General features: G+C 34.3%; 3 protein-coding genes across 3 annotated transcripts; 2 read left to right on the forward strand and 1 right to left on the reverse strand.

The window, feature by feature from the left end:
* Positions 1 to 11,274: 11,274 nt before the first annotated feature.
* Positions 11,275 to 12,009, forward strand: LOC122312694. The gene has a single exon (XM_043127357.1). The coding sequence runs from the start codon at positions 11,275 to 11,277 to the stop codon at positions 12,007 to 12,009; it is 735 nt and encodes a 244-aa protein (XP_042983291.1).
* Positions 12,010 to 28,795: 16,786 nt separating this feature from the next.
* Positions 28,796 to 51,967, forward strand: LOC122313246 (phosphatidylinositol 3-kinase, root isoform). Its single transcript, XM_043128074.1, has 18 exons — positions 28,796 to 29,202; positions 29,817 to 29,913; positions 30,547 to 30,643; positions 32,453 to 32,611; positions 32,760 to 32,969; positions 33,648 to 33,826; positions 35,037 to 35,184; positions 43,618 to 43,713; positions 44,215 to 44,350; positions 44,469 to 44,590; positions 45,056 to 45,250; positions 45,967 to 46,137; positions 46,346 to 46,483; positions 47,530 to 47,684; positions 48,169 to 48,312; positions 48,456 to 48,603; positions 48,688 to 48,871; positions 51,639 to 51,967. The coding sequence occupies exons 1-17, from the start codon at positions 29,091 to 29,093 to the stop codon at positions 48,823 to 48,825; spliced, it is 2,445 nt and encodes an 814-aa protein (XP_042984008.1). The 5' UTR covers positions 28,796 to 29,090; the 3' UTR covers positions 48,826 to 48,871; positions 51,639 to 51,967.
* Positions 39,737 to 42,066, reverse strand: LOC122313247. The gene is made up of 2 exons (XM_043128075.1): positions 40,246 to 42,066; positions 39,737 to 39,967 (listed from the first exon to the last, which is right to left on the reverse strand). The coding sequence occupies exons 1-2, from the start codon at positions 40,844 to 40,846 to the stop codon at positions 39,930 to 39,932; spliced, it is 639 nt and encodes a 212-aa protein (XP_042984009.1). The 5' UTR covers positions 40,847 to 42,066; the 3' UTR covers positions 39,737 to 39,929.
* Positions 51,968 to 72,089: the final 20,122 nt, after the last annotated feature.

Genomic DNA, 72,089 nt, shown 5'->3' on the forward strand with positions numbered 1-72,089 from the left:
GCTGGTTTGAAATTTTTACTTTCTGTTTAATAAGAGAGCTATAGTGAATAAGGAATAATATTGTAATATGATTCTGTATATTTAATCTAGTGCAACTTGTTTATCGGGAAATTTATTTGTGTTTACAGCTTGGAATGGGGGTCAAGAACAAATAGACTATGATTCTTGACCCAGATTATTGCATACTTGTTGTTTTACTTGGAAGGAAGTGGTGGGGCTCAGGCTGAACGGGAGGGAATGAGGGGGTGGGGCTAGGGCTTGAGGGAGGGGTTCGTGGTTCATGAGAGAGAGGATAGAGAGCAGGAGGGAGATGGAAAATGGGATCCTAAATCCTCTGCAGTGCGGCCACACGGTTGGTAAATAGAGTGTCTATGTGTAACATTTCTATTAGATGCCCTTTTTTAGGGGAGAATAGTGGAGCTTGATTGAAGTTATTTTCAAAAGAGAAAATCTATTCAGCAGTCGGTTTAAATTTCCTACACCACACACTTACATTATGTGGCAATTCAAGTTTGAAGAGAAATTAAAAAATTGGACAAAAGAAAAAATGGACAAAAGGGTCTAGGTTTGTCTATTCTCTTCCCCGGTCGAAAAGGCTCTCTCTCTCTCTCTCTCTCTCTCTCTCTCTCTCTCTCTCTCTCTCTCTCTCTCTCTCTCTCTCTCTCTCTCTCTCTCTCCCTTGTTCTATAGTCTTGAAAAAAACCAAAACAATATACCCACAAAACAAAAATGTAATCTACATTCTCTTTCGCTTTGCCTTTTTTGCAAGCTTATATACATACAAACAAATTACATTCCCGCAAAAGTTGGAAAAGTATACGCAAAATAAATTACATTCTCAAATTATTTTAGATTGAATATCTCCTTTTGTGGAAAAGAATAAGGCTAGGTTAGCTGAAAAGGGGATAAAAGGGTTTATTCTAGTTGAGAAAAGGGATTTTTTATGTTCCTAGAAAAAGGAGAAAAAGATTGGATAATTTGTCTCGGGTGGGAGACTTGGAAAGAGGCACAAGAGATTATTTTGATGTTCATTTAAAAAATTACAGATGCAACAGCCGAGTTCTTTAGTTGCAAACCCAAATATCTTCTTATAGTTTGTGGGTTTATGGCCTTGTGTTTCTCCTCCATGTACTTCGCTATGGCGTATGGGTTGGACCCACTTTCCTTATTTAGAGCCAATAGAGCATCCTTGATAATCTGAAAGTGTGGAGTATAAGCAGCATTTTTTGGTTGTTTCGGCTTCTTCTTGTTGAAGACCTCAGCTCTCTCTCTTTAAAGGGTTTGGAAGACCGCAAAGTGGAAAAAGATGTAGGCGAAATAAAATAAATTAAATTAATATATGTGTGGGATCCATTGTCCTGATGTGCTGTGTAGGCAGACAAGTAGAAGAACACTTCTCAAAATATTTCACTCTGTACTAGGAACACATCGACATGAGAATTTAGCCTTAATTGCATAGTTGATTATGCTAAACTTGAATCATTCTCAAATATTTTGGTTTGAACTCTACTCATTTAATATTTAAGATCAAGTAAAAGCAAACAAACAAGTCGAGCTTGAGCTACATAATAATATGTAGTAAACATTATTAATTGTGATAATAGAGCGCATACCTATCTTTAAATAGTGATTTGTAATTGATGTCTACATTACATTTTTAACCCTTGGTCTTAATGATGGGTTAGGTTGTATTTTGGTGAGGAATTGTTAGTATCCCCATGATGCATGTCTGTTTTTTTTTTTTTTGCCTGATGGTATTCCTATGATTGTTGGCTTGAAGTTGCCTAATTATCTCTAGTGGATGTGAGAAAATGTGTAGTTTTTGCTTAAAATATCATTGGTTGCGTAGTGGGAGATGTGCCTTTCAAGTCCTTTTTTGTCATTTTGCTTGTTTCGTGTTGAGGAACTTTGTGCATTCTTTCTAGTGCCTTTACATGGCTTTTCACTTTTTCTTCCAAAATCTTCTCTTCCACTATTTTCTTTATGATGCTTCTCTTATTGTCTCTACTTTGGGGCTAGCACTGTTGTTCTTCAGGATGCTCAACTTAGGTCACGAACACTCTTCTCTAGCCTAATGCGAGATGGTGTTGCTCGTCTTAACGCGATCACTCTTTGGTCATTTTAGGTGCTAGCATTTATGCTCGCCTTGGATGTGAATGTTTTCTCCCCGAATTATTTTATTGCTATGCTTGGTTATCATGAGCATTGCTTTGATTGGATTGGCTTTACCTGGTGATGCCAAGCAAGGATTATATTCTTGTATTGCTCGATCAACCTAAACAATGGTTAGACCAAATTGGCATGCTCGGTGATCCCAAGCAAGGCTTGTTTTCTTGCTTTGATTGGTGATCCCAAGCGGTGTGTTGGCAATGGCAAGTCTAGCCTTCCTCGGTGATCCTGAGCAAGGCTAGTTTGGCAGACACAATGCTCAATTCTATCGAGCAGGACTAGAAAATAAACCTTGCTTGGTGATCCCAAGCTAAACCTTTCTCAGGATAACCAAGCAACGTGACAAAATAACACTTTACTCGAAGGCTAGTTTGAGTGACAAACTACTTGGGATAATTGAGCAACGCAAGAAAATAACCTTGCTTGAGATCACCATCAAAGCCAGTCTAACCAACACACTGGTTGAGGTCGCAAAGTATGCCAACCAAATCAAAGCACTACTTGGGATAACCGAGCAGCACAAGAAAATAATCTTTACTCATTTTCAAGGCAGTCTAGCTGACAAATGCAAGGTATAAAGTTAGAAAATAACCTTCGATTGAGATCCCAAGCAAGGACAACTCAGGATAAATACTGGTCAGGATAGCTAAGTAGCACAAGAAAATAACCCCTTGCTTAGACGATCTGAGATCCGAACATGATAGTCTAACCAACATATTGGTCAGGATAACCGAGCAACACAAAAACATATCTCTGTCGGGATCACCATCAAGGCCAGTTTGGCTAACATGATGCTTGGGATCATCAAGCATGTTAGTCCGATCAAACATTTATTTGGATAACCAAGCTACACAAAAAAATAACTCTTACTTTAGATCATTAAGCAAGGCCAATCAGGGTGAAACACTGCTCAGGATAACCGAGCAACAAAAGAAAGAAACCATTGCTTGCTTGATCCCAAGAAGAGCTACAAAATGACATTTTTCTCGGGATCTCGAGCAGTGCAAGAAAATAACCTTTCTCGGGATAAAGGTTTAGTCAAAATATTGTTTAGGATATCCAAGCAAAGTAAGAGAATAATACTTACTTAGGATCATTGGGCAAGGTTATTTTGATCAATATAATGCTTGGGATAACTGAGCAGAGAAGAAAAAACCCTTACTTGGAATCATCGAGCAACACCATTCTGATCAAAACCCTACTTGAGATAACCAACCAACATAAGAAAATAACTTTTGCTCAGAGTGAGTTACAATGCTCGCTTGTGATGGCGCGAGTGGAGTACTCGACATGTTTATTGTTCGAAGACTTAGGCCTGTATGCAAGCACTTATGCTTATCTTGGTCATGAATTTCTTCTCTCTCAAGTTGTGAGCACTCGTTGTGAGATGTTGTTGCTTGCCTGGTATGAGCTCTCTTTACTTGCTTCAGATAGCAACCTCTTATGCTCGCATCGGGCATGATTTTTTTTGTCTCTTCGTAGGATGGGCTTCACACTTCTGCGGTGATCCCCTTAGGGCAAACACTATTACTATTCAAAGGTGCTCACCATGGATTGTAAGCACTCTTTACTTTTTCCAATGTGAGATGATGTTCCTCACCCCGAACTCTATACACAATCATCCAAGAAAAAATATTTATAGTTCTTTTTAGATTTAAAAATATTATTATTATTATTTCTATATAATAATATTATTTGAAAAAAATAACAATCATCTTCATCTTATTTTCTACAATAATTCAGAAAAATAAATAATATTCACTAGACTAATATTGTTTTCATTTTATAAAATGCAATTCTTATTTTAGGTACTATATTATGCATTAATTCTTAATTGATATTTTATTTACCATATGCACCGTTTTATTTGAATAACATGCTTCAAACAGACATACGTGCAAGGCACCTAGAGTCCTTGCTGCTATACGTGCATTTTAATATATATTAAGAATATGACAAACGTACATAGTTATCATTCTATATTATAGTATAAGTATAGAAAATAATATGCAGTTGCAACTTATAAGTGATAGTACTCATTTATTAAAACAATTGAAACTATATCATATACACAGTCAATTATATGATTCCCTGTATAGAAGAGAAACAATATCAAGATTGCAAGTCATGAATTGCACTGCATACATAATTTTTGTGAATTAATTAAAGTCAATCATAATTCCAATACCAGCAAATAATTATTTTTTACAATATTTGACCTTCTGACATGATAAAGTTAATTATAATAAATACATGTTGTACATATATAACATTAACGTTTAATCCATATGACAATTAATATACAATAATAATCCTTACGTTATATTATATGGTACATAATTAGCTAAACTTGCCAGGAGCCCGATGAATTAATGGTATATGACAAAGGTTTTGTAATTAATGATTGTTTGTAATTGATCTTCAAATAACAAGATTGACTTTCTTAGATTTGGTTGCCCCCTTAGGATTTTACCTTTAAAGAATTCTTTAAAAGGTTTTCCTTCGTAACCAATCGTTGTGTTTTACAAAATTGATTATTTATTTTAAAGTATTTGATTTGTTTTATAATCTTGATAATTGAGATATAATCAATCTGTTCAAGAAAATGGTAGACAATTTCGTAATTTACAGGGATACGTTGAGAATTTCAGTACATAATTAACTAAACTTGCCAAGAGCTTGATGGTATATGACCCTGTTCTCCAAGTGAAAAATATGAGTTCGGAACCCCCAACCCCTTTTATAAAAAATAATTAGCTAAACTTGTAGTATAACCTACATATACAAGTATACCAAATAACTTTCTTTTTTATTTTACAAAAATATGAATCATCTGTGGATATTAGAACCAATGAACCCATCCTTCTGTTTGTTAGTATAAAGGGAAGACATGCCATTTAAACTACAAATCAACGGGTACGTACATCAAATAATTGGGTATAATATATCCCTTCCAATAAATACAAAATCATGACAAAATTAGGTATATTATCTTATAAGTTTTATATAAGATAATTGTAATAAAACTAATATATATTATAAAATATGTTATAAAATATATATAACATGTAAATATAAGAAAATTCTAAAATAAAGATCGATGCGGTATAAAGTAGGTTTTTGCACCTTTCAATCAAGCTGCCACATCATCCTTCATATCATAACTAAAATACATTTAACCATATACAATTAAAACATATATTATTTTAACAAAAATTAATGGTAGTTGACAGCCCCCTGTCCAAGCTGAATTTCGGCCAATTTTAGCAACCTCTTTGTGCAATCGCGTCTAATTCCCGATAATATAACTTAAATTCTAGCTAAAATTTATCTTTTCCTTAAATATTTTTTAAAATTTTATTCATCTTTCAAAATCTTCTTATATCATTTCCTATTATTTTTCTATTTAATTAAAATAATATTTATCTATTCTTTATTTACTATTTTTTTTCTCACTTGTCTTTACAATCTTAAATACTCATTTTTTTGTATTTTTTCTTATGTTTTAAACTATCACTTTCTAGCAAATATTTTAAACACAAAGCTTATATTTTTAGCGGGTATGATAATAGTTTCGGAATTGTTATATCTTTTAAAATAATATATTTTTTTAATCAAAATTTGCCTTTGCCAACGATGTTATTTTGTGATGGTTAAAATTTAAACGGTAATGGTTTTTTGTTCTCTAAATGGTAATATATTTTGTCTTTTGTCTAACGGTCTAACAATAATATTTTTTGTCATTTTCTTAACGGTAATATTTTTTGTCATTTTTTTAAAAATATATTTTCAAATAGTAATATTTTTGTGTATAAATAAGAGTACTTATTTACATCTAAAGCAACCTAAGATTCATTTTATCTATAGAGGAATTTCTCATGACATCCTCGTTTTCTACTCACTTTTTAAATGACTCTTTCTTTTTTTCACAAGTTGCTACTTTTACGGGTGTAAAAAAAAAAAAAAAATCCAAAAAACTGGTTGAACGGTACTAAATCGGTGCGGTACCAGTTTTCATATTTTGAAAACCTATTAAATCGAATCAGACTGGTATATATATTTATAATTTCTTATATTATATTATATATATTATACATTAAATTATTAATTAATATAATATAAAATTTTAATTTTATTATTTAAGTCTATTAATCTTAGAATATAAAATTAATATAACATGAGATATAACATAAAATTAATCTTATAATTTTAAATATAACATAAAAATTTCATCTTAAATATAAATATTAATATGAACTTATTAATATAAACTTACTTTATGTATATAATTATATATTCATTTTGTAAATACATTTATACACATTTTATCATATATACTCATATAAAAAGTCTAGAGCTTATATTGACAATAGTTAAATTTAATACTATGTTAATATGTGTTAATTATTATAAAATAATGTACTTATACTATAATATAAGTAGACTAGTAGTTTAGAATATGTAAATATCATATAATTAGTAACATAGATAATCCATAAAATCAAAAAAATCGGACTAGAAGATTTTGGTCTATCTTCCCTATAAAAAATAATCAATGCATTCAGAATACTTGCGTATGGAGTAACAGTTGATTTCATGGATGAATACATATGGATTGAAGAAAACATTGTAGTGGAGAGCTTGAGAAAATTTGTAACCGTAGCCGTAAATGTTTTTTCTAATGAATATTTGAAATTTTCAAATGCCAATGTTATTGCTCGACTGCTCGCTATTGGTGATTAACATAGATTCTCAAGTGTGCTAGGTAGCATTAATTGCATGCATTGGAAGTGAAAAAATTGCTCGTATGCATGAAATTATATGCATTCCGATCAAAGTTGTGAACCAACTATTATATTAGAAGTGGTTGAATCTAATGATCTTTAAATATGTCATGTATTTTTTGGATTACCTGATTCTCATAATGATATCAATGGACTAGAGAAATCTTCTGTTTTCACTAAACTTGCCCAATGGTATGCTCCTCTATTGAGTTACTCAATTAATGACAATGACTATACTATGAGGTACTACCTTAATGATAATATTTATTTAAAGTGGTTAACATTTATGAAGAAAATCCTATCTCCACAAGGGAATAAGAAGAAATATTTTGTAGCAAAATAGGAATCAACAGGAAAGGATGTATAGCATGCATTCGGGTCCTTCAACAATGCTCTGCAATCATTCGTGGACTAGCTTGAATGTTCAAAATCAGTGATCTAAAAAGTATATTGAAAATATGTATAATTCTACATAACATGATCATCGAAGACGAGCATGATGATAATGGAGTTCCTGAATTTGAGTATGCAAAACTGAATTGTTGGAGTTCATTCAATGCCATCATGAAATTAGAGACATGGCTTATCATTAGAACCAATTAGACCTACTTGAGCATTAATGGAAATTATATTCCTAAAATTAGAAAATGAACATGCTATAATTTATATTGTTAGTTTGGACTCAATATTCCTATGTACGATTTCCATTTCTCTAAAAAAGTTATCAAAACAACATTTAGGCTAATACTTTCATATGAATATCTGTAATATATGTTTATCATATTTCTATTCAAAACCAAGTTTACCATATGTCCATCAAAAAAAATATTTTCCAAAGTCATTGACAAATTTAAAAAGTTGATTTATTACTAATTAACCAATGAAAGTCATTGGTGAATATTGTCAATGTTTATCATATTTCTATTCAAAACCAAGTTTACCATATGTCTATCAAAACAAATATTTTCCAAAGTCATTGACAAATTTAAAAAGTTGATTTATTACAAATTAGCCAAGGAAGGTCATTGGTGAATATTGTTAGAATCTTACAAAAGGAAAACCAACACTTCTTACAAAACAACTGTCACTGCCTCTCTATATTAAGTTTTGTCACAATTTTCATTTGACGTTGCTAGAAATATGTGCATTGTATTTCAGGTAAGCCAGTGACATCCATTAACAGGATCCGCTCCTCTCTTTCTAATTGCTTCCTCTCTGCTTTCTCCTTAGCTTTAAATTAGCAAATTCAAGTATGTCCGCTACTATAACGCCCTAGTCCCATAGGTCTGGGGAGTTAGCTATTATTACTTAATACCAATTCCAATATTACAATTGTAAAATCCAGAAAACTCCATAAAACATTAATTCATTTACTCAATCCAAATGTTCATATTCCTTCATAGTGACAACAAAGAAATTCTCAAAAAAAATAAATTAAAACTCTCCGAAGACTCGAAAATATCCTTAACTCAACTTATCAAAATAACAAGACATGATCAATTTACAAACTATGACTTTCATATAAGCACTTATACCCTCAAGAACTTATTCAGTTATTCCTCTACAATTGTCAAACCTCCATAATACTACCTACTCTTGCTAATCTCCAGCTAAACCATCAAAATCATCTGAAAAATATTATGGAGAAAAATGTGAATTATCAAAAACTCAGTAAGCAAAACACATATACTAGTATATAAACATGGGCATTTTCAAAAATATCGGTATGCAGAAATAAATCATTTCATTTTCAAAATACATATCCCATAAAAAAAACATGCTATCAAAACATCATAGCGATATTTCGTAAATTGTTCATATACAAGAAAACTATTCATATTCCAAAATCGATTACAGAGGGTACCTATCAGAACATTGTAGGCAAGAATCACTGGCAAGACTCTATTAACGTCTCTGCTTACCACCATCCCTACAGTTCCTAAGTGCTAGGAATCATCAAGTGGGAATCATAGACGAAATCATCAATATGTATTGCTCATATCTACACCAGTCATGTCGAAAACATTTTCTTTTTTCATATAAATTTCATGAGTAATGTAGAAATACATAACCAAAGTTATTTTTCAAATTTTATTTTCAAAACATATCATGCACATTTTCGAAATCAACCTTAATTCATTTTTTTTGACGCAAAAATTAGCATAGGGACTCTACTTACCTGGCTCTTTTAGCATTTTAAAAAAATTTTATCAACAAAGCCAAATAATTAGTAATTATCACCTATAAAATAGTCACGTAACTCCATAAATATTCAAAATTAACATCTTTTTCAATACCAAACCCCCAAACACTAAGTAACCTATTTTTCTAAAAATCTAAATTGCTCAAGACCTTAAAATATCAAAAATTCTCTAAACATCGATTTTCACTTAATATCTCATATTATTTAAACTCTAAACTATTTTGATAACTTAGAAAGCATGGTTGGCATTTATACCCATCTAAGACAAAGCTGTGAAACATCCTCACTTACCATGGACTTATAATAACCTTAATTCAAAGATAAAATTTAATTAAAAAAAAAACAATCCCAACCCAACAAAAATAACCAAGGTCTAATATAAATCCATAAGCAATTTTCTTTTAAAGAAAACCTATACTGCTTCAAAATCAAAGTCCACTTTTTAAAACAAGTTAATCACGAATAGCAGGTTTTTACTAGGATACCTAGGTGCAACGGAGACTCGCTGAGCAGAGTTGTGACGGAGCTAGGTAGATGCGGTTGTTATGCAAGCAAGATGAGCGGCTGAGCACTGATGAGAGAGAGAGAGAGAGAGAGAGAGAGAGATGAGAGTGAGAGACACATGAAAGAGATGGAGTAGGCCGAGAGAGTGAAATGGAGATGTTGCCTGTGGCTTACTGAGAGGGACACGGTAGACCTAAAACGGTGTGGAGTGCCCGTTGAAGCTTTCTATGTCGATGGTAACAACGTGGAGGGGGCTGGCGCCATGTGGTGGCTCCACACGAGATGAGCACTGGGCTGGTTGATGCTCTGTTTTGAGGGGCTAAAACATGGGACAAACGACTGGGTATTCTTTGAGAAGGGGGTGGTGGCATACTGGGTTAGGCTAATAGAGTCTTCACGGAGGAGGACTGGTCTTGGGCATGCGTTGGTTCGAGCAGATGGGCAGTGGCGTTGGTGGCTTCTGCCGTGTGTGGGAGACCTTGGCACGCTAGTTCTTCCTGAGTTGACGTGGGTCCACATTACTAGATGCCTTGCATGGAGCTTGACAGAGGCTACCTTAAGGTGGTGGTGGGGTGGAGGCATCGATTGGTGTTCTATGAAAAGGAAAACAAGCGGCAACTCAAACTAAGGTTGATGATGTTTAAAATATGCATCCATGAGTCTCAGTAACATGCATATATATTTATATATATATTTATAGCGACACCGAGAACCCTAACTGAAGATGTGCATGTGGAGGAAAAAGACGCGATATATGAAACCTTAGGTTTGAGAAGAAAACTAAGAATACAAAACAGAATGGAGGGATGGGCTTTAAAGACTTGAGAGTGTTTAATGATGCTCTTCTAGCAAAAAATGGTTGGAGGATTATGCAGAACACAGAATCTTTACTCCATAAGATCTTCAAAGCTCGATATTTTCCTAAAAAACACTTCTTAGATGCTGCATTGGGTTATAACCCCTCTTTTGTATGAAGAGGTATTTGGGGAACAAAGCACAAACTACAAGAGGGCTGTTAGTGGAGAATTGGCTCGGGAAAGGGGGTGAGGATTTGGACAGACTCTTGGGTTCCTAGCTTTACTAGTATTGCTGGGCAACATATCAATCCCTCTCATTATGGGAATGCAGAATTGATAGGGGATGAAAGTGCAACTGTTAATTCTTTATTTATTGCCAATCAGAGAGTGTGGGATGTGGGTAAAATTACTACACTCTTTAGACCAGAAGTAGCTCTTCACATTACAAAGATTGTGCTCAGCCAAGATAGAGAGGATCTAATCTGCTGGAAGAAGGAAGCAAATGGTATTTATACTGTCAAAAGTGCCTATAAACTGTTTAAAGATTTAAGTCCAGGTAGACAGAATGGGGAATCCTCAAATGCTGATTTATTAAGGAAAATGTGGAAAGCTATATGGAGCATGAAACTTCCTGTAAAGGTGAGGATCTTTGCTTGGAAAGCTGTCAAAGAAATCCTACCCACAAAGTCAAATCTAAAGAAAAAGAAGGTGTTAACAGAGGATGGTTGTGTTCTGTCATGCTGAAAATGAGGATACTTTTCATGCTCTTCGTTCCTGCCCAGCTATCAAATAGGTCTGGTCTCTCTATTTCCCATCAATGGTTCTTATGAAGGAACATGATATATTCCTGGATGTGGTTCTGAGGCTGCAACAGAATAAGAGACATGATATGCTTGATCTATTTTTCATAATATGTTGGACCTGCTGGTATAGAAGAAATATGAAGATGTTTGAGAATAAGGCAATGAGTATTGATGCTATTTTGGGAAATGCTTTGGCAATGCAGAAATCGTACAAAGAGCTCAAAAATAAACCTATTTCTATCATTAGAAATCAGTACAAATGGGAACTTCCACCTCCTGGTGTTTTCAAACTAAATGTAGATGGAGCCTTTTCTTCATCTGGTTCTGTAGCTGGTATAGGAGCTATTGTTAGAGACTCTAAAGGAGAAGTGATCATGTCTGCTGCAAAGAAAGAATGTTCTGCTATGATTGTTGTGGAAGTTGAGGCTTTAGCTATCATCCGAGGTTTGCAATTCTGTATCCATCTTGGGATTAGTAACCTGGTTATTGAAAGTGATTCTCAGTTGGTTGTCACTGAGTTCAATCAGCAAGGCCCTTCAAAGGCTACTTTTGGCAATGTCATTCGTGAGGCAAAGGATTTGATGTCTCGGTTCAGTATCTGTGATGTGCAACATACTTATAGAAACTGCAATGTAGCAGCTCATTTACTTGCCAAATATGGCTTAAGTGTTCAGAATGTTAGCTTATGGTGGGGTGCATACCCCGGTGTAATTTCTAATGTTCTTTGGTATGATTCTAATACCTTGTAAGCTTTATTGTTAATGAAGTATGTTTCCTATCAAAAAAAAAAAAGGTTTGAGAAGAAAACTGATGCCCAACTGTTTATTGAGTATAAATCCTTTAAATGAGCAGTTGCCAGGAATTAGTAGGAAAGAAAAAAATAAACTTGCATGGAGCTGCGCAAGAAGAGGAGTATGTAATGTGATCTTACGAGCTTGGACTTTTTCATAAAAACAAAGCCAAGAAAAAAAAAAATTGAATGCGGGCTTGGTTGTCCTGGGTGTTACAACTACCAACCTTAGCCTCTCATCCTTCTGCTGTATTTTATGCCCCTTCTTATCTAGATCATAATGCATCTTCTCCTCCTTAAGATAGAAAAACTCTTTCTCTTGAGCACATGACTCCTTAAGAAAATTAAATTTCACCCTGAAAAGCTTGACAATGTCCTCAATTGGTCTAGTTGGGGTCTTCCATGTTGTTTTCTCAGTTTTCCTTTCCATTAATCTCTCCAATTTAAATACATCATTGTCAACAACATGTTCCTCCTTGGCATCATTTACTGAATCTAGAGAAACAGAGGTACACGTTGGGGCAACTGAGGTATGAGTTAGGGTCGGCGATATTGTGGATCTTTGCTTTGGACCATCCTTTGAGCAACACTGAATCTATTTTGGTTGGTCCTTCAAGAGGTATCAATAATGCTTGAATGGAAAGTGACTTTTATCCATTGATTACTATATAATCTTTGCTTTGTCAAACTTGCAGAACACAAAAAATAATAATACTAATAATAATTAACGAAGTGGGACCAAGAATTAAATAAAACAATATGTATAAGAGCTTAAAAGTAGTGGTTGGATATATCTTGTCCTGCTAGGTCTTACCACTTTGATTTAATTCTTCAACTTGGCCTAGTTTTGCACAGACTTTATTGGTACTTCACTTATACTGATTAGAGTATAAACTAATTTTCTCTTAAAGTTGGGTGTGTTTTCTTTTATCAATCTCTTGGATCACATCTAAGCTAGTATTTAACAATGCCGAGAAAAGTAGTTTGTCTTCTTCTTAGGTGAAGTTTGCACTTTTTATTCTTCTTGTGGAAAAAACCTATACTTTGGGTGGAAGTAGAGAGTCTTCGATCACTATTGGACTATGTTGAGTTTAACTCAATTAAGTGTGGTTAGTGTTAGGGTCTTTATTAAGAAGATTCGTGAATAACATATGTCCATGCTTTTGTGAGTCCATTTTTGATAAATTGTAGACAATGAATAATGTGTAGATATGTTATAAACTCAAAAGCAATGGCGGCAACATTTTGCAAACTAGCTTAGGAAAGGAATTGTGACATATAGGAAGTGGCAATGTCCTCAATGGCATCAATAATCAGTTTCTACTATTCATTAACCATCTGGGTTTCCCTACTATGGAATATCTGTTAATTTTTCTTTGTTCTCAATTAACATTGCCATCATCACAACCAAAGAGAATACAGAAGCAAAGCCAATCAACAAATTTAATCAGCAAAAAATATATCACAACACAAAAAAAAAAAAAAAAAAAAAACCCAACCAACAAAGAAAAATAACATGCTTAGTGGATAAATTTTCCTTCACAAGGAGCTACAAATAAGGTCATAACATGTTTTTAGCAATTAGTAAAACCAAGTATAACAGCTGCTGATTTCAATTTTTTAAGTAAACACATAATAGGTTATGTTACTTAACAATCGGGGCCAAAAATTTTAATCAAGATTTCATGATGTTATGCATAGATATATCATAGCACAACAGGAAAGCCAACCAACAAATCTAGCCAACAAAGAAAAAAAAAACATGCTTAGTAGATAAAATTTGACAAGTACTTGTCAAGTTTGACTTGGTAATTTTAATCCAATTATCTATTTTCCACCAGATTTGCGATAGAGTATGCCTAGGGATTACCATTTTACACTTGTTCTAAAATCATTTAATCCCATGCCTAATAGTAGAAACATGAAATACTAATTCTTCTTCTTTTATGTCTATAATTTGATGTAGGGACCACAATACAACATGGAACAAATTGCATACATCAAACGTAAGGAAAAACATTGAAATATTAAAATTTTCCATCTTTGGTAGCACAACTAGATACAACTCAAAGCCATTTTACCTTGTTTTTCATACACTTTAGAGTATAATAAAAAAGAATCATTTCTCTTGGTAGCTAATCCTAGAGGCAATCGAACTGGAAAAATAATATATCAATGAGAGGAAACTAATAAGATATACATAATCACACTCATCTTCAACTGTTGCAATTATCTTCATACACAGAAGTTATCATCTAAAAAAACTTATAAGTAAAAGTTATCATCTACTAATTAATTCTTATTTCATTAATTTACTTTTGAAAATGAGGTGCACCTAACTAAGAAAAATAAATAAAATCTTATGTGTTCCAAGAATTGAAAAAGAAGATATGCTCACCCTATCCAAAGTTTAGAATAAGACAACCCTTCAAATACACATTATATACCTGTCAAACTAGTTTTATTTACATATTACTTAGAGTTTTAAGATCTGTCAACTTGGTGAACAAAAATACTAAGATAGTTCAAAGTTTCATTTGCTTATATTCCACAAACTTACTTTTACCTATAATTCTTTTTTTTTTTTTTTAAAAATGATGCAATCAAAATAAATGAAAAGTTGAAGGAATAGAAAAACTAGAAGGTAACTTTTTTGGGGATAGGTAAATAGGGGATAAGCACATAACAACAAAGTATTATAAATATTTTCCCATGGGGCTCAGTCTGGTTTTTTTTTTTTTTTTTCAAGCGCATGAAAGTAAATGTGATTTGTTTGGGAAACAGGGACCACTAAGATTTGTTATTTGGATTGTTTTGTCCCCTAAACAGGGATCACTCATCTCTTACTCGATTTATACTGGTCTCCCCAACTCACATTTATAACTCAAAAATCTCAAGCCTTCTATCTATGGTTTTGATGAGTGTGAAACCTCACTTTATTCCTTTTAAGACAACTATCAATTATCTTTTGCATTTAAAATTTTTGAGAGGGAAGAAAGGAGGCAAAAACAGCTGGATTATGAAATTCCGTCTTTTTATTTCACAACGGAGAAAACTTTTGACTTTGATGTGGGTAGTGAGGTACCCCACATTTTCTTTTCCTTTGTTCTTTGCATTATCAATGTGCAAAAACCCTTAATGCTCCATGTGCGTGGAATTTCCTATGACATTTTAGCTATTTTCTAGAATTTTTAGTGGACTATGTTTAGTTTGAATGTATAGAAAATATATTTAATTTGGCGTATACAAACAAAAATAATAATAATAATAATAACAATTTTAGTTAAGCTAGTCTAGTTTTATTACTATAAAAACTTTTAATGTTAACATTGTATTATTGTATTGGTTATACTTCAAGTTCTTATATTTGAGTTTTGGTTTGGGTTATTACTATGTCACTAAGACTAATGCACCATTATTATCATGGACGACTTGAGAGTTGAATGTTAACATTTTTGCAGAAGTTGAAGTCAACATTAGATTTCCATTGAAATCTAAATTGGGAAAGTCTAATAATATACTACAAGCTACAGTTACTTTGGGATTTATTTAAATTGATTTTTTACAGGATTGCATGGTTTAATAATACTCCTCTATACATTAGATATTTCGACTACTCTTAGATGTATTAATTTGGTTCTAGTTTTATTGTTGACATTCTAAACCTTATGAGTTTTATTGTTGACATTAGGATAACACTACAAAAACCCATAATTTTTTTTAATTTTTATTTGAATCTAATTGCATCTTCTTAGATAATTTGAATGCTGAACTTGCAATGGATTCTAAGATGGAACATGCAAAAAATGAGTATGACCAAGTAGGTCATGCTGAGTATGAGGGTAATGAGTTGGTACATGTAGATAATGAGTGTGATGAAACCATTGGAGAACCTAAGATTGGAATGATATTTTCATCAGTATAAGAAGTTTGGTCTTACTATATAAAGTATAATAAGCATAAGGGGTTTAGGGTCTGTAAAAGAAATTCTAAATGGGGAGAAGATAAGAATGTCAAATAGTTTACTTTAGTATTTGCATGACAAGGCAAATCAAAGAGGAAGACTGCCAATGTTCTCAAGGCAAGACAAACGGAGAAGATAGAGTGTATGACTAGGATTAATGCGATATTGAATGGTGAAGATAGATATATCATGTCTAAAGTAAACTTGAATCACAAATATGTTTGTAGTTCGGGAAAAACAATATATTTCAAATTCTTTAAAAGCTTGATACTCGTGTAGCTATGAAACTAGAAATAAATGACAAGGCATGAATACAAATGTCCAAAAATTTCAAGATTATGGTTGTTGAAGCGGGGAGTTACAAGAATGTGCCATTTGAGGAGAATGAGTATCGAAACTACATTGACAAAGCATGTCAACTTTGCCTCGAGGTTGAAGGTGCTAAAGCTCTATGTAACTATTTTCGAGATATGCAAAATAATAATAATAATAATAATAATCTGGATTTCTACTATCAGATAGACGTGGACCACGAGTTACAATTAAAAAATATGTTTTGAGAAAACGCCCGAAGTAGAGCTGCATATGAATCATTCGGGGATGTGATTAAATTTGATACAACATTTCTGACTAATGTGTATAAGATGCCTTTTGCATTGTTTGTAGGGGTGAACCACTATGGCCAGTCAATCTTATTCGGGTGCGGATTGATATCTAATGAGGACGCACATACATTTGAGTGGTTGTTTGTTTGAGTTACGATTGAAGTGTATGAATGACCAATCGCCAAATGCAATCATCACAAATGAAGACAAGGTGATGCAAATTACAATTTCGAGGGTGTTTCCAAAGTCTAGGCATCATTTTTGCTTATGGCATATAATGAAAAATCTTTTTGAGAAGTTTCGATCACATTCTCAATATGAGGAGATCAAGAGTATTCTATAGAAGTGCGTGCATGACTCTTTAAGTAAGCATGAATTCGAAGAACATTGGTACGATTTATTCAATACCTATGGTCTACATGAAAATGCATAGTTGGGATCACTATATAGTGACTGAAGTTTTTTGGTATTGACCTACGTTAGAGATACATTTTGAGTAGGAATGTCAACTACACAATGGAGTGAAAGTATGGATGCCTTTTTTATGACTACATTAACTCTAGGACAACTCTGAAATAACTTGTTGATCAATATGATTCAGCCCTTAAGAGGAAGGTAGAGAATGAAGAAATTGCTAACTTTAATTTATTTAATATTGAGATTCCTTGAATCAATCGCTATCCTCTTAAGAAGCAGTTTCAAACTACATACATAATTGCTAAATTCAAAGAAGTATAAGAGGAATTGCGAGGATTTCTATATCTGACTACCTCATTATTGAGATGTGAGGGTGGTAGATATATGTTTGTAGTTGTCGATGAGGTTCAAGCACATAATAACTTATTAAAATGTGCAAACTATACTGTCAAGGTTGATGAAGATCCCCTTGATGTTAAATAATTGCAAGTTATTTGAGTTTATGGGCTTATTATGCAAGTACGCTCTTTGTATCTTGACTCAGCTAGGTAAGCATACAATGCCATCAAAATACATCTTGGATCGGTGAAGGAAGGATGTAAGGAAACAATACACATTCGTCAAAAGTAGTTGTGACACGAGTGGAAACCACGATACCCAAAGGTACGATAGGAGCCAAAATTACTTTTATGAACTGTGTTTCAATGTTTCAAAGGCTAAAAGCAGCTGTGTGAAATTGATTAGCTAGCTAGAGCAGTTGAAGGTAGAGTACCCTGGGAAAGCTGATCATGATACTAGCAACATAGTTGATCCAACTACTTCCATGGAGGGAACAACAAGTCGAGTTCTTATTTTGTTGGTAGTTTAGAGTAAGGGAAGACCACCGACTAGGAGATAAGTGCACTCCATTGAGAAGAATATTAAAAACAAAGCATGAAAATATGATTGCACAACATCAAAGTTGAGGTTCCTTTTTAATAATGTTGTACACTACATTTGACTAACAAAATTATATTTCTTCCAATGCATAGTGGAGTAGTCACTTACCAAATGAATGTAATGCGAGCGGCACATAGAATGAGGCTTCTCAAGTTTGGACACATGCACCAGTTTTTTTTTTTTTTTTTTCAACTCCTTCAACTACTATGGATTATTTTGGTGATGGATGGACTGCTCCTCCCTCACAGGTAATTCAAACTACATTATGGTATAACATATTTTTAGTGCATTGGTTCTTAACATATTTTTTTATACCTCTCACAATACACATTTGATCAAGAATACATTACGGATTATTTAGATATTGGACGGATTACTTCCTCCTCACAGGTAATCAAACTACATTATGATATAACATATTTTTAGTGCGTTGCCATTTTTAACATTTTTTTATGCCCCCTCCCTCCCATAGTACACACCTAATTAGGTAGTATAGAAGTGAAATATGGACAATAATATGCTATTCTTTTTAGAATATACTAGTAACTTTTTGTTCATTTAGGCACAAAAGCAAGGGTTGCATCTCTTGGACTAGAATGATAATCCGAGACATTATTTCTAAATAATGTAGTTTTGGTAGAGATGACTATTTTTTGATTGAGTATTATTGGTGGAGATGACTATTTATGGGTGAAGTATAATTTGTGGAGATGACTATTTCATTGGTGGAGATAACTATTTTTTCGGTGAAGTATCATTTGTGAAGATGACATTTTTTTGTGGAGACGACTGATTTTGGCATATCTTGTCTCCATAAACATGTGGCTATTACAAATTCCAGATGCTGTTATTTTTGAGTTTTTCAACGATTTATTGTTAAAGTTTGATATATATCTCTCTCTCCCCCTCTCTCTCTTGGTAATGATATCTTATGTGTAGGAGCGGACCTACGTAATGTCTAAGGGGGGCCATGGACCCCTCAAAATTTTTAAAAAATTTAAAATATGCATTATATTTTATTTATAATTTTATAAATATAGTAAATGGCCCCCTAAAAAAATGTACACTCCCCATATGTAAAATTTTCTAAAATTTCAATATATTTAGAAATGTCTTTCTTCAATTTTTTTCTTATAGTATCGAAATTTTGTATAATTTCTATATATTATTTATTATCAAGGATTTGGTCTCACCAAAATTAAATTAAAACTAAGTTTAGGAAAAATAATAAACTTATTTGTATGAATTTCTAATTTTTTTGGATATACAATATTAGGCTTCTTAATATGAAATCTAAAGTGAAAATACAAAAAAAATCATTTAAAATTGATAATTTACATGAAATATAGTTGAGATTTTATCCTCTAAACTTCATTGAGAAAAAAAAATTAATTAAAATCTCAATTATAACATTATATGCTTGATGTGAAATGAAAATATTTAGATTTTGCATGAAACTTGATAAACTAGCATACAAACTAGAATTAAAGATGATATTTTAAAAGACTACTAGATAGTTTCTATAAAGAAAATAAATTCTAAATATTTTATTATAAAAATAATAATGAATTAATATTATTCCTTAAAACATTATTGTCAGAAATTTGAAACATATATTAAGTTGTGTTTTTTAAAATTTAATTATATATATATGTTGCAAATTAATCTCAATATTATATATAGTTATATTTTATAATTTTTTAGCTTCTTTTTATTTTATATAAACATATCACATAATGGAAAAGTTGGCCCCCTCATAAAAGTTCCTGGTTTCGCCACTGCTTATGTGTAATATTTGCACATAAGATGAGTATAATAATTAACATATTTTGTTTTAGTTTGTGTACAGAGAGGATGAATTTTAATACAATGTGATGTATTTCTTGTCCTCATTAAATCAGGTATTTGAGACACAACACTCTCATGCTTTACACCTCCTACGTACTCATTTAAATGTATAAAATTCATCAATTTGATGTTCTTAAAAATGGATGCATCTTCTATGCATGGCTCTATCTTTTAAAAGATCTATTAATTTAAACGTTCTTGTCAAAATATGATCCTCTCTTAGGAGATTCCACAGCTCAAAAATGAACATGTGAACACACTTGCATGTTGACAATGGTGGGGAGTTGTGACAATAAATTATAGTCATTGATTAGTTCTAATTGTGCCCTATTTAGTGGCTTTAATTTTTGGCAGGAGTAGTTGGTTTTCGAATAGATGCTTTTTTTTTCGTCCTTGTTCTTCATTCTTTGTTTTTTTCCTGAATGTTGACATACATGCCATGTCAGTTGTGTGCACATTCAAGACTTGCAAGAACTGAAGGATCATCTCTATTGTCTTTAGTTGTGCATAAATATTTGAGTCCTCAAGCTTTAAAGGATCATTTTTTTAGTTTGGCGAATAAGGATTGTACTCCTTTGAATGTGAAGAATCCTACAAACCGGAACCTAAAAGCACTGACTGCGAAATGTTTTATTGTGTATTTTGCATTTGTTTTCTTAGTTGAAAAAATAAAAACTTGTTTATGCAGCACCTGGAATAGAGGGCATAATAGAAAGAGTGACATGCTTAATGACTAAAATTAAAAATCATAAAGCTCTATGTAAAATACAAACAACTTCGTATAGGATCATAAACAAAGTACCCATGACATTAAAATTACATCTTGCTCACATTGTTTTCTTAGAATTTCCTAAAATAAAATCTTAAACAAAGTACCCACAACATTGAAATTATTATAACTAAACTGACACTCTTAAGTTTTCTTTTGTGCCTCTCAGCATTTATTTCTAGTCCATGTCGAGTTGTTTCAATATTCATTGCTAGATATATTTTTTAAAATTCGGTTTTTAATCGATTGATTCTCTTCTCGCCATATAGTTGTATTTTCGAGTTATACCAACCAAAAAAATGCAAGAATGCCTAGTCTACAAAATCGAACAACACATTAGCAAAACAAGATTACCAATCACTTTTTAGCAATCACAAGTATCAATAAATAACATATTTCAAAGTTTTGGCAATCGAAAAATTACCACTAAGCTTTAAGCAGAAGAAAATTTTAAATATTATTTTTCTCGCATAACCAAAAAGTGAAAGTAATTTAATAACCATGTTACACTATAAATCCAGCACATAAATAGACTTTGTGATCGAGCTAGCTTTGAAAATGGGGTGGTAACAAACCATATACATACGTAAGCTAAAAATTTAACGGGGTGTTTTCATGATTAATGGAGTATTCATTCAATAATCAATCACATATATACTTCGAAGTTTTTGTCCCTTCCACTATTATTCTAAATTTATTAGCTATTTTCAATCATTTCATGCATGACTTTTGAACCAAAGTACGTCACACATGATCAATATAGTCTGGTTGCTGACAAAGGCCCATAAAAATTTTATTGACATTAATGACAGAGGCCCATAAAAATAAAGTGCTAAAAAGAATCGTGTTATGCCCTTCCTCCACTTTCTCTTGACTATGGCTCTTCCTCCACTCTGTTTAACTCGTGTTATGACTTTAAGAACCAATCTCAATTATTATTTTTTAAATTGTTATGTAAAATATATTAAACAATATACTATGAAACCAAGTTTTCCTAAATTAAACTATTTTTCTTCACTTGGAATACATTCTATAATTTCCTAAATGCCAAGTTGCCAATGGCCCAAGTTGCACACTTTCCTAAACTTTAATCCAATTTTGGAAAACTAAACTGTTTTTTCCCTTCATTTTTATATACATTCTATAATTTTATAAACTACTATAATCCTAAGGTCATTTCAGTAGACAATTTCATAAACACTTTGAAGCAAAGGCCATTTCATTTGGATTTTCTAGGCTTGATTTAGCTATCATATTGAGTAGGAGACATATCTTAGCAAATAGAAATCCATAGAGTAATTCGAGAGACAATCATGCAAGAAAAATTAAAATAGAGAAGAGATTTGATAAAGTGTTAAAAATGCATAATTAAGATGCTTAAGTAAATAATTTATTTCATCAAAAAAGAGTTGAACACTTAATTATGCATCACATTTTAAGTACTGGGGGCTAAAATTAATTGCTAACAATATTTTGCACATAAACATATAGGAAATTGCAGCTAGTAGCACCAAGTGCCATTTGACACTGTACTACCCTTAAAATAATAAACATTTACCCTCACATGTACAGGGCAATTTTGGAAGAGAAGAAAAACTCAACACACAAGCACACAAAAAAAAAAAAAAAAAAGAGATCATTGCGTTGAAGTGGGACGTGGGCAACGTAGGTGCTCTGGGACATGAACCAAGTGGGGAACAAATTCCTACTCTTGGAGCAAAAGAGAGCATTGCATTGAAGTGGGATGTGGGCAGCAACAGAGGGGATCATGCACGAGATACGACACGAATCAAGGGAGTTGGGTAGAGCTTGGTTTTATTTTTAGAAAAGGATTTAAGCTAAATAACGAAAGAAATGAGTGCTCAAGGAATCAGGGTGTCGAGGTGTAAAATTATAAAAGGAAGCCGATGCTGGAACTTGTTCTAGCCTGTCAGTTTTCATTTCCATTTTATCTTCCATTATTTTTCCTTCACTTGTCAAACATCAATTTTGCTTTTAGGTTTTACTTCTTATTAGGGTATTTTGCTAATGTAGAGATGATATGCTAGACTTTTAACTTGGAATTTAAGAAGTAACCCATGAGTCCATGACTGCTTTGGGTTTGATTTTTTCAGTTTGATGGAATTTTGATGATTAATTTGTTGGATTGTATTTCATTTTTACCTATAGAAAGGGTTGAAGTTCTCTATTCTTGACCTTGATCAGTTGTAGAAGTAAAGACATAATTGATACTTGAATTATTAACAAGACTCTGATGGTTTTCTTTCACTATGCATAATTGTTATACAATCTATCAAGTAACTTTATTAGGTTAAAAATTGTGGTTTGTTGTTATATTATCCGACCATGGTTTCTTGGAATGAGAAAATGGTTGACAGAAGATGAAATTAGAAGCAAATCCATCATCAAATTAGAATTGAGCGAAAATTGTATCCGAAGTGTTTGTTTTATTGTTTCTCACAAGTTTGATTAAATTTCTACATATTTTCTCTAAGTTTCTTGATTTTGGTAATTTTAGAAACATAGACTCGCCTTTATTTTTAGTTTTTGTTTGTGCTTAAACTTCCAAAATAGGCAATACCTTTACTCTTAATCCAGTCCACGTTCGCTTAGTAACTAGCCTTCATTTTGGGTTGAAACATTTAGTGGCCAATATCTGAAGTTTATTTCATATGTTTTTTGTTCATTTAAGGCTTTCTTTTCTTTTCGTAATATTTCATATTATAATTGAGATGTTAATACTTGATTAATTTCCTTTGTACCTATGAAATCAATTTTGAGATTTACCCTTACATTACTTTGACAGTTTCTGTGCTTGGAAGTCGAAAGATCAAGATTACATGATAGATACAAGTAACAACCAAGGTTTTTATGGGAGGGAACCCAGACCACAACGTAAATGGAGATCTGCACCATGGTAACAACCAGTGACGACGATAGGCTCAGTGGTGAGCTGGTTGGCCTTAGGCTTTGGGGAGTCCAACAAAGAAGAGGAGGTAGATCTCTTAGGATTTCAAATTTGGTAGTGGATGTTGGATATGGAAATGGAGGTCCTAAGGTAATCAAATGAGATGGACAGGAGGGATGGAGGCGAGTGGCGGTGGTGGCTCAATGGTGAAAGAAATGGGCATCAGGCCTTAGGTAATTGAACAGATCTGAAATGACAAATGGTATTAGGGAGATGATGGATGGAGTGATAGTGGTGATGGTGGCTCAATGGTGAGGAGCTTGGGTTTCAGGCCTTGGAATGGAAGGACGGTGGCTTAATGGTGAGGTTACAACCATGAATTCGAGGGATTGAGGCAATGGTGAAAACAATGGTTTAGTGGTGATGCTCCAGGCCTTGGGGAGCCGACAATGGTCTTATGGTTTGATTTGGGAGAGGGTGGAAGGGAGGGAGGGATGGATGGAGGGAACGAGAAGGATGAAGGAGACACTTAGGGTAGTGAGATGATTTCAAATATTAACTACTTTTCACTACTTTTTATTACTATTCACTATTATTTAATATTTTTTTACTACTATTTACTGATCATTTGAGATTACGTCACTACCCAAACGTAGCCTTAATATGTGGCTATAGACTTTTCCTATTTTTTTTACATGCATCTGTACATAAAATCAAATTTGAATATAACTCCTCATTTGTTTATTAAATTAATCGAGTTTGAATTAGGAGTAACAAAATGTGACATGACATGATACAATCGGATTTAGGTTTAGCTTTAACGGGTTTAGGTCAAAACGAGTTGATATGTTAAAATATGATTGCTTAACGAGTTATAACGGGTTAACCCATTAAAAAAGTTAAATTTATATTTTTACTCTTATACCTAAAAACTAAAAACTTACTCCCGCCGCACTCTAACTTAGACTCCTTCATAATTTCATATTCATCTTTAGATATATTTTTGTTTATTTTTACAGATGAGATAAGTTGAGATTAAAGTTGAAAGTTAAATAAAATATTGTTAGAATATATTTTTTTAATATCATTTTTATTTTAAAATTTGAAAAAATTGAATTGTTTATTTTATTTTGTATGAAAATTTGAAAAAATTGTAATAATAAGATGTGATGAATTAAGATAGTTTGTGAAAACAAATCAGGTTGCTCTCTTAATTCTCAGTATTCTCAATGGAGTCAATTCTCACAAGTCATGACTGCTTCCCACACTTATTATGGATTATAATTTTGGTGTTTTTAATATTTAGATTGTAATTTTAGACTTACATAGTTAGTTTTATATTTTTGAGCGATATTGTAATTTTAAATTTTATGTAAAATTATGTTGATCAACTGATCAAGTCAAATAAATTATTTGAGTTAATTCAATTCATTTACATAAATTAAAATATTTTTTCGATATATTTTTAATTAATTCATAATAAATTAAAATGGATTATATCGTGTCGTGTCAATATGTTATTTTAATTTATCTATTAAAATTTAAAAATCTGACCTGTTTAACTCATGGTGTTCGAGTTGACCATATAATGTGTGTTATACACAACTTGTTACTAATCCTTTACACGATTTGCCACCTTAACTTTGAATCGAAAATATGAGAAGAGCACCTATTTGAAACGGGAGATCCATTACAATGAGCTTATCAGAGGCCAATAAGGAGATGACATGTTAGCAATGTTTTTAAAATCGTACCGTACCGGCCGGTATATTCCGTACCGGCCACCGGACCGGTACAGAAATTCTGTAATTTCGTACTGGTTCAAATACCGGCCGTACCGGCCGAGATTTCGGCCTGTACCGGCCTATGTACCGGCCCGTACCGGCCGGTATTTCGGTTTCGTTTTTTTTTTTTTTTTTCATTTTTTCAAACTACAAATTTATTTTTTTACCCCCAATTTAGACTAAACTATTTATAATTTATATAGATATATGTATTTATGTATAATTTATTTATATATAAATTATTCTTTTGAAATATAATTAATATATATATATATTTATATATATAATTTATTTATATATCGACTATCCCGAAACGGTACACGAAACGGTACCGGTACCGAAATATTTCGTTCCAGTGTCTTGACCGGTACGGCATCCAGTACGGTATTCAAAACATTGCATGTTAGTGTGATTCATGTATCTATTTGAATCGTATCACACCATAGCAGAAGTCAATACAAAACGGAAAGCCCACCCCAAACGTAGAGCTCAAGAACGAATCTCTTCGCCCTCTTCTTCATCGAGTAGAAGGGAAAGTCTCAGATCGGCGCAAGCCACTGAATCCTTCTTCATCAACTAGAAGGGAAGTCCTAGACTGGTGCAACTCACTGAATCTGCAAATTACAGATCTCCGGCATTATTGAACAAAACTTGTTCCCAAATCATATATAACATGTTCACGCAAATGGTCAACTATTTTGTTGAGAATTTGGACATCCCAAATTCATCCCCTAGGATCTACCATTTGCAGGAATAATAAGAAAAATAGAGAAATAATAACAACACAAGAAATTTACGTGAAAATTTCAAAATAGGAGAAAAACCACAAGACCCAGAGAAGAAAATTCACTATGTAAAAATTGTTACAATCACACAATTTTTCTCCTCACCACACCTACAAAGTTACCTCACTAGTAAAACTTTAATTTTACATCTCTTCCCTTTTTATAAAAAGTTAATAGAGGAATTTAACTAAAGTCAAAAGTTATTAGATAAGCTTTCAACTGGTATAAGCCTCTTATTTATAGCCTTAGGATTTGTCCCTCATTTACTTATCCACCGGTGTGGGACTAAAAATGAGCACAATTGTCAACAATTTCCACCTTGCGACTTTGACTGATTCCACAGCCAAGCTCCACTTCAATGAAAATTTTTATAGCTTCCGTTATCATGCTTCATCATAAAAGTATACCCACTTAGAATAAACCAATTACAAGGATTTCACTTCGGCCTATGTCGAAAAACAATTTTGCTGAAAAATTATGGTGTAACTTCCACGTTTGACTTTCCTGAAAGTTCATCAGCTATCGACATGAATTTCCACTACACACCTTGCATCAATGCCAAACCAATGCCTGTTTGAAAACTTGTGGACCCGCTAATATTAACACATCCTCTATCATGACAATTTTGAAAATTAGCGACATGCCATGAGGATGTATGTCTCTTTTTAAAGATCAAAATCGTACATAAAAGACACAACATTAGCATCAATACCAGTATCTCCATTTACTGACTTGAAGCCATTTGCCGAACCTGCTCCAGCTCTTGGACAATTTTTCTTGACGTACCTAGATTGTCCACACTCCTAGCAGACTACTTTCTTCTTCATAGAATTTTTCATCTTCTCATTTCAAGCTGCTATCATTACTAAGTTTTCAAGTAGAACATTACTTCCATTACTTAGTCTTCTTTCTTCAGAAAAGATTTTACTAGTAACTTCTAAAAAAATTATTTTCTCATTCCCATGTATCAAAATATGTTTCATGTGCTCATAAGAAGGTGGAAGAGACCAGATGAGTCTCAAAGCTTGATCCTCATCATCAATTTTAACTCTAATAGCTTCTAACTCAGCGACAATGCCATTGAGAATGCTTAAATGATCTGAAATAGTTGTATCTTCACTCATCCGTAGTGTATAAAACTGCTCATTCAGGTACACACGATTTGAGACGCCATTCGTTTGATACAAGTTTTTCCTAGATTTCCTTTGCTGTAGATATTCCATGCATATTTGCAAGAACATTTTTGGCCAAGTACAGACGTATTGCACTTGCTGTTCTCAAATTCAGATCCTCCCAATCTTCATTGCTCATTTTAGATCTGCTCATTTCACCAATCACACTAGTACCAGTGTTGACTTCAGGTGTTGGTCTACCATTCAATGCCTTGTATAATCTTGATTGAATCAAGACATATTTGACTTGTACTTGCCACAAGCCAAAATTGATTCTCCCATCAAATTTCTCCACCTCAAATTTGACAAGATTTGAAATCCTACTTCCTGATATTGGTTTGATGAATTTACTGTAAAAACGAATAGTACCTCACTAAGTCAGTTCCCAAGAAAGATTGGAAGGTCACAATGGACACACTTAAAATTTCCAATCTCCTAAACAGAACCTCTTTAGATTGTACGTATCCACACTACCACACAAAAACTCCACCCCACAAAAAGAACCTAGTGGCTTTGATACTAATTGTTGGGACTTTGGACCTCCTAAATTCACCCCCTTAGGATCTATCATTTGCAGAAATAATAAGAAAAATAGAAAAATAATAACAACATAAGAAATTTACGTGGAAACTCCAAAACATGAGAAAAACCACCAGACTCAGAAAAGAAAATTTACTATGTGAAAATTGTTATAATCATACAATTTTTCTCCCCATCACACTTACAAAGCTATGCTATTAGTAAAACTTTAACTTTACACCTTTTCTCTTTTTATAAAAGGCTAATAGAAGAATTTAAGTAAAGTTAAAAGTTATTAGATAAGTTTTCAACCGGTGTACTTAAACTAAGAGGCTAAGGCTCTTATTTATAGTCTTGGAATTTACCCTTCATTTACTTATCCACCAGTGTGGGACTAAAAATGAGCACAATTGTCAACATATTCTAGTTGCAAATAATAGTATATGATTCAGGAAACATTGCTAAACTTCATTGTGTAAACAAAAATACCATTTTTAAAAGAATGTCTAAAAAGCTTATACAATGTAACTTGGATACTTGTTAATTTGCTATTCAACCCAATACCGATCAAAGTAGCTTGGATATTCATTGATTCAAGCAAAAAATATATGAAAGCCTATGACTAGGGTGTGAATCACCAAGCCGGCTGTTTATACGAGTAATTTGACGAAAAATGAAAACAGAAACCTCCTCTAAAGATGAGAGGGATGGCTATGAAGTTAAATAAAATATGCCATAGAAACTAATAAATGTTATTTACTTAGAAAAAAGAAGAAGAAGAAACCAGCCCAAGAAATCTTTCTACCAAGGGAAGCCGTCGACGAAGTCCTGGCTGGACTGCCCAAAAGCTTTCAATTTGTCCACCGCCAGAGCCACGGGCTCCATTTCAGAACCGTTCGCGAATATTGGAGGGGCGTATAAAGGGGGAGAAATCCTAGAGTCAAACCTTCTAAAACTTGGATTTGAAAAGCGAGAGAGGGGCGAAGCGGGAGATTGGGGGCAGGGAAGTCAAAAATGTTTCGGGGGGAAGCAGAGTGCCAAAGACCGAAAAAGCTGGAAATTTATTTTGTGTGAACCGCATCGCACTATAGTTTGGGTGTGACACCTAGGTGGCACTCTATCATTAGACTATTGTTTGAGGAAAAACGGATGGTCCTGTGTAAAGTTTTTCTCATATGAGAAATGGAGCTCAGGCGTTGTGTCCGGGTCATGGCTGTTGTTGGGTGTATTTGAACTTATAGAGATTCTATTACTTACGTTCCACGCAAACCCTAACCATATCGTTCAGAATTCCAACCCTGCGATTCCCAAGAGGCTAGAAGAAGAAGTTATGAGCGGGACCGAGTTCCGGTTCTTCTTATCCTGCGACATCAATCTTCCAGTAACTTTTCGCATCGAGAGGTTGGAGGGTAATTTGCTCCCTACCAAGTCTCCTAATTCAGGTGCCTTTTTCTTCCTTTTTAATTACATCATTACTCTTCCGTTTCCTTTTACCCATAAAATTCCTTGAAGCTTCCAGTACTGTGTGCTTGGTTACAAGACAGGATTTTGAAAATATTAGAAGGAATCCTGGAATGTTCAGAGCGCGGGATTCCCAAATTAGTGGGCTCGTTGAAATTTTAGCCTTTTATGCGCTTTCCAGTTAGTGGTGTGAGATGTGAAAGTGGGTTGGCAAAAAAATCAGTCAAGAAATTGCTAAACGTGATATCTGGCAAATTCAATAGCCAGGTGTAGACATTTTATAATTGATATCAACTTGCATTTTTTTTTTTTTTATTTGCTTTACCCTTGTGGTTTGAGTTGTGCAATCGTACGCACAACGAGAGTGATACCGACCTCTTATCATTCATAGTCTCAGTCAAAGATCAGTTTAAAATGCTACAAATCAGTTTCAAAATGCTATAAATCTGTAACACCCCTTCCCCTAGGTAAAGGAATGCTGCCCAAAGGGCTTGGGGTGACAATCAGGGTTAAACTGCTATAAATCAGTGATATGAAAGAAATAAAGTTACATTTTTATACATTTTAAGCCACATCATACTCAATTCTCCTGCAGAAATTGATGCCCCAACAGAGGAGAGAAGAGCAGAGCTATATGTCGAATGCGCATTATACATTGATGGTGCTCCATTTGGCCTCCCCACGAGAACAAGGTTTTCTTTGAATTATGTTCTTGCATTCGATTTTCAGGAACAAAGAGGCTTTCAATTTTGTTGTAGGGGCTATATCAGATGGCCAGATGTGAGAAACAGAAATGCACAGGCACACACATGCATAAGGATGTTTATATTGAATGTTTTAATTTTCTTTTTTCTTTCCTCCTCTTTTGCCTCACAAAGTGGGTTTTGCTGCACTCTCTGAAAGTCGGATTTTCTGTATTATTTTTTTTTGATCTGTAAACAAGATTTTATTGATCAAAAGAATAGGCAAAAGCCCAATTATATGGGACATATACAAGAGCAATGCTTTTGCGTGCTTAGTTGGATTTTCTGTATTATAGAAACTGTTGTTTTTTTAACTTATGTTTTCTCAGTTTTAGTTATAAAATTGGTAGGTTGCAAGATCTCACAGGGCTAAAAACTTTGCTCTTGAAGGATTTAATATTTGGCTAATTCTTTGCTTATTTTTTCTTTCACATTTGAGATCATGCTATTTCACTCTTCTATCAACTGATTTTTATTGCAGCTCTCTACCACTACATATGCACGCGGGCACATACTACACACGTACACACATGTCAACTGTATCACTGTCTTATACTAATTAGGTTTTATTTTTTGTGCCAGGCTGGAATCAACTGGACCACCATATTGTTGGAATGATCTGATCACGTTGAGCACTAAATATCGAGACTTAACCGTTCACTCACAGCTTGCTATAACGGTAAGTTGGCAACCATATGCTTATGTATTTGGTACCTACAAACTATAAAGTCCAGGGCCTACCAAAATATTCGTTTCAGACTCATGTAGCCATACTGAATAATTTAGGCCAAGGCATTGTTCAGTTTAGTTGTTTAATTCTGACATACGTGCAATGCTTTGTTACATTGTTGAGCAATTAGTAGTGTGAAAATATGTTAGCTATTGATGGTCAATGCTTATACGGCTTGGTGATACATTTTTTTATAAGTAAATTGATATTAAAAGACATCACCCAAGTACACAAGAAATATACATAGAATACACCTAATAACCACTAAGCACTAGAGATGGATAAAAGCAAATTATGAAAGCTGTCCTCATCACAAACAATGACAGAAGCCTAGGAAAATAGTGTGGCAACAAAGAATCTCTTCAACTCATCTAAGAAACGAGATCACGCCATCGTCTCCACGCTGTAGGAACTATGAGATCACCCCAAGGATGCCTTCCGCATCGCAGACTAACGACAGAACCCTATTCAATAAGTGGAATGCATTAGCCGTCCATTCTAAGGTTGGGCAGTAAGGGTCGGTGAAGGGCAATTACTCATTCTTAAAACCAACATTCTTAAGACCAAAGATCCGGGCCGGAAAAATTGGGGGGGGGGGGGGGGAAGCTCTCCATTCCTGGTTCTCCTGTAACTAGATCCTCTGGAACCACAAGAATCCTTAGGCAAATTCTATATCTTGGTTATTGTATTTGTTCTTAATATGTATGCATTATTTGCTTTGATTAAATAACTCTTTTCACTCCTAAACTATAAGGTATTTTATACTTTGCATCTCTAACTATCAAAACCGACATGTTACACCCATAACTACAATTGAATGTTAAATAGCACTGTTTGTTAGGATCCTGCAGCTAAGATTGTGCCACATTACTTATTTTTGGTCATCTTAATGGTAAGATTTGGAAAAGGGTGCAATTTTCCAGCTCCTAGTAGTTTGAAGGTGTGATGTATCAATGTTGGTAGTTTATTGTTGTAACACCGCCTCCCTTATGAGGTCAGGAATGCTAACTAGGAATGAGTTGTTATAAGGCGGTATAGGTGTAAACAAGTTGAGTTTTAGTTAGTAGATAGTCAAGCTTTGTTTGTTTAATTTTATTTGAAATGAGTGAGCGTGACCTTATCTCAGAGTTTTTCTTTCACAAATAGGTTATTTGTCTTTCAAATGAGCCTGAGCTTATTTATGAGTTACTTAAATTTTGATGAATTAAGTTGTTTGTATCATCTTTTATAACTTCAAAAATTTTGATGAACCAACTATGGGTTTTCTAAAATTTTTGTTAGTTTATATATTTATATATCGATGATTATATCCATAGGAGTTAAACGACATTTATTGTATCAAAAACATGATTTTCATTTAATTATCTTTTCAAATGCTTAAGATATAGTTGTAAAGTTAAAAATTATATTGTGAAAAATGAAAAATATGAAGTATACAAGTTTGTACGAGCTAATAGGAGTCTAATCTATTTTTATTTTTTATGAGTTGTATTGTTTAATAATCAATTATAATTTGTGTTTACAAATGGCTCATTGGGTAAACAAAGTTGGAGTTGAGTTTGGTTGAGCAATTCCAAACGGCTTGTTGATTTTTTTTTAATAAAAAAAACTTATAAATTTTTTTTTTTTTTTTGGCCCTAGTTTGGGAGGGAAATTGGTTTACACCTGGTAGCTATAGGCGAAAAGTGTATTTAGGTTTAATTTTTTTATATGTTCCTAGTAGCTAAGCGTTTTTCCTCAACCTTACTGAATATGTAGGTTTGGGATGTTTCATGTGGAAAAGATGAAGGATTGATTGGTGGAGCAACAATTCTTCTATTTAATAGCAAAATGCAACTCAAAACAGGGAGGCAAAAGCTTAGGCTTTGGCCAGGAAAAGAAGCAGATGGGTCATTTCCTACAACTACTCCTGGAAAGGTTTTCTAAATACGTCATTAGCAATTAAGGATATGGCATTCTAGCTCTGTTTTTTTTTTATAAGTATAAGACATTCTAGCTCTTTGCATTTGTAGTTCTATGAAACGGTTTGATCCATTTCTCTATCCTTTGGGTTATCTTTCTACAGGTCCCACAGCATGAGCGTGGGGAGCTGGAGCGCTTGGAAAAGCTTGTGAATAAGTATGAGAGGGGACAGATTCAACCTGTTGATTGGCTTGATCGCCTCACATTTAAAGCTATGGACAGAATAAAGGATCGTGAAAGCCCAAAAAATGGAGGTTCTCACGTGTACGTGGTTGTTGATTTTTCTAGCTTTGAACATCAAGTTGTCTTTCAGGTAGTGCTGTTATGCACATTTATAAATTTCTACTGCCTGATAGTATTTACTATCTTTTGACTAAACATTAACATGGACTGATTGCAGCTTTTTGTATATTTCATAAATTTACTTTTATCAAGCGTTTGCATTTTTCTGATAGAATCACTGCAATTTTATTTCCCTTTACTCTGTTCTAGATTCTCTCTCTCTCTCTCTTTTTTTTTTTGATCAGTAAATATATTATATTAATCAAAGAAAAGGCAAAAGCCTGGTACAATGTATAGTTGCCCTAGCTAAGTAGGAGCAATGGAGATAAGAAAATCATGAAAATCTAAGCCATTGAAATCAACTAAGCAATGGAGATTCTTTCTTTTCTTTATCATTTAGATTGTAGTATTAGTGTTAGGCAGTTACAAACACAAAGCTGGAGAAGATCCTCGTAATTTCCCATATTATTACCCCCTTTTCAATTCCATGAGCACCTAAGTAGGCATTATAAACTTGTAGGCACTTTTGAACTCAATCCTTTGTAAAAATAAATACACAGGTTTTGACTGCAGTACTTTGTCAGCATGTATATAATAGCGTTTATGTCAGATTTTAGAGGCAATACAAAGGCAAAATTTATACATGGTAGCAATTATCATTTGGCTTTTACTTTTGATACGTAGTGATTTTAATTTATTGGAAATGTAGGAATCAGGAGCAAATTTCTTATTACCATCTCCTATAACTTCAACAAATGAAATTGTCAATGTCTGGGACCCAGAAGTCGGAAAGATAAATCCTTCTGAGCACAAGCAACTAAAGCTTGCTAGGAGTTTAGCTCGTGGTATTATTGACAGGGATCTTAAGCCAAGCTCTAATGAGAGAAAGTAAGCTTGAAATTTGTACTTCTAGATTCAGTTGAATCTTTTCTTTGATTAATCTGAAATTTATTGTTTATTTTTGCTTCTCCTTTTCACAATATCCTCCATAGCCATTCTATGTTTTCTCACTTGGATCATAATGGAAAATTCTTTGTCTGCTGCAATTTCAATTGATTTGATTGTTGTTGATTCTAGGAGCTATGAAGCAAATGATGAGTTTGTGTTGCAGATTTTTTTTTTTTTTCTGCTAATATTTCTGTTGTAGTAAACCTAAACCGTGAGCAAGAAGAATTGTGAATATGTTCATTAATATTTACTCTTGCAAATTTGATTGGACTAGTTTGATAATCAGCCTTGCCTTGGCCAATCATTTTTAACCTAATGATTGCCATGTTAATATTTTAGAACTTGCAAATTTTTGATTTACTATGCGTAAGTTAAACTGATTTCACTCTGGCTTTTTGACTTGAATACCTTATAGAAATGTTGAGCTTAAATTTTTATATATGCTGAAGTGCTTAATAAAGTTATCATTGCTTTGCTATTACGTTTGCCTTTTTCTACACATTCTGAATAATTTCCTATTGGGACCAATTTTGTAAGCAATGTCCAGGTCTGCTCGTTTGTGATTAGCCTGACAATTTCTATTTTTGAAAAAGTGTCTGGACAAATCTTGTTTGAAATTGGGGTTCAAACTCCCCAAGCAGCCTTAGACCTTCAAATTGTCTATCCCGAATCTGAATTTATATAGTAAGAATAATATAGTCATGAACTAATAGATCTTGAATCCACCTGCACATGACCAGAAGTCAAGCCTACTTGGAGCACATGAAATGTTTCTCCAAATATATAATTCTGAAAAAAAAAAAGTTTCTTCTCTCAAGTTTTCAAATTAGAAGGAAAAAATGTGATTAAAAAGTAATATACATTGCATTTAAAAACCCACATGTGATAAGATAGAATTCTAAAAAATCAATGGTTTAGGATATTTCTGGGGTTGTGTGTAATTAAGCACATTGCATCTGGTGAAATCCATATGATTTTGGATCTTGCTGGAGCTACATTTGGATTTTTCAATGTATTCATTTCCTGTTTTTCTAGAATATCTTTTGAGTTATTGAATTTCTTACTATTAGCTATATCTTGCAACATCATTTTGTTTGATTTATTTTTAAAGAGGTTGAGGGTATATCATTTTTCATACTCGTTATTGAAGGTCAATACAAAGAATATTGAAATACCCACCAACAAGGACTTTGAGTGGAGATGAAAGGCAGCTACTATGGAAATTCCGTTTCTCATTGATGTCTGAGAAAAGGGCTCTCACAAAGTTTCTCCGATGTGTTGAATGGAGTGATGTTCAGGTAAACTGTTTTTTTTTTTTTTTTTTGTTGGCTAAGTAAAATAACATTTTATTGATAGTAATAAGTAGGCATAGCCCAAGTACACGGTAGATATACAAACAGCATACACCTAGTTACATAATATGGAGCTAGAAAGTGATACAAGAAAGTCATTGAAACAAGCTCCATTAAGTACACAAGGATGTCCAAAGAAATAAAGTGTGGAAGAAGAAACTTCTTAGCTCATCCGGAGAACTCTCCTTATCTTCAAAATTTTGACCATTCCTTTCTATCCATAAACACCACATGATACAACGAGGAATCATCCTCCGTACATCCTCAATAATCAGTATGTGAATTGGCCCTACATCTTTGTCAACATGCAAACAAATCGACCACCCTCTTGGGCATTACCCAAGCAATTCCTGTTCTATTATATATTTCCACCCATAACGTTCTTGGCACCTTATAGTGAAGTAAGAGATGATCCACTGACTCCCCTTTCTTCTTACACATATAACACCAATCCATTACTACAAGACCTCTCTTTTGCAAATTATTCAACATCAAAATTTTCCCAAGAGATGCTGTCTAGCCAAAGAAAGCAATCTTTGGTGGCACCTTACTTTTCCGAATAGACTTCCAAGGGAACGAAGTATGATTTTGAGTCTTGACTTGACAAAACCTTTCTTTTCCAAATAGACTTCCAAACCTTTTTTTTCTCTCTTGTAGTACTCTTATTCTCCTTCATCCTAAGCAGCAGTGTGGGACCGTAGTATGGGAGCATCATGATTTTCATTCACTCTGTTTCCCACTCATGAGCCATTCGAAAAAACCTGACATTCCAATGGAAAGAACCATTGGAACAAACCAACAAGTCAGTCACCACGGCCTCTGTCACTCAAAATATGGTAAAGAGTGGGAAAAAAATGCTTAAGAGCCCTAGCACCAAACATAATGCCCAAAATAAACGCAAGAGCCTCTTCCAACTGCAAATCTGAAAAAGTTGGAGAACCTCTCCCAACCGAAATGAATATTTCTCCACAACCCCACTCCATATGTCTCCCTGACTTCATTAGAACACCAACCCCCCTAATACTCCTGTGTTTTGAATCTATAACTACTCTCCACAAACCCTTTCCTCCCTAGTGATATCTCCACAACCATTTCCCCAAAAGTGCTTTATTAAAGATCCTTAAATTACGCACCTCCAAGCCACCACAAAGTATCGGAGAGCAAACTTTATCTCAACCAATAAGGTTAAATTTGGCTTCTCCCCAATACCTTTCCAAAGAACATTACAAAAGTATTTCTCAATATGAGAGGCCACAGTTGCAGGTAACGGAAATAACAAAAGAAGGTATGTAGGGAGGTTAGATAAAGTACTTTTGATAAGATTTACTCTTACCACCCTTTGACAGATAAATTCTTTTCCAACATGTCAACCTTCTATCAACTTTTTCTAACACACCCTCCCAAATAGATTTCACCTTAAAAGCTGCCCCCAATGGGGAGACTAAGGTATTTCAATGGAAGCAAAGAAGCTTTACAGCCCAAAATATTTGCCAATCCCCGAACATTATTTACAATACCCACAGGAACCATTTCACACAATACCCACAGGAACCATTTCAGACTTCAAAAGATTCACCTTCAAGCCCAAAACAATTTCAAAACAAACTAATAGAGCCCTCAAATATTGAATATGACCGACCACAATCTTGTCAAGATAAGTGAAACAAAGGATGAATGGCCGAATGGTTGGCCTTCTGATTTCTCTCTATTATATAAACTGTACAAGGAATTCTATACATGGAAAGAGCTAAGTATATGCTACGGTTATTCCTATACAATCTGTCAAATATTAAGCTAATTACACGGAAGAGTAAATCACGTAAATAAGTATGAAACAAATATGGAAATAAATATGGACAGCAAAGCTGTCCATTGACAGCCCCCCTCAAATTGAGGCGGGTTGATCAACAAGCATCAATTTGCTACTTAGGAAGCAGTGTCGATGACGAGTAAGAGCCTTGGTGAAGATATCAGCAATTTGTAGATCAGTAGAAATGTGGGGAAGAGTGATAACACGAGCGTCGAAGGCTTCACGAATAGAGTGACAGTCAACTTCAATATGCTTGGTGCGCTCATGATAGACAGGATTGGCCGTGATCTGAATAGCACTTGTATTATCGGCATGTAAAGGAGTAGAATCAGTCTCAGAGAAGTCTAACTCAGCAAGCAATCCTCGAAGCCAAATAATCTCGGAACAAGCAAGAGACATCGCTCGGTACTCAGATTCGGTAGAGGACTTAGAAACTCTGTCTTGCTTCTTACTCTTCCAGGAGATCAATGCATCACCTAAGAACACACACCAACCAGTGATGGACCGACGTGTATCAGCACATCCAGCCCAATCAGCATCGCTATAAGCCACAAGACGGGGAGAATTTCCTGCAGGAAAGAATAAGCCACGGGCAGAAGTGCCTTGAACATAGCGTATGATCCTACGGACAACAGCCAAATGGAGATGACGAGGAGTCTGAAGAAACTGACTAACTTGCTGTACAGCAAAAGAAATATCTGGTCTAGTGATGGTGAGATAGACAAGGCTACCCACCAATTTCCGATATAAACTAGGATCAACAAGTAAGTCACCCTCCTTTTTGCGAAGCTTGATATTTAACTCCATGGGTGTATCGACAGAGGTAGCTTCCTGCAGTCCAGCTGTAGCCACCAAATCACTAGCATACTTGTGTTGATTAAGTGAAATACCCGAGGAACTACGATGCACCTCAAGACCCAAAAAATATGTGAGAGACCCAAGATCTTTCATATGAAAGGATTCTGAGAGATGAGTCTTAAGCTGGACAAGTAAAGCAGAATCAGAACTAGTGATCACAATATCATCAACATAAACCAAAAGGACAACAATACCCATGTCCGATTTCCGAAGAAATAATGAAGTGTCATACTTGCTCTGCTTGAAGGAAAATTCTAATAAAGTGGTTCGAAATTTATCAAACCAGGCCCTCGGAGCTTGTTTGAGACCATAAAGAGAGCGACGAAGTTTACACACATTGGAGGTCGGAGAGGGAAACAATCCCGGAGGTGGCTTCATATAAATACACTCTTTAAGATCCCCATGAAGAAAAGCATTCTTAACATCCATCTGATGTAGTGGCCAATCATTGGAAGCAGCAAGAGCTAGAATCGTACGAACAGTAGTCATCTTAGCCACAGGAGCAAATGTCTCCTCATAATTGACACCATATTCCTGATTATTCCCAAGAGCAACAAGCCGAGCTTTATAACGATCCAAACTCCCATTAGAGCGAACCTTGACTGAGTAAACCCATTTGCAACCCAGAGGAACTATAGTGGAAGGACAAGGCTCAATGTCCCAGGTGTGATTGGCCTCTAGAGCGGCAATTTCTTCCTGCATAGCTTGTCGCCAACAGTCATGCTTGACAGCATGTGAGTAGCATGTAGGAATATCAAAATTGGACAATGCAGCAGTCAGAGCTGAAACAGAATTGCCAGAAGAAAACCCATACCTATCCGAGGGTACAGACACTCGAGAAGAGCGACGTACCAAAGGCTCTGGAGGTGCAGCAACTGACTGATGCTGGTGTATGTTAGGATCAGATATCGAATTAGCCACCGGAAGAGACTGTGAGCAGGAGCGTCTCGTATACACCATACCTGGTTTAAAGCGAGAACTGACATGATGAAGATCTGAGAGCTGCTGCTCAAAGGAGGGAAGGACCACAGTAGAAGAAGAGGGCACAGATGACACAGGAAAGAAATGTTGATTTTCAAAGAAAATAACATTTCGAGAAATGCGTGTACGATGTAAAGTAGGATCATAGCAAACAAATCCCTTTTGACACACATTATATCCCAAGAATGCACACCGAACAGATTGAGCAGATAATTTATGTCGCTCATGAGAAGGTAAATGGACAAAACATACACAATCAAAGATACGGAGATTATCATAACTAGGTTGCTGAGCAAACAAGCGGAAATAGGGAGACTCCATTTGTAATACTTGGGAAGGTAAACGATTAATCAAATGAGTAGCAGTTTTGAGAGCCTCAACCCAGAACATGGATGGAACAGAAGATTCTAACAAAAGAGTACGTACCACATCAAGAAGATGACGATTTTTGCGTTCGGCTACTCCATTTTGTTGGGGAGTAGCGGGACATGAACGTTGGTGAATAATACCTTTAGAAGCCAAAAATGCCTGAAACTCAGACAAATATTCACCACCAGAATCTGTACGTAAAGTCTTAATAGTCGCAGAAATTTGATTGTCAACATACGCTAAAAAATCAGTGAAAGTACGAAAAACCTCAGATTTAGAACGAAGAAAATAAACCCAAGTGAATCTGCTATAATCATCAATGAAAGTCACATAGTATTTGAATTTGTCATGTGAACTAACTGGGGAAGGTCCCCAAACATCACTATGAATAAGCTCAAAGCAGCTAGAAGCTCTACTGGCATGCAAAGGAAATGGAAGAATTTTGCTTTTGCCAAGTTTACAAGAATCACACTGAAAAGATAAAGAAGAACATTTTTTATTATCAAGGAAACCAGAGTTCAATACATGAGATAGGATCTGAGTATTGGGATGGCCTAAACGACGATGCCACACCATACTTAGATCAGGAACATTATTACAAGCAAAAGACTTAATAGAAGAAACTGGAGAAAATGACGGAACAGGTAAAAATAGTGGAAACAAGCGCCCCACTTTAGGTCCCTTCGCGATCGGCTCCCCCGTTACCTGGTCCTGCACAACACAACCATCACCAGAAAAATTAACAGCACAATTGTTATCAACTAATTGACCAACAGAAATAAGATTCGTGGAAAGCTGAGGGGCAAGAAACACATTAGTAAACGTAAATGAGGCATCTCCGACAGCAGCTATGGGTAGAGAACTGCCATTGGCAGTCTGAATAGCAGAGTGACCAGCATAGGGCCGAACATGACACAAAGATGTGGGAGTATTCGTCATGTGATTAGAAGCTCCCGAGTCTACATACCAAAGTGTAGTAGAATTGTTACCTTGAAAACCCATCGCAGATAAAGCGGAAATGAGCATCTGTTGCACCATTTCAGGGGTGCAGTAAGTGGCGGCAGAGGGTGCAAGATCAGAAGAAGCACCTGAAGAAGAGTCGTGAGCTACGGAAGTTGCTGCAGAAGGAACAGTAACAGAAGTCTGAAAAGCTTGGGCCTGACGATTCTGAGGACGAATACGGCATTCTTTGATAATGTGACCCTTTTTCTTGCAATAAGAACAATACTTTTTAGGACAATTGGCAGCAATATGCCCATATTCCTTGCAGCAGAAACACTGCAGATTTTTAGAAGTCATAGAGGATCCTCGTCCTTGGGCAGCATAAGCCACAGTGGTCGTCCCGGAACTGCCATGAGAGTGCTCCAGAAGAACTTGAGTACTAAGACGTTGTTCTTCGCGAAGTAACTCACCAAAACAAACATCAAGAGAAGGAACAGGAGATCTATTTAGTAGAGAGGAGCGAACAGATTCATATTCCGGGCGCAGTTTCATAAGAAACTGATCACGCCGGCTAGTCTCATGAAGCTTCTGAATAGTCGAAAGAGCGGCAACAGGAACACCCGCTATAACCAAATCGGTATATTCCATGCCAAAGAGTCAAAAAAGCCGAGTAGTAGTCTTGGATGGAAAGACTACCATGTTGAAACATGGCAATCGCATGTTCCAACTGAAAGCGACGAGCATCATTATCTTGATGATAAACCGTCTTCAAGTAATTCCACATGGATTGAGCGGAGCGATGTGCCCGCAAGTTGGTAACAATATGTGGCTCCACCGAACCAAGAAGCCAAGACATAATCCGAGCGTCAAGAACAGCCCATGAAGGAATAGTCTTGGGTTTGTCAGAAGTGGATGGTTCGTCGACATCGGTACCGTCAATATGACCCCAAAGATCTTTTCCCTTTAGAAAAAGTTCAAACTGAAAAGCCCAAGTAGAGTAATTTTTGCCAGTAAACTTGACACATACAGGTGCAGAGTCCATTGCAAACAAAAAAATGGAACTCGAGACAGCAAAATGGCAGAAAATAAATCGAAATAAAAGGAGGGAATAAACTGGTACCGAAAAAAAAAATCACAAAAGCCGAGAAAAAAAATGCCACGAGTGTTCTGCGAGGGCCACGAAGATACAGACTTCCAAAAAATCAAACCAAACAGAGGTGCCAAAAAAAATACCAGAAACTTGCGCCGAAAACCAGGAAGAAGCAGAAGAGTGCACGGAAACAAGAACCGAACCCAAGAGATGCAGCAGAAGGTGCCGAAACCAAGCACAGAACTAGCAAACAGCAAGGCCAAAATCCCCAAGACTGAAACAGACCCAGCCGAGAAACACCAAACCAGAGACAGAAGGTGCCGAAAACACCAAATGGAACAGACCCAGCCGAGAAACACCAAACCAGAGACAGAAAGTGCCGAAAACTCCAAATAAAACAGACCTAGCCGAGAAACACCAAACCAGAAAGCAGAGAGAGAAAAAAAAGACTGGGACGTCGGGGCACCAAAAATACCAAAACACGAGAGAAGCCGAGACCAAGAAAAAAAATTCCGAGAGAGACAAGAACCTTAGGCTCTTGATACCATGTCAAGATAAGTGAAACAAAGGATGAATGGCCGAATGGTTGGCCTTCTGATTTCTCTCTATTATATAAACTGTACAAGGAATTCTATACATGGAAAGAGCTAAGTATATGCTACGGTTATTCCTATACAATCTGTCAAATATTAAGCTAATTACACGGAAGAGTAAATCACGTAAATAAGTATGAAACAAATATGGAAATAAATATGGACAGCAAAGCTGTCCATTGACAAATCTGGCTCACAAAAAAGTAAAGTATCATCAACAAAGAGAAGGTGAGAAATATTAACACCTCCAACTGAAAAACCAGAAAGAAAACTTCCACTAACAGCTGCTCCCAACATATGAATAATGAGTGCATCCATAACATTGACAAACAAAAAAGGGGAGAGGGGGTCCCCTTGTCTTAATCCCCTAGGGCTGTTTAAAAATCCCTCCGGTTCACCATTCACCAAAACCGAAAAACGGATAGTAGGAGTACAATGCCTAATCCATGAAATCCATCTTTCCCCAAAGCCACATCTTCCAAGTAAATAACACAAAAAATCCCAGTTAAGATGATCATATGCCCTCTCTATATCTAGTTTGCAAAGGATCCCAGGTATTCCTGCATTGATTCTACTATCCCATTAGCAAAAAAAACCGAATCCAAAATTTGTCTTCCCTTCACAAAAGTATTTTGGGGTTTTGATATAATGGCACTCATAACGACGCTCATGCGGTTGGCGAGGACCTTTGAGAGTATCTTGTACATCCCATTAATGAGACAAATGGGTCAAAAATCCTTTACTGCCACTGCCCCAATTCTCTTAGGGATAAGGGCAATTAAAGTTGCATTAAGACTTTTTTTGAATTTTCCAAATGACTAAAGTTTGTGAAAAACCTTCATAATATCCTCGCCAATCACATCCCACCAATCACGGTAGAAAGCCATAGAGAACCCATATGAACTCAGGACTTTATCCTTAGCCATCCCACGAATCACCTGAAAATCCTCATCTGCCTCAAAAGGTCTCTCAAACCAAATACAGCTTGAATGATTGATAGTCTCGAAGTGAAGGCCATCTAGTTTGGTTCTTCAAGGGAATTTCCTATAAGAAGATCTGGATAGAAGTAGACAATATGACTCTTAATAGCATCATGATTTGAGCAAACCTGTCCATCGACCTGAAGCATCTCAATCGCATTATTCCTACGATGAGAATTAGCCACCTGATGGAAGAATTTAGTGCATCAGTCCCCCCTCTTTCAACCAAAGAGCTCTCGATTTCTTTCCCAAGATTTCTTCCATTAAAAGCACATTTTCAATCTCTGAAGTGATAGCTAATTTCCTGCAAGATTCCTAAGACAGAGAAGCGCTCATCTCCCTACCCTCCAAAACCTGTAAATCCTCAAAAAGGGATCGTTTTTTAGTATCAACATGTCCAAAGAAATCTGCATTCCACATCTTCAAATCCCTCTTCAATGCTCTGAGTTTCCGAGCCAAAATAAAGCTTAGTGAGCCCTCTAAGAGACACGAAGACCACCACAGCCTTATTTTCTCCACAAAGCCGTTAACTTTCAGCCACTTACTTTCAAACTTGAAATATCTATTACCCTCGTGAATGCCCCCACAATCAAGTACGGAAATGTTTCAAATATGTTATCTTGGGGATCACATGGGTTGAAAACAGGAGCCACAGAATATCACTGGATACAAATTCAAACTAAGATTATGCACTGGGTACTCAGCTGTTAGATGAAGCTTTACAAGATTCTCATGCTGATGCTGATGTCTCTGCAGGAAGCAAAACAGGCATTGGAATTGATGGGTAGGTGGGAAATGATTGATGTTTGTGATGCACTGGAGCTTCTTTCTCCTGTTTTTGAAAGTGAAGAGGTAAGGTGCCTGTGAAAGATGTGGTCTTTACTTAATAAATTTGTCAATTAGTTGTTGAAAAAAGTATACAGCTCTCCAACTCTCTCTATGAATGGCTATGAACACTTGCATGCATGTACATTTAGTTATTAATTTCATTTGACCACTTCATCTCATAGTTTAAAGGGCTCAGTTTTGATTGATGTTACCCTGTTTGCCATGTTACTGACAGTCTAGTATTGAATACTACACCGATCACAGTTTTTTGACGTACTAACATATTTTCTTTGATATTCCACCTTAAGACCAGTTGTTGTGAGTTATTCCTTGAAAGCAAAAATCTGTGCCTTATAATTGGCGCATGTTGAACTAAGGAGATTATTGTGAAAGCTCATTTGAATGTACTTGCTTGACATCCATATAACAGCTGAAACAAAGATCAAGATGAGGTCTTCATTCCATTTTAGCGATGCATTTTCCAATTGCACTCATGTTTTTCCTAATTGTAATCCGTCTTCACAGGTACGTGCATATGCCGTTAGCGTTCTTGAAAGGGCTGATGATGAAGAACTCCAGTGTTATTTACTTCAACTTGTTCAGGCTCTTCGATTTGAGCGTTCTGATAAATCTCGCCTCTCTCATTTCCTTGTGCAACGTGGTATGTGCCCTTTGTATATTTTGCATATGGGAGCGTGGGTGTGTGAATGCATGTTCAAGTGCTACACATTGCTGTTAAATTGTTTGTAGTACCTGAAGTTCCCCATGAACTTTGACAGCATTGCGCAATAGCGAGTTTGCTAGCTTTCTTCGCTGGTATGTTGCTGTGGAACTTTATGAACCTACGTATGCTAAACGTTTCTACAGTACCTATGAGATTCTGGAAGAGAATATGATGAAGGTTTGAGTTATCACATCAGTAGTTCAGTATTTTTTTTTTTTTCTCTAGATGATAAAGTTCTTTTAAATCTTTATATCTGCATTCAGAACTTAGCTTGTAACATTTTGAAACATGCAAATATCTTGTATATGTCCTGTTTGCTTGGGCTATACCTACTTTTTTTGTTAAGAAAATTATACTTTACTGATAAAAAAGAAGAAAGATTGAAGTTGAAAATATTTTTTTAAGAGTGTTCATTGTCATTTATGATTGTTCTGCATGGAACATTTTCCCTATCACAAGTAGCTGAGCTATTAAAGTGGTGTTACCCGATGATTTTTTTTTTTTGTCCTTTTTTGATTAAGTTGTAATACCCTATGCATTTCTGTCACATCAAGCTTGATGGTATGAAGTGAGTGTTTACTTGTTGAGATTGTTTAAGTTTGTTTTTGTTTGCAGTGTATAATTTTATCCACTTTATAACAGTTGGCAGGCAGTGTAAATGGAGATGAAGATGGATTTAAATTGTGGCAAAGTTTGGTGCGTCAGACAGAATTGACTGCCCAATTGTGTTCAATTATGAGAGATGTAAGAAATGTACGTGGTAATACACAGAAGAAGATTGAAAAGCTTAGACAGCTGCTTTCTGGTCTTCTTAGTGAGCTTACCTATTTTGAAGAGGTATATCTTTGATTGAAGTATCCTTTACCTGTTGTTCAAGTCATCTGTTAAACCTATTGAGGCTTAATTAGTTTTGTCAAGGGTAGTGAGGTTAACCAAGGTGCCACTTAAGCCTTGAAGAGAAGCACATTTAGTGAGGATTGCTTTTTGTGCTTAGTTACTTGCATAAGTTCTAGGCACTTGAGCATGTGCCTCTTTAAAGTTCCAATACTTCAAATATGGACCGTAGTGAGATGGATTTTAAACTTGAGTCATGGGATAATTTTGTCGGGCGTAACCAGAAATCAAGGAAAGTGGGTTGTTTGCTGTGTCATATCAAGTCAGAAAAGGGCCTAAATGCTAAAACAATGAAGGACAAAAGCAGATCCACATATTTTAGAAATCAGCTTTATCCAGTAGTCACAGGGTCATGTGATAATAATATTCAAGTGCAGTTTTTTTCACATAAGTAATATTCCTAGCAGTGTATTTTGCATGGTTTTAGTTTATTATATGTATACTAACTATGCTTAGAATTGGGAGCCTTCACTCAGGTAAGCTCTTTTTTGGTGCCTCACGCCTTGGGCAATGCAGGACTTGGGGCCTTGATGTCACCTTTCTTCATTGGCAACATTAGTCTTAGTCAGCATGTTTCTGTTTTATCTAGTCAATTATTCCCAGCTCCAAAACTTTTATCAGTTCTAACATTAAATGTGTTGGCCTGTTGCGTTTTGCAGCCAATACGATCACCACTGGCTCCAAATGTCCTCATTACTGGTATTGTGCCATCTGAATCATCAATATTCAAAAGTGCATTGCATCCCTTGCGCCTGACTTTCCGAACAGCAAATGGTGGAAGTTGCAAAATCATATTTAAAAAGGGAGATGATCTTCGGCAAGACCAATTGGTAGCTATTAAACATACTCTCTCTCTCTCTCTCTCTCTCTTACTAGGTAAGATAAAATTTTATTAAAAAAACAATATCGAAGTACAAGGTGAATATCAGGAGATACAGAAAATTGAAAAGATGAAGAAAGTTTTGGAAGCTAGAAAAGGAAAATGAACTATGAGCAGCCATCCATTGACTTGGGTTAATGGATATCTGGTTCCTATAGGTTGTTCAAATGGTATCACTCATGGATCGGTTGCTTAAATTGGAAAATCTCGACCTGCAATTAACTCCATATAATGTGCTAGCAACTGGGCAAGACGAAGGCATGATGGAATTCATACCATCACGTTCTTTAGCACAGGTATTATTACCTTTGGAGATGCTTCATTGATATGAGAAGTACACTGCATGGTTCAATTAATGCTCATCGTTCCTTTTTTATAAGTTTAAAAAAATTTGCTATCTATGCAAAACAGCTTCCAGAAAGACATGAGAATTTTTGTTATAGATTTTTGGTTCCATTTAATTATTTATTGTTACTTTATCTGGGCAAGTGATGCAATTTCTTACAAAACCTGCTGACACTTAACAGAGAATCGACACCATTATTTGTTTAAAAGTCGCTTCATTGCTACTAAACATGCAAACTTCTACTAATTTTGTAACCATGTTCACTATTTAGAGGCAGGATCCAGGGCATATAGACGACTAGATTTACATGCTGTAAGTCCTGATACATGATGATCAACCCTGACATTCTTCAGCTTCTGATTAAAAACTATTAGAATATATGATTTAATCATACATACATACCTATACATACAGGTATATATTGGATAATATTTAATGCATATCTTGGTTTTTGTTTAACAAACATAAACAGGCAAATGCTTTAGAATATCTATTTTTATGGAGGAATCTTGAATGCAATCTTGAATAACTTATTAGTGTTGATTATACATTAAAAAAACATATTGGTGCTGTGATTCATTTGAAAGATGGAGTGGCAGCTCTTGTGCCTAAGTGTTATGACAAGACCAGTCCTATATGTACTTAAAGATTATGAAAGTGGCTATGCTTTTGGTGGGCTGGGCAATGGATTTCTTGGCATGGTTTGACCCAAACAGATGCGCATGTTTTATAAACTGCCAATCATTTAGATGATATTATTACTTCATATATATCTCCTAATGGTTATCTTTGGAAAGGCGTTGTAACTTTAGAACCTTAATCACAAGCATGGCACTAGTTGATTAGTAGTTACACTACACAGGTCCTATTTTAGATACACCCTTGTTTAGTTTTTTGCAATTGGATCTGGAGGTCATAGATTGCCTGAATCTATACCTTTGTATGATAGAAAGTTCTGTTCACTGGGTTCATATTATGCATTCCTTCTACATCCAGATTCTCTCAGAGCATCGTAGCATTATAAGCTACCTCCAGAAATTTCATCCAGATGAGCATGGGCCTTTTGGCATTACAGCCACCTGCCTCGAAACATTTATAAAAAGCTGTGCTGGCTACTCCGTTATCACTTATATTTTGGGCATTGGAGACAGGTGAGACTTTAAGGGTTGTGTTCAAATCTTGGTACTTGATTTAGGTATAAACTTCAGTGATTTTACTTTTTCCCCATATTACATCCCTCCACCCATTTTCCTTCTCTCTTATAAAGAGGGAAAATGATAGGGTGAAAAATTTTACATCCATTAGAAATATAGAACTATTTTTGTCTCAAATCTTCTTGTTTTGTTGCAACACTTAATTATCAGCAGTACTGATGCAGTTAATATCAATTATAGAATATACAAGGTCATTGGACATATTTTATGCGGCAACATTTGAATTCCGTTTGGAGTTTTTTTCTGTTGCATATTTAATGCTATTAGCTCCTTTATGCATAGACTACGTTATTGGTTGTCTGTTCTGTGAAATGACGTGGATATTTCACCAGGATAACATGCTGATTGATCCACTTCTTGGAACAGTTCTGAATATAAAAATTCGAAGTTCATTTGTTAATTCAGTGTCTTTTGTCCCTAGGCACCTCGACAACCTTCTCCTCAGAGATGATGGGCGTCTTTTCCATGTGGATTTTGGATTCATTCTTGGGCGAGATCCAAAGCCGTTTCCACCACCAATGAAGCTCTGCAAAGAAATGGTTGAGGCTATGGGTGGAGCTGAAAGGTAAATAGTTGAAACTCTTTGGTGCCTTTTTTCCTCTTTGCTAGATGAAGTTCCACGTGGATTTGTGACATCAGAGGCCCAGTCTGGCGCTGCAAAAGCAGTATACAAGAAATTAAGTCGTTCATTTCTTTTTCCTCCTGCAGTCAATATTATACAAGGTTCAAGTCATATTGTTGTGAGGCCTACAATATCCTCAGGAAATCTAGTAACCTTATTTTAAATCTCTTTCATCTAATGGCGGGTTCCAATATTCCTGACATAGCCTCTGATCCTGAAAAAGGCATTCTTAAGGTGAGTTGTGTGGCATGTATTTCGTTCTAGTACATAGGTGTTTGTGTTTCTTGTTTTAACTCGAACTCTATCGATGCCATACAGCTTCAGGAGAAGTTCCGCTTAGACTTGGATGATGAAGCGTGCATACACTTTTTCCAGGATCTTATCAACGAGAGTGTTAGTGCACTGTTTCCTCAAATGGTTGAGACCATTCATCGGTGGGCTCAATACTGGCGCTGATCTGAGCAAGAAATTGGATTGTATAGACACCTTTGTAAATAGCCAGGTGATTTCTACCATATTTTTGTTTTAGTTTGCAGTTTCTGCACATTCTTTGAAATAGGTAGGGCAGAGAATCGGATGGTCCGGAGCGGATAAACCGACCGGACCGGTACTGTTTGGACCAGACTGGACCGGACCGAATTGGAACCGGTCCGGTCCGGTTCAATTTCTAAGGGACCGAAAGGGTTCGGTCCGGTCCCGGTCCGGGGGTTCTTCACCCCGGACCGAACCGAATAGAAAATTAAAAAAAAAAAAAAATATTTATATATATTATTTATATAATAGTTGTATATAATTATATATGGTATAAAAAAATATTAATAGTAGACTATAGTTATAGTTATACTAATATAGTTATACTAAATCATTATAACTAATACTTCAACAATAGCTATAGTAACCTATACTAATAGTCTACTATTAATACTAATATACTATTATATAATTTATATAGTTATACTAATCATAATAAGTTAATAACTAAATCACTAGAAATATAACTATATATATTTAGTATGAATGTATTATTATATTATTTAATATATAACTATAATATATAGTACTAGTATATATTAATATATTATAAGAATTATAGTATAAATATAATATATAAATTATAATATACTAAATTACCATAACAGTATAACTAATACTAATATATAGTTATACTAATAGTCTACTATTATATAGTTATACTAATCACTATAATTAAAACTAATATATAGCTATACAATATACTTATATAGTTGTACTAATACTATTAGTCTATTATATAGTCTAAGACTCAACTCTAAATTTCTAATATATGCTATATAGTTATAACTAATACTAATATTTATATTAATACTAATAATGTAGAATATAGTTATACTAACCAACTGATTCAACATAACTAATATTACTAATATAATATAGCCAAATTGAATTACTAATAGTCTAATACTTTTTTTTGATAGATAGTAATAGTCTAATACTAATACAATTATATAGTTATACCAATCATAAATTCATAATAACTAAATCATTATAAGTCTATAAGTATATATATTTAGTATCAATGTATTACTATAGTCTTTAATGTATAACTATTAACTATAATATATAGTACTAGTATAACTGATCAAAAAAATATATATAGTATTAGTATATATATTAATGTATTAACATATTATAAAAGTTATAGTATAAATTATAATATATCATATATTTGTAAATTTATAATAGTATTAGTATAGTTAGCTTAATATGTAATATGTTAGTATTAAATCACTATAACTACATAGAGTATTAGTAATAAGAGTATTACTATTATTTAATATAGTATTACATATAGTATTACTATCATTACATATAGTTATTAGTTATAGTATCAGTACTAGTATAGTTATTAGTACTAATAGACTAATAGTATTAGTTATTAGTATTACATATAGTTACATATATAGTTATCACTATTACTATTATTACATATAGTTATTAGTTATAGTATTATTACTAATAGACTAATAGTATTAGCGTATTACTAATATATATATATATAATAGTATACTATATGTATATATATTAAATATATCACAATATAATTATATAAGTATTAAACAAAATGTCATTAGAAGTCAACCGTGTACCGAATGGACCGACCGGACCGAATAGGACTGGACCGAACCGGTCTTGAGGGAGTTCGGTCCGGTCCAGGGTGGGAAAACCCTAGAGCGAATAGGTCCGGTCCAGTCCACAAAACCTCTCCGGGCCGGACCAAACTCACTCCTAGAAATAGGTTAACTGGAAATGAACCTGATTTTCTGGAAAATTTTCTGAGTTGGATTTAATTTGCATATTTTGCTGAAAGTACAAGTGTAAGCTGAGTTGAACTGATAACCGAATGAATTGTCACCTTTTTATATTACTAATTTTTGTTAGGGTATTGCATTGACTGGTTGGATTCAACAGCTCTTCAGCCGGTACTCTGTTTAGATTCTGATAGACATACTTGGAGAGAAATTAGGATGGCAACTGTCTTCAGTAGCTCTATGGAGCATTATGATAGTCATTTGTGTTTCCTGTTTGGTGATTGATGCTTTTTTTGGATGAACCATGATTGTCATGTTCATTGGTATAAGAACCAATTCAAGGCTGTTTGACATCTTATTATTGTATCACCATCTACCAAGTTGTATCTGTATATCCTCCTGAATCTGCAGCATGAGTATATTTAGGTTCTTCCAAATGCCCTTCAGTTTCCCTCTTGTACCATATTTTCACCATTTCTTTGGTCCTATGTGGATTTTCAAGCAGTTGACTTAACATGTCCGGCAACTTTTTTATGGTCCCTTAACCTCCAATCAGGAAGAAAAGGTTTGTTATTATGGGACCGACAGAAACCTTTGCTTTAAATCTAATTTTTTATTGTTTGCTGCTGTTCTGATGTTTTCAATTTTAAGGCAAATTCTATTGTATCTTCTCAATTCACTACTCTTTTTGCAAAATGACCGTAAAAAACTACTAAAGTTCTCACTTTACTCTCCAACTTAGAATTTAGCATGCAATTTGTTTTCTTCTTTAAGATCTAACTATTAAAATTGGGTCAGATCTTAAAGTGGAGGTACATTATAGAAAAAGTGGTAGTTTGGGGTGAAGTGATTACTTTAATATCGTGATGTTATTGCGAAAAGAGTGGTATGTTAGGAGGGTAAAATGTGATTTTCCCTAAACATTAACGCCCTTGGTGATAAAAATTTGACTTTCTGACCCTGCTTCTTATAAAATTGCAGATTGGTGGCAACGATCTCAAGAATGGTAGGGAGCTTTCGAAGCAGCAAACAAGCGTGTCATCATGGATGGAGAAAAAGGGGAAAAAAAGAAAAAAGAAATAGCAAACAGAGATGATGCAATGAGGTCTCTATGAATATATGTGCTTTTTTTTTTTATTCTTTTCTTTTCTTTTCTTTTCTTTTTTATATGATTTAGGTTTGGATTAAATGTGCATTATATAACTTTATTGCAATGTATGGGGACATAGTAATGCTCTTGCAACTATATATGTATAATATATATCTTCTATATATAAAAAGTGTGTATGAAACGGAAAATCTTGTTTTAACGGTTTTTCTTGTTTTTTCGTTAAAGTTAACACCGTTTGTTTAAATACGTGTGAATGTAATCGACATATAGAATGAAGACAAATGTTGAGAGAGATAACATTCAATGTTGTTATATGATTTATTAATCACAATAATTACAATACTTAATAGTTTATATAATAATAAGTAATTAAAGATTAGTTATTATATTTTTCTCTTTCTCCTTAACATATGCACGTGTATTAGGTGCATAAAACGTGAATTCTTAAGTATAATATATGTGTATTATACGTTTCATTAAATCAGATTATTGAGTATTCTAAATTTAAAAATCTCATATAATATATAATACAAGTGTGTTTAATCAAAGTGTTTTTTTTTCCCATGGTAGTAGGACGTAGCTTCCACTAAGTCATATTCCACACGTGGGCTTGCTATGATGGGCACGTGACAAAGGTCGTGATTCTTGAGCTAATCAAGAAAGAGTAAATTCGGCCAACAACTTTAAAATATATTTTAGGATTTATATATATGCTATATATAAAAAATATTATACCACAAATTTTATAAAAAGATTATGTTTTAATTTTATGTTGATCCTGATCGATTCAACCAACAGCAAAATAAGAATTTTAATGTTGTCTCTATTGATCGTCTACATGATTATATAAATTGATGAATTATAATAAAAACATTAAACGACACATATTTTGAACTACCGTTTGTGTTAGACTTTTATTAAATTTTTCGTATACATCTTTACTAAAATTATGGATGTTATAAATATGTATTAGATTATATGATATTTTGAACTAATTTTTTTATCTTCTCCAATATGCCTTAAATTATTAAGTGACATCAATAATTTTTATAAAATATATATTATTTTTTACAAATAATCATTTCATAAAATTAGACAAACGTGCTTTGCACGTTGCTTCCACCTAATATATATATATATATACACACACATTTATGTATGTATGCATGCATTTGCAACCAGGTGTGGTGAACATACCGTTTACTTTGCAACAAATAAATGCAGAACATGGATGTGAAGTAGATAGTATTACTTGCATCTTAATCTAATCTTCGAAACAAGTGGAATTGAATATGCGAACAAAAACATTCTCAAAATTCCAAATGGGAGCTTCTTGTTTTTATTCTTTTTTTTTTTTAATAATTTTTTTAGCGTTTAAAAAAAGTAGTACGTATCATTAGAGCAATTAATTGGATATTAAAATTAATGAATTAGTTAATATTTTTTCTTAGTTTAATAAATTCATTGGTCCAGTGTGCCCTCAAAAAGAGTTGACACTCAGATTTAAAACGAGACACATCGATCTATAAATAAAATGATATGCTTTTGATTTTTCTGTCTATATTAATCATCAATATACTTTAGCAATAGAAGAACACTTTATTGTAATATGGATGAGTCAAGCACATCAAAGTTTAAAATGCTTTAATTGAAATCTTAGAAAGTGAGATAGGATGAGATGATTTTAGATGAAAATTGAATAAAATATTGATATAATATTATTTTTTAAGATTATTATTATTTTGAAATTTTAAAAAGTTGAATTGAGATTTAAAAAAATTGAATTATTTATTATATTTTGTGTAAGAATTTGAAAAAGTTGTAATGATAAGAATAAAAAGTTTTTATATCCAAACTAAGCTTCGAATCAAGGCTTCACCAAGAGCACTTGTAAATAGTTCCATCACCTTGTATCCAGTTCATCAAATGCCCACCCTCGTTGTAAAATAAGCGACATGTTTTTAGCCTAGGGAAATCATCGCAGCAAACCTTCCACATCGGTATACAAGAGCTTGGATGAGTAACATGGGTAAATGATATATCAGAGTTCTATCTTCCATTTTCTCCTAAATGTTGTTCTGGACTCTTCATTTTTCGGACTCTTCATTGCAGCATCTGCCATATCTATAGAGAATGAAATATGGTTGTTGATTTTTTAGCCAATGAGAGAGCAAAAAATAATAGTCTACAATTTGTTGTCTCAGAAATCAGACCAGGGAGACTTTGGAGACTTTTGCGCACTGATTGTTGGGGACTTCCTTATTTATGCTATTGATTCATTGCTTATTTGTTTGCTGTAAATGGTAATTCCTCCACCTCAGTGAGGGTGAATCAATAAAGTTTCTCTTTTATTAAAAAAAAATGGAAGAAGATAGAACTTATCCTCAATATAACTGTAAGAGTATTGTTTTTTTTTTTTTTTGATAATGTCAATTGCTTCATTCACAATAAAGTATATGAAAACATATAGACAATAATACATTACATCTTAGCATCTATCAAGACTTGAGAAATAAGAAAAGAGTTTTGCTACGTACAAGGGAACTTGCATATCAATCTGTGTACTAATGCTAATAGTTTCATATGGGCATTGATTTCATTGTTCAATATCGTCAATAAGTCATGCATATCGAGCCAACAAATGAGCTGCCTCATACCTTGTTGTCCAAACTGTAAGGATATTGTTAGTTGCAAGTTTACTGCACAATCAAAAGTAAAAATAACATAATTATGCTATTTGAACTCTACCATTTTTCAAAAAATAAAGTCATCAGTTATCAAATCTGTATTAAATCTTTCAGGAATTTTTTTCTATCTATGATTTTATTTCGAAGTATTGTCTTGACACTGTTCAAATCAGGAAAAAGTCACTCAGTAGTGGGAATTGAGACTTTTTTGAGTGGTTTTTTGATACCCTATTCAATTAAAAAAAGAAAGTCAACATATATATGATGCCCATTTAGGATTGGTGACAACAAAACTTGGTACAATTCTGACTGATAGAACCAATCTTTTGACTATTGTGTTAATATGATGGTTGTTGGGATATATTCATACTATGACAGATGCAATTCTATGTTGTCTTAGTTTTTTGTTGATAATATTAAATTAGAATAAGAAGAAAAACATCGAGATTCCCATGGAATATGATAAGCTTTTGTCAGACAATATTGTAATTTGCAATGAGCCGTGATCAGAACTCCAAAATAGTGATGAAAGTTGTGTGTTGGTCTCTGGTCAAGTATGCTAGTTCTCTTTACAAATTCAGCACTTGAAAAAGATGTTTGATTTTCATGAACTGGGCAATTTCTCAAGTCAGCTTAAGTTTGCTAAGAACATACTGAAGTCAACCATTTCAGGCCTCATCAACATCTGACTATTAGAGTCTTGCAATACTTCCAATTTTATTTGTTTTTTTTTTCTTTATAAGTCATAATAAGGAAGAAGAAATGAATCTCGCTTTAAATGCTCTCTCCATTGATATTAAAGAATATTGGTAGCGTTCAGTTCCCTGTGAAATGAATAATTATTAGGTAGTTTCAAAGTACAGATATGCGATACTCTCAACTTATTACAACAACCATTACAATTCAAACAATTCATTCTCGAGAAATATTGAATAATTATGGTAGCTACCCCAATCAAGCTGGACTTTGGTTGATAAGATCTATGCGATCTCACTTTGATGCTTTTAGGAAGTTCGAATAGCAAGTTGAGATGAAAGTTGAATAAATATTATTATAATATTTTTTTTAATCCTATTATTGTTTTAGAATTTGAAAAAATTGTAATGATTAGATGAGATAAATTGATGGATTTCTTAATCCAAACTTGGCTTTATCTAAAGTTTAATGGATACATAGAGACGTTTTTCTAAAAATTGAGAAAACCGTTTAAGGGGGGTGGGAGCTACGGCTCCCCCCTCCCTCCACCCCCCTTTGTTTTGGTCTGTTTGTTTCCGTTCATTAATAGATCATGGTGGTCTGAAAACTTTGCTATATGGTCAAGGACATTGAAGCCGATTACCATTTTTTGCACTCGGACGAGATGAAGGTGTTTACACGATGGAGGTGGAGGGCTTTGACATCACTGTTTTGGCAGTGAGTGAGGTTCGGTTGAAAGTAAGTTATCAAAGAGGGACCGCCATGGAAAACCACGTAGCTGGGCGTGGTGGTAAAGGGGAGGACCTCCAGTGTGAGTAGAGCTATGATTTTTTGAACTCAGAAGCAACGGTTTGCATGTAGTTTGGGGTGTACTCTTGTAGGGGTTCAGTGACTCTGTTTTATCCATGGAAAACAAAGGTGGCTTTCAGGATGTACGTTGGAATACATGGGGGTTTAAGGTGGTTTCTGGGGTGAAGCCCAAGCGAAACTCATGGTGGAGACTCTCTTGGAAGGTGGCCGGAATGGGGGTGATGCATTGTTTTGCTGTTTTTCTGGATTTCATTTCTTTGCTTGCAGGTTGTTTTTTCATTTGCTGTTGTTCTGGTTTCATTTCTATTTTAGATTTGTATTTTGTTTAGATAATGTAAATAAGGCCTCCGATGGTAGTGAGTAGTTTTAAAATGGGAAGAGTACCATCCACCGTGGTGTCCGGGGCGCTTGGCTTGCTTGCAGCTGTGTCTTTCAACGGAAATATTTTGTTGGAGATGAAACTTGTAGCAGAGTCTCATTCTTGGGGCAAAATGTGAATTTGGTAGTGGAATGGGGCTGTGCATGTAACGCTCGCATGCTTGCAAGCTGGCTAGTGGGGTCAGGGCATTGCTCAGAGGGATCGGAATGGGCGTTGCAGTCTCATTCGTGGGCGCTGCAAGCCCATGGTGTACGTTCTTCAGTGGGGGCAAAACGTGTTTTTTGCACAGAGAGAGTGCAGATGTACGTACAACATAGTGGATGGAGGGACGTGCCATAAATGTAGGAACATCAAAGTGGATGGAAAACAGACAAAATTGATTTTTTGGGGGGGGGGGGGGGGATGGATTAGTTGACTTCCAATTTAGGTTGGCCAGCACCTTTCGGAACATTAATTTTTTGAAAATAATCTATTTACAAGCTATGTTTTGATACACATTAGCTAGTGATATGGAGGATATATATATATATATATATATATAAAGATAAGCTACATCCACTAATATATAGAGTTTTGATTTTTTTTTTTTTTTATGACTAGATTTTATAATAAGTAGTATATATGTTGATACATCAAACTTGCAAGTAACATAGTTCTAATCTTTTGTGCCTCCTAGCTGTTCGAGATAATGTGAAATTGGCCAATTGCCTTGGAGATCTTATTTCCTATTAGATGAAATATCACATTTGCTCATAAAAATTACAAAGGAAAAAGAAAATGCTCAGTTAGTGGCATGCACAAAGAAAGAAGAAGAAAGAATACAATCATACATATTGCAAGAATCTAAACACATCTTTATATTTTCTCTCATATTTTCTACCTATCCAATCACTATCCATAATAGCTAGCCATTACACTTACTGGGCATAAATGCAAGAAATACCAAACAAAATTATACGAGAGAGAGAGAGAGAGAGAGAGAGAGAGAGAGAGAGTACCAAACGAAAAATGGCGCCGGAGGGGCAACGCGGCAAGGGGGCCCGGGGGGGGGGGGGGTGACGGCTAGGGTTTGTAAATCGGGACTCGGGAGGGGAGGGGTGAAGAGTGAAAATTGAAAAGGGAAAGTGACTAAGTAAGTTGTGACATCCCGTTTTTACGTATATTTTCACTGAATGAGTATTTTAATTTAATTAATATATTGGTTCTTTTATTTTAATTTATTGTATTTTAATTAGATTTATTTTAGTTTTTTTTTGGGTTTAATATTATGTTGTTGTTTTTATTAGTTATTTATTATATTTTAACTTGATGTGGTGTTTAATTTATTTTAATCGTTTTATAGCTTTTAAAGTTATTTTCGTTGGATCAGTTTCTTGACTCAAGATGTGAAAATTGGATCTCACTTTCTTTCTTTCCTTTTTCTTTTTCCTCTTTTTCTTTTCTCCCTTTTTCCTTTTTTTCTTCTTCTTTTTCCTTCCCTGCTTTCCCCCCCAGCCCGTGTGACCCAAGCCTCTCCCTCCGTCCGTTCCTTTAGCTCACCCAGCCGGCGCCACCTCCAGCCGCCGTGACCCACCTCCACCTCCGGCATGTCCCTCCCACATTGGCGAGCTCTACTACACCGGTGGTGTGCTACACCGGTCACCCAATCTCTATCTTTTCTCCTCCAAACAAATGGGTCTTCTAGCCTTTTTCTCCTCTTTGAGCCACCATACACGGCCAAATCAGCCACCAAGTACCACCAATGGATTCATCACATCAAGGGCTTCCTCCCCATGTCTTTCTTTTCCCTTAACTCTCTCTTTTTCTCTGATGGGTCTCCATAGCTAGAGTTTCAGTTGCATCATCGTACGCCGCCGTACACGGCCACCCATGGTGTTTCACCACCACCATCTTGTTCCTCTCATCACCATGACCTTCCCTAAGAAATTTCATGACCAACGGAGTTGTGTATAGCCCTCACTCTCCCTCACTCTCCAAGGCCGAAATTAGCTTCAAGTGACCGATCCGCCGCCGTGCGCCGCCACCCACTGCCAACTCTCACTTCCAATAGTTTCATAAACCCCTCTAGGCCATTCCCTATCAATTTCGTGTCTTGGTTTGTCCCCGTTCGAAAGTGGGTAATTTACAACCCACGGCCACAGTGTAAAATACACTGTTACGTTACTTTTTCTCCGCCGTTTGCAACGTCGTGATCCTTAAAAAAATATCTTATAACACTGTAAGTATTTTCTAAACTCTATTTTAGATTTAAATATACTTTTGCTCTTACGATAAATTATCTGACTGGTTGGTTGATTCCGAACTGAGTCCGAGGAGTTCGGGGGTCGGATGGATTGAAGACGGAGTTGCTTGGTTTTGTTGTTTTTATGATTGGTTGGATGTTTTGAATCTTGAGGTGTGCATTGCATGATGCATTCATGTACATTTCTTTTAAATTAAGAAAATCCGGTTTTAATCGTGTAAATAGATTTTCGGGTGCGTGTGTGTCACGACCCCATGCCAGGATGGGGTATTATCTAGGTGGAGCTCCTCTGGTCACTCGAGAGTGGATAATACTGAGTGACATCCCTTGGGTTGTCTCTGGGCGACGACCGGATCGCATGATACTGTAACTCTGTCGTGTTGACTTCGTGGTCCTTAGAGTGGCGGGGACTAGAGGATGGCCTGGTCCAGGTACGCACTGGGTGTGAGTACTGGGCATCGCTCGTTTAGGTGTCACATGCGTAATTGTTACCTGCGGTGTGGCATAGGAGCCAGAGTGTGCGGATGATCCCTAGGGGAGATCATGGTGCATGCAATATTTGGATCGGGTTTTGGATTTTGGATACGGGCCATTTTTTGGGAAAATGGCGAGGTTATGTTTGAGGGTATGTGATCCATTTTCTGGGAAAATGGTGGTTTATTGATTTGGGTCATTATCTGGGATAATGGCGATGACTAGTTTTAAATGATACGTTTTAGGCCAAAATGAGATTTTGGGCATGCGTGGAAAAAATGTGGTTTTATGGGATATGTGCATTTGGCATTCTTTCATGCATATCGTTTGAGTTTAATATGTTTTTATCTTGTGGCGTTTGGATCTTACTTACCTGCGGCACCATTTTGGTATCGTAGATTTTGATACAGAGATCGAGGAGGAGGAGGCTGAGCCCGAGGAGGCGGAGGCTGAGCCCGAGGAGGCGACTCCGCTGGAGTATTGAGTTGGAGTTTTTGCTTTGTAGTTTGGTTTGAAACAATATTTGTAGCTTTTAATATTTTATTATGTATGTTTTGAATGGGTTTGTTTAAAATAAAGAAAAATTCTGGTACTTAGTTATAAGGCTTTTACTATCCGCTGCGTGTTTTTATTTGTACACTTGTTGCATGTACACACACTTGGCACTTGGCAATAGGGTGGTGACCCGTGTTGTCATCATCTTGACGTCTCGATTTCTACGTGTCCGTACGTGGGATTTGGGGGCGTCACATAAGTGACCATGGGGGGTTCTTAAAGCACTGATAAAACGGCACCGTTTGGTTCTTTAATGGACCCAAACGGCACCGTTTTAGGGGCTTTAGAGTGAAAAGCAGATAGGCAAAACAGCGCCATGTGGCCTGTTTGGGGGGGGGGGGGGGGTCTTAAATCTGAGTAATAAACGGCGCCGTTTGGTTCTTTAATGGACCCAAACGACGCCGTTTTAGGGGCTTTACAGTGAAAAATAAATAAATAAATAAACGGATACTATTATACATATATATATATAATATTAATTATATTATGTTATAATATATTAACTCTTATAATATATTAATATATACTAATACTAATTATCAAGATGATCTTTTGAATCAAAAGTTTTTACTTAGAATTGATTGTAAATTAGCCAAGGAAGTTTTAGTAAAAGATGTCAAAAATTTGGCTGCTAAATAAATTTTTGCAAGATGGCGAGCTATTTTAAATATTTTTGATTTTGATATTGAGCATATTAAAGGAGATTCTAATTCTCTTTCTGATTTTCTATCCCGAGAATTCTTACAGGGAAAATTATGTCTTCCTCAAAGTCCAGAGTGAAATCCAAATCCTTTTATGCCAAATTACCTTCTCCTCCTTATCCTTCACCCTGTCCTTCCATCACACCAAAACCCTATACAGTATTAGGGACATTACCACAAAACATTAGGCCATCCTATAATCCATTTTCACCATTATCCTCTCCAAAATTACCCACATACTCAAAAGTTGTTTCTTCTTCTGGTTCTTCTCCTTTTCAAATTATTAATCCTCCACCATTATCTCAACCCTCTGTAACTCCTATTATCTTCAAATCCCATTGGCATCCAGTCTTTCCTATTGAATTAGAATTACAGCATTTATCTGAACCTCAAAAATTACTTGACGCTTTTCTATTACCAGATTGGCATTATGTTCCTCAGAACATTACCAAGACTCAGAACTTTTATGAATTTATTTTAGTAGATACTGATTCTATTATTATCTCTGAAATCCTCTGTTCTCTACAATCTCAACTTTCTCCACCTGCAACTCCGATTATTGCATTCCACAAAATTACTATTAAGCAGGTTCTTACCTTAAAACAATGGGGAAAAAGTCCATATTTGACAAGAAGATTTTCTCAGCCATATGATCTTCCTTATTTCGATTACTATGATTATCAGCAAGTATGGAATAAAACATTCTTACGACAAAACAAGAATTTGCACCATTCCTGGTTTCTCCATTTTGATAAATTACAGGAAATTAAAACTCTACCACGATGGTTCCTATTATGGTGGGATCAATTTGGACCAGAATCTCTCATTCTTCCTCTACCTCTCCAGGAGAGTCTTCAAGCTTTTACATTACAGAACAATTGTCCACCTTCATTATCACACTGTTCACCACTTCTCATTTTCTTTCTTAAAACCAAATTAAATTGGATCATGAAGTGGGAATATGTCATTAAACCTCATCCTTCCCTCAAAAACATTATGTTCTTGGCCCGCCAAGTCTCTATAAAATGGTGGAAAAAGTATAATTATGATCATGTTGTAAAAATGTTCTCAAAGATTACCAAGACTCCTGAGGTTCTTGTTCAGAGAAGCATATTCCAAACTCAATTAGCAACAATTACCAATAAAAAAGATTTGAAAAAATTAGTAGAAGCAATGTCACAAGTATCAAACAGTGATGAGGAAGAAGACCATCAAGTCAGATTATCTCCAGCACAGCAGACAACATCATCGCCACTGCAGGAGGCCTCTTCTTCTCAACAGGCCTCTCATTCTCATGACAACTCACCATATTATTCCTCACAGATGATGGATTCTCAAGATCCGTATGAACTGGAACTGGCAAATTATGACTCAGATTATGTAATTCCAAAAGATTTTCGTCCTTTTGTCCATTATCAGTACACTGTTCAAGATGCCCGTCATTCAAGAATCATCCAACTGTCTAGTTACTGTTTAGCCGCCCATGTTTAATAAATGTAGCCGCCTATTTACTGTATATGAGTTATTGGAGTCACTGTACATGTCAGTAATATTATTGTAAGGTACTGTTTTGGAGTCTATAAATAGGCAGTTTGTAAGTGAGGAAAGGCATTCAGAAATTTCCATCTGAAGCCATTTCTAGTCCTTCTCTTTCATTATTCTCAAAACATCTCTCTCTCGTAAACTCCTTTCATGTCTCCTGTCTTTCAATCCTTTGAGAATTAATCTCCTTGTAAGTATTATGTTTTCAATAAAGTTGATTTTATCTTATATTGTTTTTTACTTTTATTCATGCTCTTATTTTCTGCACTTCATGCATTTGTTTATTAATATTTATTCTATTATCTATTAATATATCTATTATAAGATAATATATTAATAGATAATATATTAATAGAAATAAGTATATTAAGATTTTGAGGGAACACCACCAGGACCACCCTGGGACCACCCTTAAAGCCTTCTCAGCAAGAACGGGCTAACCAACGGATTTTCATGGCTTACCATCACAAGATTCTCAATATACTCTGTTTTCTTTTATGTAGGTTACCGTTGATAAAATTCTATAACAAGGAATTTTTACTCTATCTTTTTCAGCAATCTGGATTTGTCAAAATCTGTTTTTCATATCAAATTTTGAAAATATAGTAGCGGCATAAAGTCGAGATAATAAATCTTTTTTATTAGGAATAGGGTATTTGATCCATTGTAAAACTTTGTTTAAAGGCTTATAATTTATCACTAATCTAGAAACACCTCTTTCTAATTCTGCTTGTTTTTGTACATAAAAAGCAGCATAACTCCATGGTGATTTGCTCTTTCTAATAAGTCCTTTACCTAATAAATCATTAATTTCTTGTTTACAGAATTCTAATAATTCTTTATTCATTTGAATGAGTCTGGCCTTACTAGGAATATTCTTTTCAGAAAATTCTTTTTCATAAGGTAATTCGACTATATATTGTTTTCTACTCCAAAAAGCATTAGGTAAATTAGAGCGTACTTCTTTTTCAATTATATTTTTAAAATTATTAATTTTTTGGATTAATAAAGGGTCTTTTAATTGTTCTTCAATTCTTGTTTTAAGAAATTTATTTGTTTTTCTTTTCTTTTGATTTTAACTTTTGTTAAAAAATTAATTTCTTTAGTTAATGAGGTTTCTTTTAAAGAATTAATTTCTCTTGAGACTGGAGGGAATAAAAATTTAAATTGAATCTCTTTTTCTAATACTTTAGTAGAAATTCCTTCTTCTGTTATAGAAAAAGGATAAAGTAAAGCAAGAAATGGATTTCTTAATATTACTTTGGTGTTGATATTTTTTACTAGAATGAATGTTGTTTTTAAACAAATTCCACCATTACATATATGTGCATTTGATAATTTATAATTTATATTTAATTTTGCTCCATTAGCTTGAGATAATGTCTCTTTTGTTTTTTCAAAATATTTAGAAGGTATTATTCCTTCTTATATGCAGTTTAGGTCTGCACCTGTATCTACTAAAGCTAATCTCTCTCAACAACAACAACGGAGGGAGGAGGAAAAGAGAGAGATATCTCTCTCAACAACAACAACGGGAGGAGGAGGAAAAGAGAGAGATGAATGAGCTAATAATGGAGAATAACCAAACTGTTCACAAAAGGTACCTAATTCTTTTGTAGTAAATTTCTTTTCTTTTTCTATTTACTTTTTTAATCTTATGTCATTGCACATAATCAGACCAGTTCTATTAATAGAGGATAATTTAGGACATCTTAAATTGATTAATAAATCACTAGTTCTTTCTTTAAATTGAAAAAGATCACCTACAAAATGTTTTGTTAATATAAATATTAGAGTATTAACAGCATCTTCTACAGGTTGACCATCTTCTGTCTTAATTTCTTGCATATTTTCATCATGCTTATAAGCACTTAATATTCTTATTCTTTATTTTTGTGTAAGATAATGATCCCACCAGCCTTTTAATTGGCCAATGAAGCCTGTAACTAGAACATGTGCTACTTGATGATCTGACATTCTACTGGCTTTATAAACATTAGCTATCATAATCATTTCTTGAAAATGATTTCATATTTCATATTCAGATAATCCATCTATATTCCATTCATATAATGCATCTGGTGAAAAAGCAGATCTCACTATATGTTCTCTTTTTTCGAATTGTATATCCGGAGGGGTAGGCCTTGGATACGAATTACGAGTAATAGAAGTATGCCTTGCAGATTCCCTAGGATAAAATTCCCTACTATGATTTCCTTTAATTTTGTTTATTTGTAATTTTTTGAATTGATTTTCAATATTATTAATTTCAGAATCAGATAGGTCAGGTGAATCTGTCTTACTTAACACATTAATATGAGATTGTCTTGAAGTGGATGCATTATTATCAATATTTAATTTTTCTAATTTGCTAAAGATTTGTTCTAGTAGATCTTCTTTAGTCTTAGAAAAACTAGATTTTAAGTGAGCAGGTATTTCATGGGGAATAAACAAGGGAATTTCTTTAACTTCTTTAATAGGAGTTTTAATTGGAGATATTAAGTTTTCAATTCTTTTTAATTGTGTACTCATGGTTTTTAGATATACATTAGTATAATTATTTTGTTGGATTATATTATCAGTATTTTTAGTTTCTGGAGAAGTTAATCTCTTTATTGGTGATGTCAATATTTGTGTATTTCTTTGATTATACCTAATAGCTTCAAATGGAGGGTATTCTTCATAAATAATTTGATTATTTTCTACTTTAACCCATTGATTAGTAGTCCTATTTATAGTCGACAACTGATTTGATTTATATATTTCAAACTATGTAAAGAAAGGTATATTAATCTCTATACTTTCTAAATATTCATAGTATTTTGTTTAGATATAATCTCTTTCTAATTTTGAGAAAGTAGAGAAAAATGAGTCTTTTCTGTTTATTTTCTTCTTTCATATAATCTTGTTTTAGATATTCTTTATTAATTTTGAATTCTTTTTTACTTAGGGTAAAAATTTGGGCGTCATCTCCAACTACTTGTGAATAGGTTGGAGAAGAAGGTTCTTTATTCTGATGGAGATTAGAAGAGGATGCTGAATCAGGGTGATTGACTGAATATATGGGTGTATCAATAATATTTCCAGGAATAACTCCCCGGATTTAAGTATCTAGATTTTGAGATCTGGTATCAAAATTTTGTATTTTATTTCTAGATACTGAAGTAATTGCAGATCTATTATCAAAATTTTGAGACCTATTCCTACTGAATGTAGATCGTGGTGTATGGTAGCTGGAGGGTGCTGGAGAAGAATAATGAGAAAATGATCTCCTAAAAAGGTTGAAAGGCAATTTGGACTGTTTCGTCCTGGTTTTGATCTATATAATCTAAATCATCTTTAGAATTATTTTCTACATTCGGTAATGGAATAATATTTTCTAATTACCATTCAATAGGAAGAGTAATCTGATTCCAATGAATTTGTTTAGGAATTTGTATGCTAGAATTTGGTGTACTAGATTGTAATAATAATGTGTAACATTTTGGACTAGTAATGAGAGCATCTGGCTCTAATGTTGTTTTCATTAATTTATAATGGATCCTATATACTACAGTTAAAGGATGTGATCCTTTCATCATATGATAGCCATTTGTTTTAATATTTAATGTTAAAGCATGTAGAATATTAGAACCAAATAATAAAAGTGAATAATTAGGATAACAGTTAAAATATACTAGATCTTGAAATAAACTAGATTCAACCATGCCAAGTAATGAATCATGGAAATTATAATGTCTTTCATCTCTTAAACAGAGTAAAACAGAAGCATTTAGTCCATTTCTGGTAAGTGGTTTTACAGCCACTTGTACCAATCCAATATGTATAAATGAATATTTATGCTCCTTATGGTGTTTGATGGCTTCTTTTGTCAATAATTGTAATGATTCATAATCATTGTTTAGGCTAATAGTTTTTTCTACTGTTTTAATTGTATAATTTGTAAGGAATGATAATTTTGAGGAAAAAGTTGAATGTTTATATATTTGATTTTTAGGTACATTAGGAATTGTCCAATCTTATAAATTTCTCTTTATGTCTATTATGTTGTAATCTTCTTGATTTACATTTTCAGTTTCTAAAGGTGTGTTAACAGTAGATATTTCAGGTTTAAATAAAGAATTCATTGAAACAGAATTTTATGCAAAGATTTCCTATATAAAAGAGAAATAAGTAGATTAAGATCTTGAGAGAACACCACCGGGACCACCCTTAAAGCCTTCTCGGCAAGAACGGGCTAACCAACGGATTTTCATGGCTTACCATCACAAGATTTTCAATATACTCTGTTTTCTTTTATGTAGGTTACCGTTGATAAAATTCTATAACAACGAATTTTTACTTTTATTTATTTATTTATTTAATTTTTTTTAGAGCAAGAATACTTAGGTGATTTCTTAAATTTTTAATTTAAGATCTTAAGAAGTTACAATGATCTTCTAATTCTTCTATTGCAGTTTGCCTACTTTTATATACATGATATCTTTCCATCATTGAACAATAATCTAGTTTCATTAATAATTATTTTTCCTTAAGATGTTTTATCTTTTCTTATAAATTATTTAATTCAAGTCTCAAATTATATTTTAAACAATTTAATTCATATCGATCACGAAAATCAATATTATGTGCGTAATAATTTATCATGAAATTAAACATAAACAGAATAAAACAACAATAAAATAAAATAGCTATAAATAATAATAATATCTATTATATATAACCTGGTATACGTAGTTGGTATCTATTATATATAACTATATAGTTTAATATAGATTATATAACTATATTAAACTATATAGTTATATAATCTATATTAAACTATAGATTAATATAGACTATAGATTATAGTTATAAATATTAGAGTCTAGATTATTAGTATTAGTAATTTAGTATAAATATTAGTATTAGACTATTAGTATAAAATTATATATATTGTAATTTATACCATAACTCTTAAGACTTAATAGTATTAGTAATGAATACATTAAATAATATAACAATACTTTAATACTAAATATATATAGACTTATTAGTAATTAATACATTAAAGAATATAACAATACTTTAATACTAAATATATATAGACTTATTACTTATAGTTATAGACTTATAGTGATTACTTATTATAATTAGTATAACTATATAATAGTATTAGTAATATAATTAATTAGTATTATACTATTAGTAATATAGTATGGTTATATAATAACTATATAATATAGTAAAGTTAAGTGATTAGTTTATTTAGTTATTATAATTAGTATAGTTATACTAGTATAACTATAGTAATTACTTAATGGCGAGTTAGTGTCTTAGTGATATAATTAGGTTAGATGATAATTATAGTTATAGTATAGCTATAGGTTAGACTATTAGTAATATAGTATAGTAATAAACTTATATATATTAGACTATTAGTAATATTATTTATAGAGTACCCACTTAGTTTTTTGTATAAGTTATAACTATAGTTTATATTAGTACAAGTATAATTTTAAGTTATATAACTATACTCTATATTAGACTATTAGTATTTATTTTATTTTTATACCATATTAAAGTCTAGAGTCTAGACTATTACTCTATTAGTATTAGTAATTTAGTATAAATATTAGTATTAATATAAAATTCTAAATAATAGTATTAATTAATAATTACTTAATGGCAAGTTAGTGATACAATTAGGTTAGATGATAATTATATAATTAATTATTTACAATTATCATATAATCAATATATATATAAAAATCTCATTCGGTCTGGTTCGGGGTGAAAAACCCCTGGACTGTGGACCGGACCGAATGACTTCGGTCCACTCCAATTTGGACCGAGATCGACCGGGACAAGTCCCAATCCGGTCCGGTCGGTTTTTCCGATCCGGACTGGCCGACTATCACCCCTACACAACATGTAGACAACTCATTAGAATCTGGATAGAGTTGATTTCAATTTAGATATGAGATGATTTTAGATGAAAGATGAAAGTTAAATAAAATATTGTTATTATATTATTTATGTTTTATGATTTGAAAAAGTTGAATTCTTTATTATATTTTGTATAAGCATTTGAAAAAAATTATAATAATAATATGATATGTGATGAGATGCTTTCCGAATCTAAACATAGCTGATCAATCCATGATCTTGTTTCCATATTTGTAAAGTTATTCATTTGTCTGATTTTATTTCCATGTATAGCATGCAAAGCTGAATGTATAAATAGGAGACTGCTTAAAGAGAAATATACACAATTTTTTAAAACGAGTAATGCTAGAACAAGTTTTAATAGATAAATTTCAAACAAAGCCTTTGTACAAAAGTGGGTTCTGTGACGCCCCCAAATCCCCACGCCCGAACACGGGGAAATCGAGACGTCCGGATGGTGACAACCCGGGTCACCATCCCATCGACGGTGCCAAGTGTGTGCAAAAGCAACAAATGTGCATGGAAGAACACGCAGCGGATAACGAAAGTCATTACTAAGTACCAGAATTGTTCTCAACGTAATACAAGCTGTTTAAAACGTACATAAATAAAATATTACAAAACACGCATATAATAAAATATCAAATACAAAGCATAACATCAGCAACCCGGCGGAGCCGCATCCTCGGGTTCAGCCTCCTCCTCCTCCTCCTCCTCGAACTCTGCACCAAAAGCTACGGAACTAAAAATGGTACCGCAGGTAAGTAAAACCCAAACACCACCAGATAAAAACACATAGAACTCAAACAACATGGATGCAAGAAAAACCAATGCACATGCCCCGCAAAACCACATTTTTACCACGCACGCCAAAAACCCCTTTGGCCCAATAAAAACATATTCTTAAAAACCACGCCTCACCATTATCCCAGATAATGGCCCAAACCACCATTTTCCCAGAAAATGGATCAAAAGCCTCAAAACCAAAACTCGTCATTTTCCCAGAAAATGGCCCGCATCCGAAAACCATATAAACACACCGGTTATGCATGCACCATGATCTCCCCTAGGGATCATCTGCACACCCTGGCCATGTGCCACACCGCAGGTAAGGACCGCGCATGTGACACCTAAACGAGCGATGCCCAGACTCGCGCCCCGCGCGTACCTGGCCAGGCCATCCTTTAGCCCTCACCAGCGAAGGGCCACGGAGTCGGTGAGTAGAGCGATGCCCAGACTCGCGCCCTGCGCGTACCTGGCCGGGCCATCCTCTAGCCCCGCTCCCGTCGTCGCCCAGCGACAACTCAGGGGACGTCACTCAGTATTATCCACTCCCGAGTGACCAGAGGAGCTCCACCGAGATAATAACCCATCCCGGCTTGGGCTCGTGAGACACACGCACCCGAAAATCCAATCATGCCAGCAAAACAGGGTTTCTCAAATAAATAAAATACCCGTGCATGCCCCATGTAAATGCAATTATCAACGCACAAAACAAACAACCAATCATAAAACAATAAATCAAGCAACTCCGTCCTCCATCCATCCGACCCCCGAACTCCTCGGACTCAGTCCGGAATTAACCAACCAGCAGATTAAATAATTGAAAGAGCAATATATATTTAAATCTGAAAATAGGGTTTGGAAAATACTTACAGCGCTATATGGCAATTTTAGAAAACACGCGGCATTGTGAACGGCGCCGGAAAAGCAACGTCACAGTGAAAATTCACTGTGGCCGTGGGTTGTGAAAAATCCACTTTTGAACGGGGACAAACTAGGACACGAAATTGATAGGGAATGGTCTAGGGATGGTTGTGAAGCTATTGGAAGTGGTGGTTGGCCGTGGGTGGCGGCGGAATCGCCGGAAATAGGCCGGATTTTCCAAAGAGGAAAGCTAGCTCGTAGGAGCTGTTCCGGTGGTCGTTGGAGGCCGGAAATGGGTGGGTTAGGACGGCAAGGGACCGGTGATGAAGTGGTGAAAAAATGGTGGCCGGAGGTGGAGCGACGACGGCGGATCGAGGCCAAAACCGTGCGGCTTTGTTGGGCGTTTTCCGGCCAAACGGCCGGCCGGATGGGGCTGAGGTTCGGAGGGGTGGTGCGCCGGAGGGAGACGAAGAGGATGGTGGGGGTGGTGTCGCCCACGGTGGCCGGACGGCGTTGGGTCGACGGTGAGAGGAGTCCGGCCGTGGGTGAGGAGAGAGAAGAGAGAGAGAGAGCTCGGGGGGTGCTCGAGAGGGAAAGCAGGAGGAAAAAGAAAAAAAGAAAAAAAAGAAAAAGCAAGGAAAAAGAAAAGAAGGGAAAAAGAAAAAGGAAAAAGAGAAAAAGGAAGAAAGATGCAAAAAGAAATGAGGTCCAATCCTCACTCCGGAAAAACAAAACAAACTGCCGAAAAGGGATTAAAAACCACAAAACAACTTAAAGAAATAAAACACAACATCAAATAAATTAAAAACCAATTTTAAAACGCAATTAAATTAAAATAATTAAACTAATATATTAATTAAAATAAAAACAATTATTTCAGCGAAAATACACTAAAAAACGAGTCATCACAGGCTCAACTAATAAAGCATTGTACACAATACCCTACCTACCATTTAGAGAAAATAATACAAACAGGTACAGAAGAAATAAACACATTCCCCCATGGACTAAATTAATGGTCTAAGAACTTTATTATATATATAGCATATTCTCATCTATTATCTTCCATAGAGAAAAACTAAGAAATTCAATTAAAGTTGTGATTTTATATTACATGCAAACAACATCCACATTTTTTTTATGGGCAAGACAGAAAGAGAACTACTATTTAATCTCCTACACCACACATTAATATGTAATTTGTTATTTTTATCCTATTTAAACACATATTATTGATATGTAAATATGTATTTAAATAAAAGGGTAAATCATATATTGGTATGTGGCCTATCTAGCTATGTTGCACCCAATAAAATTGGCACTTTCACCTTGATAGAAAGACATTTTAAGGGTTCGAGATGATATGAGATGAAAGTTAAAAATTGAAAAAAAAAATTATTTTTTAATATTATTTTTGATTTGAGATTTAAAAATTTTTATTATTTATAATATTTTGTGTGAAAATTTGAAAAAAATTATAATAATTAAATAAAATAAAATAAGATAATTTATATAACCAACAACATGATGAATGTACAAAGACAGTCAAACTCCCAACTTTTTTCAGTAAAACGAGGCCTCTTAGTTAACATGTCAGTTAAGTTCTCATTGATTTTCAACTCTCATCCTAAATTTTGTTATTCATCATTTCACACATCACACACTATATTTATTTTTTTAATTTTTATTTTTGATTTTATTTCAATTAAATTAATTGAATTCTTTTATTCATTATCAATCCACCACATTTTTGTTAAGATTTTTTAGAAAAAAAAAATCATATATAATACATAATATAGAGGTAACGAATAGAATTTTTCGTATCATTGTTCTTTCCATCAATAGCATGTACGCAACTTCGATTAAGGACAACATCCAATTAATTGGACCATTTCTACAATTAGTAATTAACAACTCTAATCCTTCAGGACACGATTCACGGGGAGGCGCAATCGTTAGGAACGGTCAACAACCAGCATAATTCAAGATTATAAAATTTTATATAAACTCACTTATATATATATTTTTTATATACTTTAATAATATAATTAATTGTATTATTTTTTTAATATAAAATAATTAATTTAACCAATTATATCAATAAAATGTATATAAATATAAAAAAATGACTGTAACATAACCCGTTCAACTGATTTAAGTCGAACAATTCTTTTATAGGTGTCGTTGGGTACCTTTGAAGAATTGGCAAGATATTTAAAAAAAAATAAAATCGAAAATCGTATAGACATGAAGAAATTTTTTGGGGAGAGAGAGAGATTGCCGTCGTTGTGGGTAGCTTTTGTCTGCGCCTGAACTCCTCAACTTCCTCCTCGCTTTAACAGTATCTAATTCGACAATTTGCAGTAGAAGGATGGTACATCGTCGTGGAAATAGAATCAGACAAAATTAACTCTGTTTGTTTCAGTGGTAAATGGAATAAGGAACTGGGATGGATTAATAGCAACCGGGTGAATGGTCCAGGATTTAATCTTTCACGGATTTTGTTTCATTTTTGCTTTAATGTTGAATTCATGCAAAGTTGGCTAATTTTTATGTATCTTTTGGAATTGTAGGTAGTATTGACCAGCGCTATAGAGATCAGGTCAGAGCAATTTGATATGGAAATTTCAAGTTGTGGGTTTCGATCATTTTATTGAAAC

This window comes from Carya illinoinensis, chromosome 6 (assembly GCF_018687715.1).
Source record: "Carya illinoinensis cultivar Pawnee chromosome 6, C.illinoinensisPawnee_v1, whole genome shotgun sequence".
NCBI lineage: Eukaryota > Viridiplantae > Streptophyta > Magnoliopsida > Fagales > Juglandaceae > Carya > Carya illinoinensis.

Bases quoted from the DNA above. Each gene is read 5' to 3' on its own strand.
- LOC122312694 (XM_043127357.1), top strand. From the start codon at position 11,275: ATGGTTCTTATGAAGGAACATGATATATTCCTGGATGTGGTTCTGAGG.
- LOC122313246 (XM_043128074.1), top strand. From the start codon at position 29,091: ATGAGCGGGACCGAGTTCCGGTTCTTCTTATCCTGCGACATCAATCTT. The intron at 30,644-32,452 runs GTAAGTTGGCAA...CTGAATATGTAG, and splicing joins ACTCACAGCTTGCTATAACG to GTTTGGGATGTTTCATGTGG. The intron at 48,604-48,687 runs GTGAGTTGTGTG...GATGCCATACAG, and splicing joins CTGAAAAAGGCATTCTTAAG to CTTCAGGAGAAGTTCCGCTT.
- LOC122313247 (XM_043128075.1), bottom strand. From the start codon at position 40,846: ATGGAATATACCGATTTGGTTATAGCGGGTGTTCCTGTTGCCGCTCTT. The intron at 39,968-40,245 runs GTAACAATTCTA...TGTGTTGTGCAG, and splicing joins ATCTGCGATGGGTTTTCAAG to GACCAGGTAACGGGGGAGCC.